The sequence below is a fragment of the Gopherus evgoodei genome, chromosome 12 (assembly GCF_007399415.2).
Source record: "Gopherus evgoodei ecotype Sinaloan lineage chromosome 12, rGopEvg1_v1.p, whole genome shotgun sequence".
NCBI lineage: Eukaryota > Metazoa > Chordata > Testudines > Testudinidae > Gopherus > Gopherus evgoodei.
The window spans coordinates 2,251,145-2,321,197 of record NC_044333.1 but is presented as its reverse complement, the minus strand read 5'-3'; the positions used below and the strand labels follow the sequence as shown (position 1 = coordinate 2,321,197).

The following is a 70,053-nucleotide window of genomic DNA, read 5'->3' as shown; positions in this document are numbered from 1 at the left end:
TGTAAAGAGCTTTGAGCTCTGCTGATGACGAGGGCTAGGTCAGAGTTAGGTGGTGTTGCTGTTACTTCTGTTTTATTGTTTTTCAACAGCAAATGTATACACAGTTGTATGTCCGTGTGCAATTAAAAAGCAGCTGCATCAGTAGGAACGTCCGGAAGTGATTTGTCACGTTCTCCTGGGATCGTGCCCCCTGAATTCAGCTTCCCCCGCCTCTCGCCTCCTTTCTTCTCTGCTACTGCAGCACTGCACTCTTCTGACTGTGGCGCTTGCTCGTAGGTCCAGCCCGCCCCGTCGGAGAATGACGAGGACAGAAGCATTACTTGCGTGGACGAAGGGCTAGAGGAGTTCTTTACCAAGAAGCTGATCCAAGAGGAACTGCCGTAAGTAAACGAGGTGCATTCAGTACTGTGCCACTTCCTGCTGTGCTGTGCCTGCTCTGGGCCTCCGCAGGCCTCGCTGTCTGTGTACAGGCAGTGATACACATGTACCAGCCCATGAGTCCTCGGAGCCTCCAGTTCCTGATCCACTGACCACACACAGAATTACCTGCTGTTCCCCCAGGGATGGGACTCCACAGCTCACGAATTACACCTTCTAACACAGCTCTGCTAAACATAAGGTGGCCACTCGCATGTTCCCAGAACACTGGAGAATTGGGGTCATGCCGGAGGGGACGAAGTGGCGTGCTCTTATAAAGGGCACCTTCTGTCCGCTACCAGACAAAGCCACATCTGGTTTGTCCCAGTACCAGATGGGGGACAAACCACCCCAACAGAGGACTGTCCAGGCCAAAACTGGACTAGGGACCTCCTTAGCTAAACACACAGTGCTTTGATCTAGTTATAGTGAAAACAAGAATCAGTTTGTTTTCAAAGAGATTCAAGTGAGTGTGAATAAGAATATTGGAAACGGTTACAAATAAAATCAATAACACACCTTCTAGAGACCAAACTTAGCTCACAAGTTCTCCTCCTGTCTAAACAAGCTTGTCTCACCCAAAGATTTCTCCAGTGTTTTCAACCAAGCCTGGCTGGGATCCCTTTTCATGAAGCAAACTCCCTGCCCGTTCACTTCCTCGGTGAAGGATTCCAGGGTGTCCCCTTTTCCCCCCCAAAATAGACCAAAAGAATCCTTTGATATTTACATCAAGACAGGGTTCCTCTCCCTCATTCTGCCCCATGTCTATCTCTTCCTGCTACTTTCCTTATAAAGTCCCCGCTGCTCTTCATTACCTTAGAATGCCAGTGGATGCTCCTTGTGAACCAGACAGTGCTCAATTTACATGTAAACAGACAGATGGACAAACAGCTCTCGACTTTTCACCTTTGCCGGTGACCAATCCATAGATGCAGGCTGTAAGAATGTAATTGTCAGTGTATATACACAACTCCTAACACGACAGCTCTATGTGCATTTCACAGCAGTACTGATGACCAGTGTGACACTGGCTTTCAGAGTCCTCACGTGGCGTTCTCTGAGCTAGAATGCGCATACCAAGCCCAGGGGATTCCTGTAACCCTTAGGTCATGTGCCAATTAGCATCAGGAGGTGCCTGGATTACAAGCTAGTGATGCATAAACTAGGGAATCGTCCTCAGTCATTTCTTGGGGTAAAATTACTTTACTTCATTTGAATTCAGGTCACTACTAATTAATAGTCATTAATGCTTTTAAACACCGTTCCTCTAGGACTCTGAGTGCCTTGTGAACATATTAGCAAAGTCTTGCAACACAACACCTGTGTCAGGTGCAGGATGTTATAGGGATCATTTCACCCACTGCAGAAATGCACTCATGTCTTGGGTGCAACACAGCAACTGTTTAATGGCACACAGCAATGGTACGCAGCAGTTTTGGTCAGGGACTAAGTAAGAATCTGGTTCAGATCTTTAGCTGGTCTGATTTCAGTGGTGCTCTGCCATCTCATGCCAGCTGAGGACCAGGCCCACCAAGTCCAGCTGAAAGTGCAAGGGGCATTTAGGATGTCAGAATGCAATTCCCTGAATTGGAATGAGCCCAGGACACGGGGGTTCACACCATTAGACCGAACAATGAGTGTAGTCAGCATCTCCCTTTGGGGTCCCGGCCAGAGGATGGCCTTTGCGAAGTGAGACGAGGTCGGCTGATTCACCAGGCTGGGCGCTGGGGTTAGAACTAGCTCTTCCAAGCCCATGGCCCGTTGGGAGGAAATCAGTGTACAAGGGCAGCGTGAGCTAATGTGGTCAGTCAGGACCTGGAAGCCAAAAACATCTGCGTTGTCCTCCCAGACGCGCTGTGTGTCCTCGGGCAGCTCACTCCCAGCATCCGTTCCACCTCCACAGGCTCTGGGAGGGTTCGCTCACGGGGGCTGGGAAGGCAGAAGCACTGTGCTAGTGGTAGACCTTAGAGTCCAGCAGCATGGCCTGTGCAGGGCTTAGCTCAGGTGTGTCTGCAAACAAAACTCTGCCCTTCCCCGTCCTTCCCCCCTCCCCACACAGGAGGAGTCAGAATTGAGCCAGATTTTCTCTCCTTTGCTCTCCTTTCTTGTCCTTCTCCGGTGTCTTTTTTCCTCATTGACCCTTGCTCTGTCACCCCTCCCACAAGCAGCCTGCTGCTGAGTAGGACTCGCTTCCCTGCAGTTGTGTTGATTTGTATTTCCCTGCAGCTTATCACTTGGGCTTTCCATCCAGCTAGCGGTAGTGCTCCCCGTTGATGAAACTAGTGTTGAGATCTGCCCCCTCCCCGGTCTCTGTGTAAAACTCTGCTCGTGCATCCTGCTTGCACTCTTGCCGTACCGGGAGCTGGAGTGCTCCCTGATTGAGGCATCCCCTGAATGTGGCAGAAGCCCGGCTCTGAAATGCACGACCCATTTGTAGTAAGAACGAGAGCCAAGCACAGCTACACGCAGCCTGGCTGCCCAGGGGCTTTCCCAGTAGCAGTAGTTAGGTTTTCATACACAGCCAGCTCTTGTCCTGGCTCATTGTCGTTGTCCCCATCCTGGGGGAAGAGAGCACCTGTCCACCAGGAGCTCAGTGTTACTGGGTGGAACCTGCCCTGCAGGGAAGAGGGAATTTTAAAAGGCCGGGGCTGTACCTAGCAGACTGTGCTGAGGAAGCAGAGGAGGATGTTTTCTGAGATACGGGCACTTGTCACACACAGTAGCGCTGAAAGTGGCAGTGCCTGGAGGGAAGCTGGCGGTGTTCTTACAGAACCAGCGGTCGGTCCTCGCACCTGAGGGTATGTAAAGACGTGGGAGAGCCAGCTTTCCAGTCCTGTGTCTGCTACTAGCTGGAGTAAAGCTGGCATGGTGCGACCACCCCAGGCTACCTTCATGTGCTGCCTAGACACACTCTTCTTTACTGATGGCCTCCAGGGGGCATGGCCATCTCTACGCTATTGGACCATGTCAGCCATGGAGGAAAATTGCCATCACGCCTGCCCAAGTGGGAGGCCTTGGGAAGTCCCCTCCATGTTCCCAGCCAGGAGAGGAGGATACTGCTGAGCGTGCATCCCAGGGCAGGTTGAGACAGGATGCTGGGACTGGCACTGGTGCAGCCTGGATCTCCACCCAGGGCTGCTACAGCCAGTTATGGCTCCTGGTTCTCCACTTCCCTCTCCCACAGCCTTGACTGAAAGCTGTCCCTGTAACCTGGCAGCACCTGTGACGTAGGTGAGCCGCTGCATTGTGCAGGAGGCCAGGGGAGGGAATGGTGGTGTCAGGATTGCTAATCCCTGCCTCAAGTCTGGCCTGGGAAGGAGCAGCCAGGGTGGTTCTGGGACTAGACACGCCTCCCAAAGCTTCCTGACCTACTGTATATGAAACATCTTCATTTACCTCAATTACTGAACTGCTTGGGCAGAAATCCTGGCTGATTAGTGTGGGATTGTGGAGCGGTGGGGCCCCGGGGAGCAGCTGAGTGCCAGGGGGCAATCCGGCCCGTCCTTGTGGAGTGCCAGCTGCTCGGTATGGGCTGGGGCAGCGTTAGCACAAGAGCTGAGCGCAGGCATTGTCTTCGTGCTGGAGAACGCTAACAGCACAGGCATCCAGGGTCAGGGGCCCTGACCTGGCTAGCTACAGTCCAGAGTGAGAGGTGGCTGCACCTCTGCGGCCGAAGCTCCCGGATGGGGAGACGGTGAAATGTGCAGCCAAGTGTGTCTGCAATGAATCTCCCAGGTGGGGATCCTGCCATGCCAACCCCCATCTCCCAGCTCCTTCCCAGAGGCTCCCATCCTGCTGCCTGCTGGGTACCCTACAAGGGCTAGGACTGGGGCTAGGCTGCGCTCCACCATGCCTCCCCCCACTGATTTTTCTAATCCCAGTAGTCAGGGGGAAGTTCAAAGATAAGGAAACAGTGAAGAGGCCACCGAGCCAACTGCCTTTCCAAGAGGGTAGTGAGTCCCCTGTGCCGTGGAGACATTCTTCTCCTGCCTCTTCCCTGTGGGCTGGCTCCCCAGGCTGCAGGGGGGCAGCAGAGAAGTGCCTGGCGCAGTTCTTGGCATTGGGGGCACAGTGGTTCTGGTACCTCCTCTCAGTTCATGTCTCCGATTAGCACCTGTGCTAACTCTTTTCCTGGCTTCCTCTTCTTGCTCCAGCCCAGCCCCCCGGGGGATCTCTTCTGGCTCAACCCCCCTCACGCCGTCTGGCACCCGGACTTTCAAAAAGAAAATAGGAAACTTCTTTGCGTTCAAGAAGCCGAAGTCCAGCCGGGGCTGGAAGTGCGAGAAGGAGCCGGAGGGCAGCCCCTCGGCAGCCAAGGGCAGGAAGTCCACGCGTGGTGACATTTCAAAGCCTCCCAGTAAGGCAGGGGAGCCTGGGAAGGCACTGAGCAAATCCGAAGAGGGTGGGCTTGCCGTGGAGCCCAGGGCCAATGCAGAGCCCAGCCAGACCCCCGATGCTGCCCACAGGCTCAGGCCCAAGTATGCCCGAGAGGGCAAGTCGCAGTCACTCATACTCCTGTCTGGTGAGGACGAAGAGGCCTTAGGAGTGAAACATGAAAAGGTAACGGCCCTCTTTCCCCACTACCCAGTCCTAGCCCCTTCCTAGCCCCGGGAGCCTGTGCTCCTGGTACTTGCCCCAGTTCAGGGCTGTCCTGAGTGTAGGGGCCCGGTTCATCCCTGGAGTCGCACAGGGGAACTTGGCCCTCGGCTGTAGCAGGTGCTGTGCTACAGTAACAGTGCAGTGGAGAGCGGGAGTCCAGAGGCTTGTACCCACCGGCAGAAAGGAGACTCGCCTGGGCTGCAGCGAATATAAAGGGAGGCCGGTTCTCTAGCTCTCAGACTGACTGGCCCCCCAGCCTGCGTGGCCTGGTGTCTCCAACCAGGGGCACTCTAAGAGGGGTCCATGGGACGACTTCCTTTGACCCCAGGCTAGTTTGGATCAGGCCCCAAGTCCTGACCTGACCCAGCCAGTCCTGGCTGGCGTCTGCACTGCAGATGGACTCGGGCGTAGATGTGGGGCTGACTCCCTGCTCCATTCCTGGGGAAGCGGCAGGGGACTTTGGGGGCACAGATGGCCCCCACCAATCCAGCACCGTGGGGTCTGTTGCTGTTGGGCCCCTCTCTGCTCCTGCCCATGCCCCTGGTTGTTCCTGCCTGGGGGATGATTGGGGGAATTTGAGGCCCGCCCCAGCGACAGAGGATCAGAAAGGCCTGGGACTAGCTGCTGTGATACAGCTGGGTGGGGGAACCGATCTTAGGCAAAGGCGCCAGTGGGAGCGCCAAGGGTAGGGTGACCAGATGGCCTGGTTTTATAGGGACAGTCTCGATGTCTGGGGCTTTATCATATAGGCACCAGTTACCCCCACCCCGCCCTGATTTGTCACACTTGCGGTCTGGTCACCCTGTCCGAGGGGGGCTGTAGCACAGCAGTGATGTACAAACACTGTGTCCCAGGCCAGACTCACCTGGTGCCGTCAGTTACTGCAGTCTCTGGGCAAACCTGTCCTCAGCCTGGGCAACGTGAGGGGAGGGCTGGATCTTGCTTCGCCCCCTGGGGTACGTTCCCCTCCTGTTGACCCTTGTACCCAGGTGGAAGGGGCTGAGAGTCATAAAGGGGCCTGGTTCTGGCTGGGGGAGGATCCCTGGGGCAGGACTTGCAGAAGGCTGCAGTGGGAATTAGGGGACAAGGCACAAGGCCATGAAGCGGTCAGGGGAAGGCATAGCATATCGGGCAGAGCTGCAGCATGCAGCACCATGGGGAACCCCGGCAGTGCTGCCACTCGCAGGACAGTCTGTCAAGGTACCATTGCCTAGCCAGGCCCCCCACGGCTCTACAGTTCTGCAGGGGGGCGGGAAGCAGCCCAGACCTGGGAGGGTTCAAAGGCGGCTGAAAGCCACGGTGCCACCCCAGGCAGCCCAGCCTCTGGCTGCCCAGCACAACGGGGGTGGGGGCCCTGGTGATGGTAATGCAGCCACCTGAGCATGCCCTTGGGTTTGTCCTGTTTGCCCTTCAGAGGCGGCACCTTGAGAAGAGCGATGGGGAGATCCCCAGCTCCTTTGAGCAGCGCGTCCACGTTATGCTGCACCGGATCGGGGTCACCAAAGTCCTGTCCTCCGAGGGGAAGAAGAAGCAGGTGAGAGGAGAGAGACACACATGCCCTCCCCCACCCTTGGTCCTGCCCCATTGAGTGTTCCTCGCCTGCAGGTGAAGAGTCGGCGCTGCATGGAATATCCAGCAGAAAGGTGCTGGCCGGAACCCAGCCCCCACCAGCCTTATTGCTGACCCCTCCATGTACATGAGGGGAATGGGCCCCCGATAAGCAAATAGCACCAGCACGCCGAACTCTTCACATCCCACTGTTAGAATTAAACTACGGCAGACTGGCCAAGTGCTCCGAGTCCTGCAATGGCCTGGCATGTGTGTGAGTACACTGCCACCTTCTACTGGATGCAATCAGAACTGCTGTGTGACATAGGCCCTCCACTGCCAACAGCTAGTGGTGATTCTCCGTTAGCTGAGATGGCCGGCAAGCAGGAAAGGTGAGTTCTGTGCCCTCTGTCACTGTGACGTGGTCACATGCAGTGTAGGGGTAGCTGTTTGCTACAGTGTACTCTCTTCTTACTGCACAGGCATAACCCGCCTGTTCACCATTCATGAAAACAAAAGTGTGGGGAGACTGAGGAAGGATGTGCCAGCAGTGTGACAGCTGCTGCAGCTGGCAAAATAATCTAGTGACCCTTTCTGGTCTGAGACCCTTCTGAGATGAGCCCTTTAAAAGAGCAGTAAATCTCCCAGAGCGTGGTGTGTTCCCGGCAGGCATGAACTCTCTGCTTCAGATAGTGGGTTATTTGACAGAGCAGTCGCTCCATGGCAAACCTGTGGCATGTTAGTGGATGGGGATGTTGATACAGCAGAACTGTCTGTAGGACTGATACAGCGACAGCTTTTGGGACCTCATCTAATTCAAAGAGTGGGCCTGGGTAAAGCGTTTGCCGTGGAATGAATAATCCCGATGGCTGGTTGTGAGGCTTTGGGGGTTCACGCAGCCCAGTGAGGGGCTGCGTCCCCACCTGCCCTGGGTAGCTACGCTGTGAAGCTTTGGCTCAGAGCCCCACCACCGGCAGCATGCCCACAGCACAATGGTGTCCCCTTGGCTTCCACCAGCCTGGGTGCTCTTTGCAGGGTGGCCCCAACAGCCCCTCCGGTTCCAAGTGCCCCCCCAAACTGACTCCCCTACAGTGGCCCGTCACTCTGACTGGACACTGTCACGGACTCACAGGACTTGTGCTCTCTCCTGGCTCCGTACAGTCCTTGGAAGGAACCCCCTTCACTGCAACAGCTCTTCTCGGGGGTCCACTCTCTATCGGGGGTTAAGCCATAGCCCCTCTGCCTCATGGAACCGCACCTCTCTGAGCCTTCAGCAGCCTGTCTCTCGCTCTGGACCCCCGGGGCCTCCACACCCATCTCTAGACTGGAGTGACTCTCAGCCAGCATAAAACAGGAGGGTTTATTGAGTGTCTGAACCCAGCACAGGAAACTCTCTGGGCCTTCAGGCCTGGCCTCCCCTCAGCACAGCACATCTAGGTCTCTCCAGCCTCCAGGGGGGCTCTGACTGCTCTCTGCTCCCAGCCCAGAACCCACTCCTCCCAGCTGGGCATCTGATACCTGATATCACCATCCCCCAAGTCCAGCCTCTGTCCTTTGTCTTCTGTCCCAGGTAAACAGGCTGCCTGGGTCTCCTCTCCTCTCAGCCTCTTAGCCTCTCCTCTCATCTGCCCTTTGTTTTCCCTCTGGCTGGAACCGGCTAGTCAGCTCACCGGGGTCCTCTCTCTGCAGCCCATTGTCCTCCCACTGGCCAGAACCAGCTGTGACTCCCGAGCGGGGCCTCCCAGTCACCAGGTCACAAGTTGCTGGGGTATCCATTTTCCAGGCCGTTCACTGGCCCTCAGTAACAACCACGGCCCTCTCCCACCACCTTGTTAAACCAGTAACACCCAGAGACACAGAGTCCCACACCCTCTGCATGCAAACCACTGAAAACAAGAAGAAAACTCCCTGCTTCGTCACACACTCACAGAGCTAATCCCAAGCTCGCTGCCTCCAAAGAGCCAGTGCACACACCAGCTTGGTAGCTCAGCTGGAGTTACGTGCGCAGCCTGGAGATGGCAGGTAATCAAACAAATACGTGCGTTAACAGAGACTGTAGAGCGAAGTGATTTCTGGCTATGAAAGGGTTACAAACAAAACAGAACGACGCACTCTCCAGGGTCTACAACTGAATTCAGTAAGATGTAGCTTTGCCTAACACTGTTTCTTCCTTACTTCAAGTTGTCAGCATTCTCCAGTGTGACAGGCTTTTCCAGCCAGGACCCAGCCCTCACAGACCCCAAGTACTGGTTTCTTTGTTCCCTCAGGAGATGAATGACTTGAATGTCCCTTTGCCCCTGCTCCTATTACCCCATTGTCTCTGTTTCAAGAGCCAGGACTCCAGCCCCTGTCATGATCATTAAGCAGTCATCTCCCCCACTTGCTCGCTTTGCTTACCTTCTATGTGAATGTACCTTTCATTGTTCTCTGTGATCAAGCTGGCCAGACAAGTAAATCCCCCTTCCTTTTGTCTAGGTAGGCAACCTATGGCACCTGTGCTGAAGGCAGCACACAAGCTGCTTTACAGTAGCACTCTCACTGCCCGGGTCCTGGCCACCGGTCCGGGGGGGCTCTTCATTTTAATTTAATGTTAAATGAAGCTTCTTACACATTTTAAAAACCTTATTTACTTCACAGACAACAATAGTTTAGTTATGTATTTTAGACTTATAGAAAGAGATCTTCTAAAAACGTTAACATGTATTACTGGCACGCGAAACCCTAAATGAGAGTGACTAAATGAAGACTCGGCACAGCACTGCTGAAAGGTTGCCGACCCCTGGTCTAGGGTGAGCTAGGCTTTCTGAACATATTCCCAGCCTGCATCTCTAGCTCTTTGTATGCAGCCTGTCCGTATATTGCGCAGTGATTATCAGGACCAGCATGTCACCAGTCTGTGAATGAGACTTTACAGGACACCTTTTAGGTACGGTGGATGACGACAGTGTTCTGGGCAATGAGTGGGTCAGGCCTGATGTGTCATGCCCTTTGCCACGTGGCACTGAGGGGCCTGGGGGTAACGCCTGTATTTAACATACATGGCTAGCGGCTCCAGGTGAGTGAGGTGATATGTGGCTTGAAGCAGGGCTTGTTAGAGGAGAATTCCTATGCGCTCTTTATTTAGAGAATCAAGGGGCAGTTTAAGAATCTGCTAGGACTCCAGAATCTTGCTTTGTTGTAATGCAGCTGCCCTGATTTTCAGCAATATCCTCTCATTTTGCAAGCACAAATAATTGTGTTTCCCAGCTGCTAATGGCAGGCGTCCAGGTGGATAGCTGAGTGATGCCTTTTACGCGTGTGGTTTGTTATGGCCATGGATTACCTAGGGAGGTAGTGGAATCTCCTTCCTTAGAGGTTTTTAAGGCCCAGCATGACAAAGCCCTGGCTGGGATGATTTAGTTGGGAATTGGACCTACTTTGAGCAGGGGGTTGGACTAGATGACCTCCTGAGGTCCCTTCCAACCCTGATATTCTATGATTCGATGACTCTGTGATCTGTGGGCACAAATTAAGAGGCTGTGTCGCAACTTTGCCCTGTGAAAATCTGCAGCCATGTGTCGATATTGACAAGGAGGGTGCCAGCCTACAGGCTTGCCTTGAAAGGCCGCAGGGGCCAAGAGCAAAAGGTGAATGGAAGCCTTCTGTGGGCGGGGGGGGAGAGGGCATCGCCTTGGAAAGGAAATATCTTCTGAGGAGAGCAGAAGAGGCAGAGGAGCTATGGGGCCTCAGCATTGCGTTGGCTCAGATGCACAGAATGCTTAATGCATTTTCCCCCACCTCGTCCATGAATATTTCAAACTCTGCTGGAAAAGGCAGGGGATTGTGGGAACAGCTCTCCCTTCCTCCCTCTGGAATTGAGAGAGGCCCTTCATTAAGCATTTGCATTGCTGCTCTTCATTACCACCAAGTACGTACATGTTGGACAGCCCTGTAGGGGATGGAGTGGGGCTGCTCGCTGCAGAGTCATGGGGGTGTAGTGCACAAAATTACAGCTGTGTTCTTTGATGTGAGCTCTTTGGGCAGAGAGGGTGTCTCCCTGCGTGCTTGTGCAGCATCCAGCGTGGTGATCCCAAGGGGGACCCACGGGTGCTGCCCCCATATACATGTTAAATGGCAGATCAGCAGCATGACCTGACACTGCCCACAAGCAGCAAGAATTAGTGCATCTTGTGCAGGTTCAGTGAGGCAGACTGACATCAGACCGGCTCTCTGCACTGGCTTCCCACAGGAAAACGAATCAGATTTGAGGTTTCAGTCCTTATCTTCGAGTGGTCCATGCCCAGGATATCAGCTAACATTGTGGGATGAAGATGTCACGGGCAACAGCCCTGCTCCTCAGCCACAGTGGAACTTTCTGCCACAAGGGTGAAGCTTGTCTGTGTGGGAGGCAGAACTTTCTTGGGCCTGGTCCTGGAACTCCCCCAGGAGCTAAGGGTCATCACAAACCTTCCCACCTTCTGCTCCAGTGCCAGCCATGTTTCTTAACCTTGCCTTCGCCAACATAAACACAGAGCAACATATAGCATCAAAATAGCCCTACTGAAACAAGGCCCTATCATAACCTTAGTCCCAGATTTGGACCTTAGCGTCCAAAATATGGGGGTTAGCATGAAAACCTCCAAGCTTAGTTACCAGCTTGGACCTGGTACCTGCTGCCACCACCCAAAAAATTAGAGTGTTTTGGGGCACTCTGGTCCCTCTGAAAAACCTTCCCTGGGGACCCCAAGACCCAAATCCCTTGAGTCTCACAACCAAGGGAAATAATCCTTTTTCCCTTCCCCCCTCCAGGTGCTCCTGGAGAGATACACAGACACAAGCTCTGTGAAACTACACAGAGAGACTCCCCCTCTCTGTTCCCAATCCTGAAAACAGGAATGCAAAGTCAGGCTAGCAATCCAACACACAGATCTCCCCTTGATTTCTTCCTCCCACCAATTCCCTGGTGAGTACAGACTCAATTTCCCTGAAGTAAAGAAAAACTCCAACAGGTCTTAAAAGAAAGCTTTATATAAAAAGACCTCATGGTGCACCGGCCCCAGGCAGAGGCTGGGTGAACGAACATGGGACCGCTCATAGTCATGTTGCTCGATGCGCTGCTGGAAGGTGCTCAGGTACCCCTGTGTAGAATGGTGAAGGCTGTTCGGCATCTAACGCTTAGGAAACATGTTTGATCGGCCTAGGACCAGCAAATAGAAGTGACTAGTCAGATCTCAGTCCTGGAGCCAATCTAGTCCTGTCTGCTGTGGTGTCACGTCTGTGTCTAACCCCTGTATGTGCCCAGGATTTTTCTGAGAGTCCTTAGAGCAACAGCCAGTCGTCCTGCTAGCTAACTGCCTCCAATGGCTGGCCTCTTTAATATGGCAGCACAGCCATGGTCATGCTGAGATCATGCATGAATGCCCCTGGTGCCATGCTGACTACCTCGATCACATGCAGGTTCAGCCCTCAGCACGTTGGCAGCATAGCCTGCGGCTGGGGAGAGGCTGGGCAACCCTGACTTCTCATGAGCTGATGATCTGCTGCAGAGCTGAAGGGGCAGGGAGCAGCAGGGGCTACTCTTCCCTCCTTTGCTGTGTGCCCAGGGGGAGGCAGGCCCTGACATTGGTTGCTTGACCGTTCCCTAAGGCTGATCTTTCTGGATGCCTGATTCCCATAAGCATGTCAGCAGGAAGCAGGTGCTTCGGCGGAAATCAGCTTTTCTGTAAGAGTTACCTGTACTTCCCCAAGAGCTACCCCTGCATTTTCACTAGGGAATTCCCTCTTCGGGAGCACTGGTATTGCCCTTGGGTCTGAAGGCCTCATTATATAGCATGGGCTGCCACAGGGCCAATGCCCATATAGTGGATGGTCCCACGAGAACACACCCTAGCAGACAGAGCTGGGAAAGGCTAGTCCATGCCAGCAGCCAGCACAGAATTGGTCCCTGTGCTCCATTCTCCTGGGCTTTGCAGTGCCCAGTTCTAGATGACTCAAGCAATAGAATTTCCACCTCTCTTCATAGGAGACCATTTCACTGTTTGTTTTTCCTTCGCTCCATCTCATGCCCTCAGTCTCTGCAGTGCCCCCTCGGGCAGCCCGTGAACTCCTCTGCTGTCATGGGGCCTGAGTCAGAGCTGGCGGAAGTTGGTGGCAAGAATCCCGTTGAGATGAGTGGGTTCCTGGTGTAGAAATGCCTCTTGTGGGCCATTCTCATGCCCTCCCACTCACAGCTCTGGTCAGTGACTTTACAGTGATGGTTGATCCTTCACCTTGCCTCCCTCCTCACTCCCCTTTCCTGGCTGCGTTGCTCTTTGGGATTGCCTGGTGGTGCGACTGAGGCCAGTATTCTCAGAGCAGCCTCACCGGTGTCCCATGCTGACAGACTGTCACCTCCCTGCTCCCAGGCGGCCATGCCCCTGCCCTGGGTTTGATATTACCCTGAGCACATTGCAAACCTGTCTCTGCCCACAGTCACTGCTGGGTTTCATGGGCTGCAGCTGCTGCCCCGCTCTGTGCATCAGCCTGTCCCCCCACCCACTGGTCCAGACTGGCCTCTATTTCCTACTTGTGTTTCTAACCCCTCTAAATCCCTCCACAATATTTCGGCCCTATCCCCAGGTAGTATTGGCCACAGGTGTCATTGATGGTCGCACTTCCCCCGTCTCGGTGCCTTGCGCCGAGCACCATCCTCCTCTGGTTCCCAGTCTGTGGGTCCGGGCTCTTCTCCATGCCTCTGTGAGATCACTTTCTAGTAAGCACTCACCAGGTGATGCAGCAAACTCCGCCGCACTCCCTTCAATCACTGATGGTGCCATCGCGGGTGCTCAGCACCTCTCGCGAGCCGGCCCTCTGATGGGTGCTCAGGGCATGTTGCCCTGTAACAAATGCATGTTCCCCAAAGCCCCCTTGCTGTGAGAGCTGCCCAGGCAGCCTGCTCCCATCAGTTGCTTTATTTCATTTACAGATGCCAGCCTCTAGGACAGGGAGCTGCTGTTCCAGCCAGTGGCCTCTCTCATGGCTCACACATTCGTGCGCTGGCCCGAGGCCATAACCCACCCTGCCAGATCTGAGCCAGGAGGTCTGTACCTCCTGTCCCCCAGGCAGCGCTGAGACCAGTGCTGCTCACCCAGCAGCCCTTGGAAGCGTGTGTGAGGTCTTTGCCCTGGTCCCTCACTGGAAGAGGCTAGTAGTTATGTTTTCCAAGCCTGCTGTGTGTCCAGGGGGAGCCGCTGACCCGTCCATGCTGCAGGGGGGCAGAGCTTGGGTGTGGTCTGGGCCCATGGAGGCAGCATCATCTCTAGGCTCTCCCAAAGGCCTCCTTAGAGCTGCTGTAATTCCAGAGTTTGCACAGTGGGCGTCTAGCTGATTTGTCTCTCTCCTAGTGGCCCTCGAGCTCCAGTCCATAGAAGCCAGTGCTGAGAGGAAGTTAAGGAATCCCATTGCACTTTGCACCAGGGCGAGGGCCCCTGGCAGAGGGGGTTGTTTGAAGGTCATAATTCCCCCCAACCCCCTGCTACTGAAACAGCCTGGCCTTCCATTTGGTCTGGATCCCAAGCCTCTGTCCCAGGAGAACCAGGTTTCCCGAGGGTCGCTGTGGCTCTGTGAGGGACACTAGATACACAGGTATTCAAGGAGAGCAGAGTCTGTCATCAGCCTTAATCAATGGCAAGTTCTCGCCATGTGACCAGTGCCCAGAACTCTGCTGGAGAGCGGGTGAGCTCTCCCGGCGCTGCCAGCCAGGCCTGCTGCCGTCAGTGGGTGTGGCCATGTTCCTGACTTCCTGGAGAGTAAGCTTTTCACAGAGCCTGGTCCTTCCCAGCAGGTAATCCTGGGAAGCCTGCTGGGCAAGCATGAGACAGCCAATGGCCACAACAGTAGCTAGCCCTGCAGCAGGGCTCCTTGGAAAGTCGTCTCCTCCTGTGTGCTCGGCCGCTGGGCCAGATGCTTACGCCCAGGCTGAGTGGAGTCAGGGAAGGCTATGGCTGGGTGGAGGGTTTGGCTTTTTCCGTCCCAACATTTCAGGTGAAGAGCATGGAAATGAGCTGCTGGGGAAAGTTTCGCAGGCTCAGGCAGGATGGTTTCCTAGGGCGGGTTTGCTGATGCTTTGGCCAGTTGAGCTGGAAATGTCCCAGCCGGTGTTGTGTCCAGGAAGTCTCTGCTACAGCCATGAGAGATTTCCTGCCCGTTCAGCCTCAGCTGTCCCTTTCTGTGGTTCTCCCTGTAGTTCAGCACCAGCAGTCCCAGGCGCCCTCGTGTGGGAGGGCGTTTTAGCAGGAGGTTCTGCCCGTGATGGGGTTTTCTTTCTGTTTGTTTTGCAGAGTAAAGAAGGAGAGATCAAAAAAGCTGGTTCAGATGGTAAGTGACATCGGCTGCATCCTATCTCTTGCCAGTCTTTACTGGGGCAGCTGGGTCTCAGACCAAGGCTGTAGGAGCCCAGAGCAGGTGCCAGGGCCCAGACAGTCTCTGGCAGGGCTTGGTGCAGATTGATGCTAGGCACGCCGCAAAAGCCACCCATTGAAAACATATGCAAGCAGCATTTCCCTCGCTGGGCATTGCAAGCCCTTTTCCCTGCGAGGCTGTGGCCAGTTGAATAGTCTCGGGCCAACCTCATCATTCATTCCTGAATGTCCCACTGACCTGGTCTGCAGTGGGATTTTGTCCCTAAAGTTGCCCTCCCTTGCTCCAGTCACTGCTACGCTGGAGGGGGCAGCGGTGGCAGGAGCAGCGGGATGCTAGGATAGGCTATGGCACCCAGTGGGCACTGGTGTGGTAGCCCTCCTCTAAGACAACATGGTGCAACAGTGGCTGCCCTGGGGAGCTGCACAGCGGAGCAGCAGAGATGAAATGGGAGAGATCCCTTCTGTAAGTGCTGCTCCAGAAGCAGGCTAGGTCTATAGGTGATTCCTCTACCAATCCCCTGGGGTCTAGCTCCGGAAGCAATTCCTGTAGAGGTCTAGGCTCACTCTCGCTGCCATCAGCCTCGCTGTAGTCCGCCTGCATAGTGCTGGGCAGATCAGCTCTCCAGCTGGAGACAGGCAGGAATTCCCCCTTCTCTGCAATAGGCCGACGGCTGTCTGGGAGGGCGGGTTTTCATGTCCTGACATCTCCAGTACTGGCCAGAGCCAGCATGGCAGACTCTGGTCCCAGGCAACACGAATTTGGGTTCAAAACTTACTTTTTTTTTTGATGATGATTCCAAATGCTTTTGTGTTGGTCAAAAAGGCATTTTCCACCTCGACCCAGTTAGCTGGAAAAGTGACCAGCTCTCTGGCAAATTGTGTCCTGGGGCTCAAACAGCCAGAAAGGGCGAGATCCTGCAGGGCTGCTGCCTGCTCAGGGCCAGAGCTTGCTTCCCTCAAGCCAGGGGCAGAACTCCTCTTGACCTGCCCAGCAACAGGAGCGGGCCCCGAGCAGTCACGTCACGCCCCCGAGCCTCAGTTCCCCAACTTCAAACTGGAGCTAATGACATTGAGCTCTTGTGTAAACACGCTTGGACACCAAATACTGAAAAGTGCCAGAGCCGAGCCATGCCGGCCCTGTCTGTAACTTTGTGCCCTGCCAGGGTAAGCCCAATGTGCCAGTCCCTATGGCATTCCCAGGGGAAGACGCACACACCTGCTAGCTCAACATTCCCAAACTGAGCAGCTGGGAACTCCCCTGGTGCAGGAGGAGGCAAGAGCGCAGATAAGAATATGCAGGCGAATTTAAAAAGTAGCACATCTGCCAGAGGTGGGAGGGGTCTTACACTGCACTCCAGCCGTGCCAGCCGGGCGGGGGGAAATCCCTGGCTCTGCACCAAGGCCTGCCATCATCAGTCTGAATGCCTGCTAGGAGAGCGAGCAGCCAGGTGTGACCATGTTGTCACATGGGGCTAGCTCACGCGCTCTCGCTGCACCGGTCGAATGGCCCGTGTGGACAGCCCCCTGGCTCTTGCTAAGAAGTAGGGCAAGGTTGGAAGGGAGAGGTTTGCAGTCCATGGAGGGTTTAAGGTGCAGTTCTGCTTTCGGAGGTGCCTGTGTTTGAAAACCCCCAAAGCGCTTCCTTACAGCCCCGATCTGCTCCCCCAGGTCCAGCTGCTGTGTCTAAGGCAGTGACTCGCAAACGTTTGTACTGGTGACCCCTTTCACACAGCAAGCCTCTGAGTGTGACCCTCCCCCCTTATAAATTAAAAACACTTTTTATATATTTAACATCATTATAAATGCTGGCGGCAAAGTGGGGTTTGGGGTGGAGGTTGACAGCTTGCGACCCCCCCCCCCATGTAATAACCTCATGACCCCTGAGGGCTCCCAACCTCCAGTCTGAGAGCCCCTGTTCTAATGTCTTGTTTACAAGGGCCGTTAGTGAGCAGCACGGCAGGGCCGCTGGATGCGATTTCCTTTCATGGAGCAAGAACAGAATAGTTTGCTGCCCTGGGGGGGGTGTGGGCAGGAGTGGGCCCAGGCTGTGCCCCTTCTCTTGGCAAATCCACTGACGACTGGCGGGGGGTGGGGATGGGCGTATGTGTGGATGTGGAGAGGTGGTGGGTGCTGCAGGCTCTTTAGTACTAGGACCAATGTGTGAGAGGCAAGAGCCTGGCTTGGCTCACATCTAGGGTTGCCAACTCAGGCTGAAGTTATTCTGGGAGATTTTTTTTTCCCATCATGTCATTTTCTTAAAATATCCTATTCAAATCGCCCAGCTTGCTTTCAGTAGTCACCGGGACCTCGATGCCGATTCCGGGAGACCCAGGGCCAAACCTGCAGGGTTGGCAACCCTACTCCCATCCCAGGGGAGCCTGCAGGGACCCTCACGTCCTACGGATAAACAGAGCCAGCTGGCTGTGGGGCCCTGGTGGCCATTAAGCACAAAGCCCATTTCTAGAGGCCCTGTCAGAGCAGGACAGGCAGTTGCTTTCAGCCCAGTGGCTTCACTGATCCTTCCTTGGGCTCAACCCCACAAGCGTGGGTGTGGGGTATCACGGGGGGGGGCGGGGTGCAGCTTACCTTGGGCTCAACCCCACAAGCGTCGGTGTGGGGTATCACTGGGGGGGGCGGGGTGCAGCTTACCTTGGGCTCAACCCCACAAGCGTGGGTGTGGGGTGTCACTGGGGCAGGGGGTGCAGCTTTCAGTGCTGCTCCCTGAATGCAGATGTTTGTGTTTCCAGGAGACATCATGGACAGCGCAGCGGGCTCCCCTCCCCTTGTCTTGAAATCTCGCACACACTCCGTGTCCACAGGTAGGTCTCACCTCACGGGCACCTGCCGGAGCTGGGTGGGGGTGGCCGTGGGCACAGGCACGGGCTGTGTGGGGTGAGCAGGGGCAGCACACTCAGTGCCAGCCGTCCCACTGGGAGCACCAGATGCGGGTAGGGGGAAGCCTGCCCTGCTAGGTGCAGACAGGTGACACCGTGCCCCGCTCTGCCAAGACAGGCTGGAAGCCCACGCATGCTCCTGTCACGCACAGCTACCTGGGACTGTACCCCCAGCTCCCACATGCTGGGGGATGAAAGGCTAAAGCCATCCTTTGGAAAATAGGGTCCCCTCATTGCTCCTCCCTAGCCATGCCCTGTGGGGCTGGGTGTGGGCTGCAGCCCAGCCACATTTGTTGGGGACATTCGGCTGATTGCCCCTAGGCCAGAGCCCTTAGCTGTGGCCGGGGCTTGGTGTCTGCCCCGTGGGGATGCCTTCTCTGCCTCCGTGTCCCCCTGCCAGACCAACTTGGCTGTATTGATGGTGCATGAAACTCAGGAAGACCATTTCACCCGGCACTAGCACTAGAGGCCACAATATTGAAGTCTCCCCTCCCAGTAAAGAGGAGTTAAAGACCAGGGCCTGTGAGACGCCAGTGCAGGCGGGCGGGGGTGTGTGTGTGTGTGTGGGCAGGAGTGGGCCCAGGCTGTGCCCCTTCTCCTGGCAAGCGCAGCCTGTGTGTGGAGCGTGTGCTGTCATCCTGCTGGGCAGAGCAGGGGCTATTCCAGCAGGGCAGGGTAATGACTTTCAATGGTGACTGGGTGCTGGAAAGGGAGCTGTGCTTTCCAGTGGCTCCAGGCAGCTGGGTCTCCCTCCAGCCCCGCCCGCGCTGGTTCATACAGGCTGGCTGGAGCTGGCACACCCCCAGTCTCCTCCCAGCGGAGTGGGTTCCTCCCGCCGGGTCGCGAGGGGCAGTGCTTCGGAGATGTGAGGCTGGTATTACTGGGACAACAGCCTGTACTACAGCCAGGCTGGAACTGGGCCAGGGCATGAACAGCAGAGCCTACCTTCCTCTGCTGCCCCACTGAGCCAGGAGTGGGGCCAACTTATGTTTCTCCCTTGCTTTCCCCTTCAGACCCGTCTGCGCGAAGCGGCCCTGCCGATGCAGTGGGCCAAGCTGCGGCCGAGCCCAGCGACGTGCGGCTCTCCTGGAAGGCCCTGGGGAAGCAGCTGAATGCCGAGCTCAAGGGCAAGTGTTCTGAACTCCATTCTTCTCCCAGGCGCTCCTTTGTCGTTCAAGAGCAGAGCAGCCCCACGGAGCAGCAGGTCCGAGAGAGCTGGAGCAGCAGTTTGCCCAGGCCTGGGAGGAGCACGCCTGCCCCTGTGCCAAGGAGAATTAGCAACGCAGGCGCTAGCAGGGACAGCATAGATGCAATCGCTGCAGGTACGGGGCGTAGGGCTGGGGAAGCAGAGGCGTCTTGGGGGGGGGCTCAGTGAAGAATGTAATTCTGCATTCGTTGAGGGCCCGAGTCAGGAAGTTCAGGGAGTAGGAATTGGCTGGGGTGCCAGAGCAGGTAGCGCCGTCCTGGGATTTTCCTGGGGCCTGCCTGTGCTGCAGGTCAGGCCTGCCCTAAAGCAGAGCCTGAGGCAGTGTGGGACCGAGCAAGCCCTGGGACAGCTGTGGGGGTGAATTAAGAAGTACATGGTTCTAGTGTCTGAGTTCTAGCTCTTGGGGTTCTAGATCCTGGCCGCAGCACAGAGCGGAGGGCTCCCCAGTGGTGCCCTGCTGCAGGCCCGGCTCAGGATAGCTCCACTCCTGCTCGCTTGGTAAACACAACCTGAGATGTCGGCACACGGACACCCGGCTGTGTCCAGTAGCCGTCGGGGCGGGGCTGACACAGGGCTAGGATGTGCAGTGTGGCTGACTGGTGTGAGGGAGGCACATGGTGGCTGACAGAGGGGTGGAGCATGTCTGCACCAGCAGAGGGGAAGCCCACGCCCAAAGGTGCATGAGTGCTGGGTGCGGTTGGGGAGGAGGGAGGTGCCTGTGCTGGGAGTTCCTGGCTCAGGCCGGCATTCCAGCTGGTCCCTGGCTGACTTGCGACTGGGCCCCACAGTGGGTCCATGGCCCGTCCTGCTCTGCTTCCAGCAGGCAGGTAACAATCCCTGTTCTCGTTCCAGCTGGGCAGGCAAATGACTTTCCAGCAATAACGTAAATTCTTCCCTCGGCGTGTCCGTGGGAGTTGCACCACCACCAAATTGGATCCAGATTCTTCCTGGTCATGGTTCTCTTCTCCCATCGACCTGCCAAGAGGCAGGATGGCCTGTGGGCTTGAGTACTCCTCTTTCCCTGCACCCCCGGCCCCTGGGCTGTGTCTGGGTCTCTCACTTGTTCCAGCCCCGTAACTAAAAGGGGACAAGGTTGGGCCCTGCTCCTGCCCCTAACTCCCCCACCTGCCATTCTAACAGTGCCACGCAGTGCCTACAGGCTGCTTATTCCCCTTCCCTGGCTGTGCTCTGGGGCTTGTAGTGCAGAGACAGCTACGGCCCTGGAGAGCTGCCACCTCGAGCAATGGTAGTGAGGTTGACAGAAGCAGTTGCCCAGGAACCCTGCTGTCTCTCTCCTAGGAGCAGGGCAGCAGAGCTGTGTCGCTCACACATGCAGATTGTTCTCACCCCTGAGCCAGGTAGCTCTCGTGACCTACACTTTAAGCGCAGACCAGACGCTGAAGTGTGCTACTCTGGCCTCCTGAGCCAGAAACACTTAACCAGCCAGTGCAGCTTGCCTCAGCGGCGGCACAGAAACACGGGAGTTCAGGGCTGCTCTGGGCTGCTGGGTTTGGTGTGGCATCGGGTGCTTAGTTAATAAGGAGCATGATGGGTTTGGTGACTGCTGGCCCATCAGCCGCAGCCTGGGAGCAGAGAGTCCCGTTCCCTCTCAGTGTCCCCTAGGGATACCCGGGCCGGCAGTGTCTCTGCAAAGGGCTAACAGATTGGCCGTTGGCAAACAATTCTGGAGCTGCACAAGTCCCGGTAGACTCTAGCTCCCTCTGCTGGGGCTGGGTGGGCCCTGCAGGGACCACAGACGTAAAAAGCAACAACCCCTTCTTGTAGGCCCTGTCCACACACCGTGCTGGCACTGACTGCAGTAACCGTGGATACAGGGCAGGCCCGTGTGGCCACTTCTATTCCTGTTAAGTGAAGTTAGATAAATTAACCTGAAACCTGATTTACCAGAACATAAGAACGGCCGTACCGGGTCAGACCAAAGGTCCATCCAGCCCAGTATCCTGTCTGCCGACAGTGACCAATGCCAGGTGGGAGTGAACCTAACAGGCAGTGATCAAGTGATCCCTCTCCTGCCATCCATCTCCATCCTCTGACAAACAGAGACTAGGGACACCATTCCTTACCCATCCTGGCTAATAGCCGTTAACGGACTTAACCACCATGAATTTATCCAGTTCTCTTTTAAACGCTGTTATAGTCCAGCCTTCACAACCTCCTCAGGCAAGGAGTTCCACAGGTTGACTGTGCGCTGTGTAAAGAACTTCCTTTTATTTGTTTTAAATCTGCTGCCCATTAATTTCATTTGGTGACCCCCTAGTTCTTGTATTATAGGAATAAGTAAATAACTTTTCCTTATTCACTTTCTCCACAGCACTCATGATTTTATATACCTCCATCATATTCCCCCTTAGTCTCCTCTTTTCCAAGCTGAAGAGTCCTAGCCTCTTTAATCTTTCCTCATATGGGACCCTCTCCAAACCTCTAATCATTTTAGTTGCCCTTTTCTGGAATCTTTTCTAATGCCAGTATATCTTTTTTGAGATGAGGAGACCACATCTGTACACAGTATTCGAGATGTGGGCATCCCATGGATTTATATAAGGGCAATAATATATTCTCAGTCTTATTCAGGTGCCAGTCATGTGTGCAGAGCAGCTGCTGGGCCCTGCAGGCAGCAGGGCTGGGCTCGGTCCCTGGCTGTACGCGGAGTAGACTAGAGTCACGTGTTGCCAGCAGGGGCTGTCCAAAAACATTCGCAGTGGGTGCATGGGGACTGGCTGGTGGCAGGGTGGCTCGGGGCCGTGTCCTGCCTCTTTCTCCCTTTGAGTCAGTCCCAGAAAGGCCTCAGCAGCAGCTCTGCCAGCTGGATTCAGTTCTGCTTTGCACACATTGGAGTGTGTGGGTTCCCTAGTTGCTTCCACCCATGCGCAGAGGCAGCTTGTTTACGCAGCTTGTTTACGCAGCTGGAGTGGGCTCGGGGGGGGTCATGGTTTGTGGCACAGCAAAAGGAAAGCCAGGCTGCCATGTTAGTGTGACCCAGGTGGTGAATCCCCCGGAGGGTGGACTGGAAGCAGCGGAGTGACCAAGCAGGCTCCACTAGAGGTAGCTGTTTCTCTGTGACGGTTTCTCCTCTTCTTTTCAGACAATTGCGTGAAACCCAAGCCTCGTCTGAAAAACGTGGCCACCAGGCGTGCCATTTCCGTTCACGAAGAACAGCTCAGGGAGCAGGGCTGCACGGCCGCTCTGGAGAGTAAGTGTGGGGAGCGCCTGGGGCCTGAGCTCTTCCTGGCGCAGGTCTGTCCAGGGTGTGCGAGCACCACGGGGGAGCGGCTGCTCGGTCGGCTCCCTACATGAGGACAGGACAAGAAGCAATTGGCTTAAATTGCAGCAAGGGTGGTTTAGGTTGGATATTCTGTCAGGGTGGGTAAGCACTGGAATAAATTGCCTGGAGAGGTTGTGGAATCTCCCTGATTGGAGATTTTTAAGAGCAGGTTGGACAAACACTTGTCAGGGATGGTCTAGATAACATTCAGTCCTGCCAGGAGTGCAGGGGACTGGACTAGATGACCCCTCGATGTCCCTTCCGGTCCTATCAGTCTATGGTTCTGACCTGGTGTAATTCGTATGCCCCTAAATGAAACGCTCCTGAACTGGCAGAGGCATGCTGGGCCTGAAACAGAAGGGGCTGATTTTCCCACAGGGTAGCAGTGCACATGGGTACCTAGCAGTATGAATGCAAACTGGAGGAGCTGTGTGCCCCACGGCCCAAAGGAGCATGCACTTCCCCTCTGCCCCCAGGCAGAGTGAGTCATTATGGCAGCAGAGCTGCTATCCAAGTGTGTGTGCGCCTGTGTGCCCCGAGCCAGTATCCCCCCGGTGCAAACAGCTCTGAAATCTGTGCATTTAAAAAAAGCAAGTCACTCAGCTGCCCTAAGAAATGTGCCAGACCAGGTCCCCAGCCTAAGGGACATTTCGCTTGTGCCCAGTGCAGGGGTTAGGGATGCTGTGGACTGTGGCACAACAGCAACACTCACTTGGTTTGTAAGTGCGCTCTGAAACCTTGTGCATGTAACCCATGTGCCTAACAGGGAGATATCTCTTTAAGAGACCCACTGGGGGAGGTAGGAATGAGCTGTGTTTGTGTCACTATGTTTTTTTTCCCCCAGTCAGGAGCATTTTCTTTATTTACAGATAGAAAACATTTCCCCCAAGCATAGAATCATAGAATATCAGGGACCTCAGGAGGTATCTAGTCCAACCACCTGCTCAAAGCAGGACCAATCCCCATTTAAATCATCCCAGCCAGGGCTTTGTCAAGCCTGACCTTAAAAACCTCTAAGGAAGGAGATTCCACCACCTCCCTAGGTAACCCATTCCAGTGCTTCACCACCCTCCTAGTGATATAGTGTTTCCTAATATCCAACCTAAACCTCTCCCACTGCAACTTGAGACCATTGCTCCTTGTTCTGTCATCTGCCACCACTGAGAACAGTCTAGAGCCATCCTCTTTGGAACCCTCTTTTACGTGGTTGAAAGGAGCTATCAAATGCCTCCTCATTCTTCTCTTCCGCAGACTAAATAATCCCAGTTCCCTCAGCCTCTCCTCAGAAGTCATGTGCTCCAGCCCCCTAATCATTTTTGTTGCCCTCCGCTAGACTCTTTCCAATTTTTCCATATCCTTCTTGTAGTGTGGGGCCCAAAACTGGACACAGTACTCCAGATGAGGCCTCACCAATGCCGAATAGAGGGGAATGATCACATCCCTCCATCTGCTGGCAGTGCCCCTACTTACACAGCCCAAAATGCCGTTAGCCTTCTTAGCAACAAGGGCACACTGTCGACTCATATCCAGCTTCTCGTCCACTGTAACCCCTAGGTCCTTTTCTGCAGAACTGCTGCCTAGCCATTTGGTCCCTAGTCTGTAACAGTGAATGGGATTCTTCTGTCCTAAGTGCAGGACTCTGCACTTGTCCTTGTTGAACCTCATCAGGTTTCTTTTGGCCCAATCCTCTAATTTGTCTAGGTCCCTCTGTATCCTATCCCTACCCTCCGGCGTATCTACCACTCCTCCCAGTTTAGTGTCATCTGCAAACTTGCTGAGGGTGCAGTCCATGCCATCCTCCAGCTCATTAATGAAGATATTGAAGAAAACTGGCCCCAGGACCAACCGTTGGGGCACTCTGCTTGAAACCGGCTGCGAACTAGACATGGAGCCGTTGATCACTACCCGTTGAGACCGACAGTCTACCCAGCTTTCTATCCACCTTATAGTCCATTCATCCAGCCCATACTACTTTAACTTGCCAGCAAGAATACTGTGGGAGACTGTATCCAAAGCTTTGCTAACGTCAAGGAATAAATATCCACTGCTTTCCCCTCATCCATAGACCCAGTTATCTCCTCACAGAAGGCAATTAGGTTAGTCAGGCATGACTTGCCCTTGGTGAATCCATGCTGACTGTTCCTGATCACTTTCCTTTCCTCTAAGTGCTTCAGAATTGATTCCTTGAGGACCTGCTCCATGATTTTTCCAGGGACTGAGGTGAGGCTGACTGGTCTGTAGTTCCCCAGATCCTCCTCCTTCCCTTTTTTAAAGAAGAGCGCTACATTAGCCTTTTTCCATTCACCTGGGACCTCTCCCGATTGCCATGAGTTTTCAAAGATAATGGCCAATGACTCTGCAATCAACTCCACCAGAGGGGTCCTTTGGGGCCATCTGCCTGTCCCAAGTCAGGATAAAGGAGGAGGGTTGGGCGTGGGGCTAGCAACTCCACCTCGTAAAAAATCAAACTGCTACAGAAACGCCAACAATAGAGACAACAGAGACTTTTACCCTGGAAAAAGAACGGTCTTCAACTCGAAGATGCATGACGCTGGGTGGTAAAAACCGTGAGGAAGCCACTAAGCCGATTACCCTTCTTGCAAGCAGGAGGATTACCATAGGCACATGGAACGTGAGGACCATGTACGAGTCAGGAAAGACGGCGCAGGTTGCAGTAGAGATGAGGAGCAACAACATGACCCTATTAGGCATTAGCAGGACAGAGACGACTGTTGACAGGAATACAGCAACAGCTCTCAGGACATGAAGAGAACGACGCACCCCAGGGAGTAGGCTTCATGTTGTCCAAGCAGGCACAGAGAGCACTGATTGGTTGGGAGGCACATGGTCCCAGGATCATCACAGCATCCCTCAGAACTAAAGTGAAGAGGATTAAGATGAATGTTGTTCAGTGCTACGCTCCAACTAATGACAGCGAAGAGGAGGACAAAGATTATTTTTACAACAGACTCCAGAAAATATTAGAGATTCTCCCAGACAAAGACATCATCATCCTTATTGGAGACTTTAATGCCAAAATTGGACCTGACAACACAGGATACGAACAAGTCATGGGTACCCATGCTCTGGGAGAGATGAGTGAGAATGGAGAGAGATTTGTGGATCTGTGTGCACTTAACAACCTGGTCATAGGAGGTAGCATCTTTCCTCACAAGCGGATCCACAAGAGTACCTGGGTATCACCAGCAGGCATGACAGAAAATCAGATCGATCATGTCTGCATTAGCAAGAAGTTCAGAAGATCCTTGCAGGACGTTAGAGTTAGAAGAGGAGCAGACGCGGCATCCGACCATCACTTCGTGGTGGCCAGATTGAAGCTGAAGCTGAAAAAGAACTGGATGGACACGTCAGACAGAAGAGTGAAGTACAACGTCAGCCTTCTGAAGGACCATAAGACCAAGGAAGATTTTGGACTGAGGCTGAAGAATAAGTTTTCAGTATTACAGGATCGGTCTGAGGAAGAGGAAGACAGTGTACTAAACAAATGGCAGAAAGTGAGAGAGACACTTAGGTCAGTGTGCCAGGAAGTGCTTGGAATTAAGAAACACCAGCAGAAAGAGTGGATCACAGCAGAGACCTTGATCAAGATAGAAGACAGAAAGAAGAAGGCAGCAGTCAATAACAGCAGGACTAGAGCAGCAAAGGCCAAAGCTCAAAAAGAGTATGCTGAAGCCCATAGAGCAGTGAAGAGGAATATCAGGAAGGACAAGAGAGAGTATGTGGATGAACTGGCAGCAGAAGCGGAGCAGGCAGCATACAGCGCTAATATGAAACAGCTGTATGATACTACCAAGCGACTGTCTGGAAAGTTCAGCAAGCCAGAACGTCCCGTTAAAGACAAGCAGGGAAAGTCTATAACAGGAATAGAACAACAGATGAACAGATGGGCGGAGCACTTTGAGGAACTCCTGAACAGACCAGCACCACCAAATCCAGCAGATATCAACCCAGCCAATGAGGACCTCCCAATTAATTGCGATAAACCAACCAGAGATGAGATCAGAAAAGCCATCACCATGATGAAGAATAGGAAGGCGGCTGGATCTGATGACATCCCAGCAGAGGCCCTGAAAGCAGACCTGGATGCTTCAGTGGAAATGCTGTACCCCCTCTTTGAGAAGATATGGGAAGAAGTAGTGATTCCGGTAGACTGGAAAGAGGGATATCTCATCAAAATCCCCAAGAAAGGAGATCTTAGCAACTGTGCCAGTTATAGAAGAATCACACTCCTGTCGGTGCCAGGGAAGGTCTTCAACCGAGTCCTCTTAGAGAGAATGAAGGATGCCGTCGATCCACAGCCACTAGATGAACAGGCAGGTTTCCGGCAGACTAGATCATGCACGGACCAGACAGCAATGCTTCGCATCATAGTCGAGCAGTCTATGGAGTGGAACTCCTCGTTGTACATCAACTTTGTTGACTATGAGAAAGCGTTTGATAGCATGGATTGAGACACCCTCTGGAAGCTCCTTCGGCACTACGGCATCCCAGCAAAGGTGGTCAACCTGATCAAGAACTCATATGACGGTATACACTGTAGAGTGATCCATGGAGGGCAGCTTACTAACAGCTTCCAGGTGCAAACTGGAGTCAGGCAAGGATGCTTGTTGTCACCACTTCTCTTTCTCCTCGTCATCGATTGGATTATGAAGACATCCACCTACGAGCGTAGGAACGGAATCCAGTGGACATTGTGGACCCAGCTTGATGACCTGGACTTTGCTGACGCCCTTGCGCTCCTTTCGCACAGCAAACAGCAGATGCAAGAGAAGCCCAACGTAGTGGCAGCCACGTCATCACAGGTTGGCCTCAACATTCACAAGGACAAGACCAAGATCCTTAGGATTAACTCCACCAGTAATGACCCAGTCACACTGAATGGAAGCCCCCTGGAAGAAGTGCAGTCCTTCACCTACCTAGGTAGCATCATCGACCAGCAGGGTGGCACAGACGCAGACATCAAAGTAAGGATTGGTAAGGCAAGAGCAGCCTTCTTACAGCTCAAGAACATCTGGAGCTCCAGAGAGCTGTCTTTGGCAATAAAAATTCGACTGTTCAACTCCAATGTGAAATCAGTCCTACTGTATGGAGCTGAAACCTGGAGAACAACCAAAACAACCATCAGGAAGATCCAGACCTTCATTAATAGCTGCCTCAGAAGGATTCTCCAGATCCGCTGGCCAGACACCATCAGTAACATCCACCTCTTGGAGAGGACCTGTCAACTCCCAGCAGAGGAAGAAATCAGAAGGAGAAGGTGGGGTTGGATAGGACATACACTACGTAAGCAGCCAACTAACATCACCAGACAGGCATTGCGGTGGAACCTCCAAGGCAAGCGGAAAAGAGGCTGTCCAAGAAACACCTGGCGACGCTACCTTCAGGCTGATAGCAAAAAAATGGGCTATACCTGGAACCAGCTAGAGCGAATGCCCCAGGATAGAGGACTCTGGAGATCTGTGGTTGGCGGCCCATACCCCGATTGGGGTGACAGGCATGAGTGAGTGAATGAGTGATGGCTCTGCAATCACATTCTCCAATTCCTTTAGCACCCTCGGATGCAGCACATCCGGCCCCATGGACTTGTGCTCATCCAGCTTTTCTAAATAGTCCTGAACCACTTCTATCTCCACAGAGGGCTGGTCACCTCCTCCCATGCTGTGCTGCCCAGTGCAGCAGTCTGGGAGCTGACCTTGTTCGTGACGACAGAGGTGAAAAAAATCATTGAGTAACATTAGCATTTTCCACATCCTCTGTCACTAGTTTGCCTCCCTCATTCAGTAACGGGTCCACACTTTCCTTGACTTTTTTCTTGTTGCAAACATACCTGAAGAAACCCTTCTTGTTACTCTTAACATCTCTTGCTAGCTGCAACTCCAAATGTGATTTGGCCTTCCTGATTTCACTCCTGCATGACTGAGCAATATTTTTATACTCCTCCCTGGTCATTTGTACAATCTTCCACTTCTTGTAAGCTGCTTTTTTGCATTTAAGATCAGCAAGGATTTCATTGTTAAGCCAAGCTGGTATCCTGCCGTATTTACTATTCTTTCTACACATAGAGATGGTTTGTTCCTGCAACCTCAATAAGCATTCTTTACAATACAGCCAGCTCTCCTGGACTCCTTTCCCCCTCATGTTATTCTCCCAGGGGATCCTGCCCATCAGCTCTCTGAGGGAGTCAAAGTCTGCTTTTCTGAAATCCAGGGTCCGTATTCAGCTGCTCTCCTTTCTTCCTTGTGTCAGGATCCTGAACTCGACCATCTCATGGTCACTGCCTTGCAGGTTCCCATCCACTTTTGCTTCCCCTAGTGATTCTTTCCTTTTTGTGAGCAGCAGGTCAAGAATTGCTCTGTCCCTAGTTGGTTCCTCCAGCACTTGCACCAGGAAATTGTCCCCTACACTTTCCAAAAACTTCCTGAATTGTCTGTGCACCGCTGTATTGCTCTCCCAGCAGATATCAGGATGATTAAAGTCTCCCATGAGAACCAGAGCCTGTGATCTAGTAACTTCTGCTAGTTGCCGGAAGAAAGCCTCATCCACCTCATCCCCCTGGTCTGGTGGTCTATAGCAGACTCTCATCATGACATCAGCCTTGTTGCTCACACTTCTAAACTTAATCCAGAGACTCTCAGGTTTTTTCTGCAGTTTCATACCGGAACTCTGAGCAATCATACTGCTCTTTTACATACAGTGCAACTCTCCCACCTTTTCTGCCCTGCCTGTCCTTCCTGAACAGTTTATATCCATCCATGACAGTACACCAGTCATGTGAGTTATCCCACCAAGTCTCTGTTATTCCAATCACATCATAATTCCTTGACTGTGCCAGGACATCCAGTTCTCCCTTCTTGTTTCCCAGGCTTCTTGCATTTGTGTATAGGCACTTAAGATAACTCATCGATTCTCCTGCTTTCTCGGTCTGAGACAGGAGTCATCCCCTCTTGCACCCTCCTGCTTGTGCTTCCCCCCGGTGTCCCATTTTCTCACTTACCTCAGGGCTTAGGTCTCCTTCCCCCAGTGAACATCATTGTTGCTAGGCAGATTAAGCACTCCACATCCTGGAATTGGGTGTGTGGTTTTGGGTCTGCTCCCATAGGTTCCCTGGTGATGGGGTCATACTCCCTGAGGGTGAGCAGTTGTAACCTTTGGGTGGGCTAGAGTTCACATCATTACCCTTCTCCAGTGCCTACAAAAAACCCAACTCCCACAGAAAGTAGCTGGAGACCCAGAGTTCAGTCTCTAATAGGGTGACCAGATGTGAGGGAGAAAATATCGGCACACATGGGGGGCTCCGCCAGCGGAGGGGGAAAAAAAAAAAAGCAGCTGAGTGCTGCCAGCAGAACGAAATATCGGGACAAACTGCGTCCTGACCAAAGATCGGTCGGGACGTGGGACAAAGATATAAATATCGGGATGGTCCTGATTTTATTGGGACGTCTGGTCACCCTAGTCGCTAAGGATTTTCAGCAAGGATCACACGGGCAACCTCCCCTCATTCAAATCCAAAGGAAACTAAAGAAATGAATTTAATTAAATAACTTTATTATTTTTCTTTATCATAAGATTTTATAATCTAATTTTTACAACATGACATGGCTATGTTATAATCTCAGCCGTTACCTTCACAGTTATACATAAGCATAAAGAAAACAAATGAAAATCTGAACAGTTCGGTCCCCACAGAAAGACAGTGAGAAGAAACTGAAAGTTCCCCTAAGTCTCAGAGTCTTTGATCACCAAATCGAGACAGTCTGCTGAGTCTAAAACAACATCTTCCCTCCACTTGCCTGTAGAGATCTTCAGTTGGAATCCAGGCGGACTCTTCCTCTGCTGAAATCCCTGTTAGCCACTCAGCTGACTGATTAACCAACCACTCAGTGACCTGTATAGAGTTAAAGAAAACCCCGTTACAAGAAAATACAGAACTCAGACTAGCAAATAGAAATGACTCTTTCTCCATTATTGCATTTAAAGAACAGTTGGTGACTCAGACTAGGTGAGATAATGTAACTAGAACAGTTTGGCTAAAATCAAAACAATATTCAAAGCGTACAAATTAAAACAGAAGTGATTTTCCCTTCCAGTTTCCCTGGGCTATATTAGCATTGCCCAGGCTTCCTGGTTAGAGGGTTCACAATATCACTAACCTGCTGCAAAATGCTTCAGAGCAGCGGTTCTAACGTTTGTACTGGTGACCCCTTCACACACCAGCCTCTGGGTGCGACCCCCCCATCCCCCATACATTAAAAACACTTTTGATATATTTAACACTATTATAAATGCTGGACACAAAGCGGGTTTGGGGTGGAGGCTGACAGCTTGCAACCCCCCCCCCCCGCCATGTAATAACTTCACGACCCCGAGGGGTCCCGACCCCCAGTGTGAGAACCCCTGCTTCAGAGTTTGGGACAGCAGCCTGCTTCCTGCTCCTGGGCGCAGCTTCTCCCGACTCCCCCACGTCACGTGGCCTTCTGCAAAGCGCCTGCCCTGACTGCTCGCCCTCAGGAAGTCTGACCCCAGCAACAGGGTGTTCCCTGTGGCCCAAATCTACTACACCCAATTCCAGAAGCTTCTGGATCTGGAGTGCTTAATCTGCATAGCAACAATTACCCAGACTCAGCTCACTCCTCCCCCCACACCTTAAAGAGATATCTCCCTATTAGTCAAATGGGTTACACGTGCACACTCACCCCGCTGGGGATATCAGTTGGCAGCTCCTTCATGGGGCCGTGAGCATGGACATGTACTTGGTCCTGGACACCTGCCCCTTTTGCGGCATGGGGGAAACCCTGGTGCACATTTACTTGGAGTGCGCCAGGCTGCAGCCCCTATTCCGGCTCCTCACAAATATTTTGTTAAGATTTTGGTTGCACGTTTCCCCTCACCTTTTTATTGATGCACTCCCCATCCGTGGCCCCACCAAATCACGGGACCTCCTGGTCAACCTCCTCCTGGGCCTGGCTAAAACGGCCATCTACACAACAAGGGAGACGGGGTTGGCTGACAGGGTCTCCTGCAACTGTGGGGCCTATTTCCAATTCTCCGTCCGTTCACGTATCTGGGCGGAGTTCCTCTGGGCGGTGTCCACTGGCTCCCTTGACGCCTTCGAGGAGCAGTGGGTGCTGTCAGGGTTCTCTGCTCGGTGCCCCCGTCAGGCTCCCTTCTTATGACCCTTTGACCTCATTCCCGTCCCGGTTATCTCATTATTTGTCCCCTGGAATTATTTGGTTTCCAGGCCCTGTGGATCCTCCCCTTAGGCTAGGGGGAGGGTCTTTTAGCAGTGGGAGGGCTCTGCCCACTTCCTAGTTCCCCATAGGAACAATGACCCAGACACGTCTTGCTCCTACCCCCCCACCTTAAAGAGATATCTCCCTATTAGGCACATGGGTTACACGTGCACACTCACCCCGCACACCCCTTCAAGCCTGCCAGACTTTGCCTGTGAGCTCCAAGAAGGGGTTGGAGCCAACTTCCAATAGAGGTGGTCCAGGCTCTTGCACAGGATCTGTTCCCCACCAGGGCCACCTCCACCCCCCCAAGCTGGTAACCTTACACTGCTTGCGTTTCCCCCAGGTGTAAAAATCCCCCTTCGCCTGCAGCGCTCGCCAGTCCTGAAACGGAAGCCGAAGCCCAACTCCGTGGTGGATGTGGCAGGGAGCAGCACGCCCAGCACCCCAGCAGCACTGCAGGGTAAGGATGGGCTAACCTACAGCCTGGACACAGGGCATGGCACCTGCACCAACTCAGAGCCCTTTCCCCTTCGGCACTGCCCCTGCACCTCCTGCTGGTGCAAAAAAGGGGCTGGCGTTTGCCTGGCCTCCCCCCAGGCCCAGTCCACTCTTCCCTACCCCTGCGTGCTGCCCTGGGCCTGATCCTGCTCTCACCCCATCTCATGTAAGGTGGGCGTGGCCACCCTGAGGCCAGTGCAGTTACACTGGTGTAAAAAGGGAGAATCTGGCCCTATGGGGACAGGTGCACAGAGGCTAAAGCAGCCAGTCAGGCCCCTCCGACTGAGCTGCGGCTCCCTTTGTCGCCCTACGGAGGCACCTTTAGTCAGCGGTGGCTCTAGACATTTCACCACCCCAAGCAGGTGGTGGACCACCAGAGCCGCAGGACCAGCAGACCCTTCGCAGGCACGCCTGTGGGAGGTCCACCAGAGCCACCTGCCACCCTCCTGGCAACCGGCAGAGCGCCCCCCGCAGCATGCCGCCCCAATTATGCGCTTGGCGTGCTGGGGCCTGGAGTCGCCCCTGGCTTTAGTAATGCTGTTGTGACCCTCGCTAATGCTGTGTTTGTGGCCCCTTCCCCAGACATGCTGCCACAGGACGAGCACAGGGCCACAGCCGAACTGCAGGGGGAGCAGCCGCAAGCCATGGAACCACCGGTTGAAAATGCAGCGAACAGCCATACACCAAAGAGCAGCGGCTCCAGGCCTGCCAGCAGCCCCCCAGGGACAATGAGTTAGTGGGGGCTGCGGCCCGCTGTCATTTCCAATAAAACACTGCGACCGAGGGCAAGCTGAAGGGTTATGATTTGCAACAGCAGCTCAAGCACCCGTGCAGTGTAGGGCACCATGGTACAAGCCACGGGCAGATGGAGGAGGCGGCCCCCAGCCTGTTCCCACTCCCTTCACTGCTCCCAGGTGTAGAACATTAGGGCTTCCTCTGGAAACAGGGACAGAGCAGGGCCTGCTAACACTTCCTGAACCATCTACGAGAGGACCCCCTTTCCAGCTCCCACTACCCTCCGGTGGTCTCATACTGCGCCCAGCTGGCTTTACACAAGCTCCAGCTGGCTAAAACCGAGCTGCCAAAAGCCAGCAGCTGAGTTTGCCACCAGCCTAAGCTTTTCCTGGAGCACATGGCTCTTCGGATGCATGCACAGCTATTAAGTATGCAGTAATAGCAGGTGTTTGCCATACATGGGGACTTGCCTTGCGTTGTACAGCCCCGGAGCAACAGGGCTGCGCAACGCTGAATTAGGTGATTTGCAGGGAGGGCATCCAAACCTACTCAATACAGAACAATCTGCCTCTTCTGGGGGCCCAAAGGGTTGTTCCCCTCCAACCATTAGTCTGGGTGCAGGCCCCCGGCTTGGTTCAACCTGTCTGCACGATCCTGTCGTTCTTACTCAAGCAGATCCTCCAGTGCCAGCTACAGGAGTTTGGGCTGAAGGCACAGGCCTCGTGCTCTGTGCACGCTGGCCCTGCGTTCTGCGCTGCTCCACCGTGGCAGGCTGGAACGTCTGTGGCACCACTCAGTCAGCTGAAAAAACGAACCTGGAGGGTTTGATTAAAATGGAAACACGACTAATCGAAGCAGTGTAACTCCCTGTGGTGTTGCTCCTGCTGGAGCATTTATTTCAGTGTGCTGCAGAACCGGGTACAGAAACTGAGCAACTGCTGGGAAGCCAGCAGCAGGTTTAAGGCAGCTGGACAAGGCAGGGGGTGGGGGCTGATATGCACAGGAACTCGGTGTTTGCTAAGGTGAGCTGCTGGGAGGCTTTGATGTCATCAAGCTGCTGTGAAGAATGGAGCTGTTCAGACCTGTCGTGCTCCTGGTTCAGGCTGGCTGCAGCCTTTATGGGTCAGTCACATTTGGGTCTTGGGTGAGGTTTTTGTCACTAAATAGTTTCTAGCCCTTGTGCTAATGTAATTGAAAGAAAGTCTGGAGCAAAATTCTGCAGTCAAAAATACAAGTGATTCCGTCCCCAGGCTCACAGCTGAAGGCAGTGGTCCCCAAACTTTTTACATCACTCCCCTACCCCCCGTCCATGTGGTCCCCCAAGCCATGGTCCGAGCTGGGGGTGGCAATAAGGGCTGCTGCCAGGTCCAGCGGTGCAGCCGGGCTGGGAGCCAGGGGCTGAGACCAGAGCTACAGCTAGGGGTGGGGCTGGGGCATTCCCTCTCCGCTCCCTCCCCCACCCCACAAATGTTCCTCCACACCTCCCCCTCCCCTAGTTTGGGAACCACTATCCTAAGGCAACAAAACTTCCCTTAGCCCTGCTATTTCCCATCCACAACCGTCCCTACTCCTCTGACAGACAATACCTGACCATAGCTCAACTAGGCCCACATAAAGCAGAGTGAAGGGCATCATCTCTGTATTCTTTGCTTCTCCTTCCAGATCGGCAGCATGCCCCCTGCCGCACCTGACGTTTGCGAGGGGGGATGAGGATATTCTAGCAGAGCCGTGTATTTAAAAATAGACATGTTTTATTTTTCATTTCCAAAGCATAAACCATATGAAATATTTTGTAACAAACGGAGCAGGAATCTAACCAAACTAAGCATTAAAAGACCAAACTACTGCATTGACTCCAGAGTTGCAATTGGTAGAGGGGTGCGCTGCTGCGGATAAGGAACGCTACCACAGCGCCTTCCTCACCTCTGCTATAATACGGAACTCCTCTGGCTGGAACCTAGGGCTGGGGGAGGTCTGGGGCATTAGCCCAGTTAAGGGCTGCTGCAGGTTGTAAGGAGCTGTAGCAAGCCCCTTACTCACAGGTGCTCTGCGTGTGCTGTGGTAGATGCCTGCTCCTATCCCAGCTCATTGCATTCCTTGACAAATAACAGACGGGGCTGGTGTGCACGACAGGCAGAGCGCTGAAGGGCGTTGTTTTCCAGCTGGGGTTTAACGTGCTGAAGAGGTGAGTATAGGGAGGAGGGAGAGCAGAATATCCCACAGCAAGGTATCCAGCTGCCAGGATGACTTGTGTCTACTCGACGTTCCCTACACCAGCCCTTCTCCGTGGAGCACAGGGAAAAACCCAGTTGCCCCTCACACCCAAGCAGGAGATTCAGTCTCTGTGTCACACCGTACCAGTGAAAGCTCCTGCATGCCGCTTCCATGCAGCAGCCACAGCCCTTCGGTTGCCCCCACCGTGGCAGGGGACTCCCAGCATACGCCACTGTAGCTATTCCAAGAGGCTGGGCAGGAGTCGTTGGGACTGGGATTGCCTTTTGAGTGCCAACGGACCTTCCTTTTGGCCCCCGAGGGCCTACTCTGCATGGATATCGAGTCACACCGTTCCATGCTCGTCCCTTTGGGTAAACCGTGAACAAGAACAGGAGAACCTATGTACAGCACGTTGGAACTCCACCAGGGCCTTCGCTCAGGGCTGCTCAGCTTTGGTGATCACCCAGCAGGCCCATCGCAGCATCGCCTTCGAGATCCTGTGAACCAAAACATGAGTGCGAGTGAGAATGGGACGGTCGCTCTGCAACTGCGGGGCCTAGCTGCTGCAGGGCTCAGCTGCCATCCAGAACGATGATGTATTCTGCTGAGTGAGACCCTCAGAGCAGCTGTGCTCCACACAGCAGTGACTGGTGGTCCCCAAAGTGGCTGGGCACGTGCTGCTGCTTCTCTGTAGCTGCTTTGACAAGGGTCCAAGCGCTCATTGCCAAGGGCTGTAAGAGCAGCTCAAGCCAGGAGTCAGCCTGGCTGTCTTTACTGGAGCTGGGACGCCAGCCGGCAGGGAGGGGAGAAGGGAACCAGGGACTGAGTACGTCCAGGGTGGAAGGGAAGCGGTGGGCAGGGGAACACTGCAGGTGGGAGGAATTAAGCTGCGTACTGAAGAGCCCAATCCAGGGTGATTAGCTTTCTCAGTGAGGCAACATGGGGTAGAGCTCCGGCTCTACGCCCCGCAGGCGAGCACGGCCGTACTTGCCACCAAGAGTGGAGAGGGCCAGGAGTCGATCTCTGGATTGCAAGGTGAGCCACACTGGCTTGGTTTGAGAGCCTAGCGAAGCAGTGGGGACGCAGCGTCAGTCACTGCATGACCAGAGACCCACAGGTTGTTTGTAGGGGCTACACAAATGGCACTCCCTGACAGCAGCACGGCACTGCGGCCCAAGCTGTTATCAGAGGGAGCTGGCGTATGAGAGTGAAATCTAAGGGGGACCGGCGCAGCTCTCTCCTCCAGCTGTACCGGCAGTAGGGTCTCTGGAGCGGTGCTGATGCTTTGGACAGGATGCAGAGCAGCTTATGGGGGGAGTTCATTTTTGCTCTCATTTTAAATAAGGTGCAAAGGGAATTTGAGAAGCCACTTAGCTGGGGTGTGCCCTGTCTGGGAGACCCACGCACCACACTGACCTGGTGGAGTTCACTCGGGCACAGAGATCCGGCGTTGGGGCCTTGTAAGTGTATTGAAGTGGGGTTGTTTTCACATACTTCTGGAGGGAAGGAAGACAATTCAGCTCAATCTGTATTAAACATTACAGCTGAAAAACATCCCCAGCCCCTGCAGGGTTCTGGACGTAGCTCTCCTGGCTCAGAGAAGCTGGTTTCATGCACGTTTACCCTGTGGAACCACAGCACTAGATGTCCCCAGGGGAAGGACAAGAGCTCTGGGCAAGCCAGCAGGCAGGAGTGGGGGATTCTCTTGGAAATCTGAGTTACCCTGAGTGCTTGGTGTAGCCCTGGAGTGGAAGCCTCTTGAAATAGAAACCAACCTTAAGGAGAGGTACCGTGAAACAATGAACGATCCCTTCCGAGGGGCCCTTGTGCTGTAAGATTGAGCCTAATTCAGCAAGTGCAGCATGGCAGGGCCTCTCTCACGTTACTGGGTTAGTTACTTAGGGAGCTGAAGGATTTCACAGAATCTTAGAACATCAGGGTTGGAAGGGACCTCAGGAGGTCATCTAGTCCAACCCCCTGCTCAAAAAAGGACCAATCCCCAGACAGATTTTTACACCAGTCCCCTAAATGGCCCCCTCAAGGATTGAACTCACAACCCTGGGTTTAGCAGGCCAATGCTCAAACCACTGCGCTATCCCTTCCCCCGGTTGTTTAGGACCCAGTGCCCATCTGGGAACCCAGGAGATGGCTTGCAAGTGCTGGAGTGTGTTCTCTGTACTCTCCCCCCTGTGCTCTGACTGGCTCCTCCAACTCCTGCTGCATGTGGCTACAGCCTCCCCTTTCCCCAGCCCCATGGTCACAACAGGCTCTTCTCACCATGGACATGGCTGTCTACTGTCTGGCACAGGAGCAATGGCTGCTATTGAGAAGTGCCTGGCAGAGGGCAGTCCCCTGGCAGACGTGGGCTGCTATGCAGACCCCTCGCTCCTGGAGCAGAACTGCTGCAGGGACAGAAAGCTCAGGTCCACCCTTTCCTTTTCTTAGCTGGAAGGCAGGGCCTTGGGGCCCAGAGATGGGAGTTAAATAAGAACATAAGAATGGCTGTACTGGGTCAGACCAAAGGTCCATCCAGCCCAGTATCTGTCTACCAACAGTGGCCAATGCCAGGTGCCCCAGAGGGAGCGAACCTAACAGGCAATGATCAAGTGCTCTCTCTCCTGCCATCCATCTCCATCCTCTGACAAACAGACTAGGGACACCATTCCTTACCCTTCCTGGCTAATAGCCATTGATGGACTTCACCACCATGAATTTATCCAGTTCTCTTTTAAATGCTGTTATAGTCCAGCCTTCACCACCTCCTCAGAGCCTTCACCATCTCCTCAGATTGTGGGACACAAAGACAAAACTAAGAAATGACAATGAGCCTGTGAATCTTTACCTGTTCCTGGGCTCTGTGCTGGCCTGACCCAGACGCAGCCATACTCCCAACTGCTGCTCTCTCATTGCCTCTTCCTGATAGCCCCTCCGGGTCCCTGGGCAGTGCAGGCTCCTGAGCTGGCCTGGCCTGCTCCAGCCTGCTCTTCTTGGCTTTCTGAGCACTCACCAACTCCACACGTGGGTTCTGGCCCACTACGTTGGCGTCCATGCAGCGCTTGTCCCCCATGGGCACATCTGCATGGGGAGCTTTCCTCTGGGCTCTCTGATGGGTTTTGCAGGGGTTGGGCAAAACCTCGCTGTGGGCCTTACTGTCATCCACCAGCAGCTTTCTCTTCGTCACCCTGTGCTGCCTGCTCCTGGACAGATCTTTTTCCCCAGCTCCGCCCCCCAGCTCAATGTCCCATTCAGAGCTTGCCAGGACGCTGTTCTCCACGTCTGGGAGGGAAGCTGCGCCACCAAGATCAGCCTGCCCTCCATTTGCAGGGGGTGCTGCTCTGCTGTTGATGCTGCCCCAAATGGGAAGAGCAGCAGAGAAAGGGCACAGATTGGCTTGGAAAGCTCCAGATGGCTGGCCGCACAGGAGGTCATGGCTGGCATCAGGGTGTTTATCCACATCAGGTGCCCTCTGGAACGTGGCAGCAGCTGCTCCTTGACTAGCAGCCTCTGGGGGACATGTACTGCTGAAGGACAGCAGTGATGGGGATACAGTCTCCACTGGCTCATCCTGGGCTAAGCTACAAGGGGACTGCTGGCAAGAAGGCTCCAAGAAATCTGGAGTGTTGCTGTCAGGCTGCGTGATGGCCACCTCCTCTGTGGAGTTGGGCAGCTGGGCCTCCTCTGTGCTTGGCAGGCTGGGCTGGATAATGGACTTCTCTGACAAAAGAGAACAAAACACAACTTTCCCCGTGGAAGAGGGCAGGAGACAGCACAGGCAGAGCCTGTCCCACCTGCCTGGGGCTGGGAAGGCAGCTGGGGAAGGACAATTCCAAAGGGGAACGATCCAGAGGGGCCAAAGATAGCAAAGCTGGCAGGAGAAGGTTCTGCCACAGCAACCCTTGGCTATCGGAGGTGTCCTCCAAGTGTCTTATCCGGTTCTACTGGGCATTCTCTCCTCTGCGCTGACTGGCTGTTTGCGTCAGAGTATCTGCCTGCCGTACAGGCTGCCCCACACGTCCGACCCCCTCTATGTCCCCTCTCCCGTCTGGTGTTTTTCTATTTAGCTGATCCCGTCCCAAACCAACCCCTCCCAGAACAATGAAACCAAACCCAAGCGGTGGCACTACTACAGCTTCTGTCACTGATCTCATTATTACACACTGTCTGTTATCCTCCGTCCCCCAGCCTATTACTGTGTCTATACAGCACCTAGCACAATGCATCCGATGAAGTGGGTATTCACTCACGAAAGCTCATGCTCCAAAACTTCTGTTAGTCTATAAGGTGCCACAGGACTCTTTGCTGCTAGCACAATGGGGTGGTCTCCGGTGCTCCCTAGGCACGACCATGATAAAGGCACCACCAATACTGTGCAAGGGCAAATCAGCCATTTATGGGGGAGATAAGGTCTATCACCCTTGGTGCATGCAGATGGATGGACTGGCAAATGCAATCACACACACAAACAGGCACCTGAATGTATCAAAGAGATCCAGGCTGCATCGTCCTGAAAACCATCCCCATCCCCCGCATGTACACACAGCATGGGCCTCATTTTAAGAGCTGTGTGTGCAAAAGTGAGTGTGCAATTTCAAGTGTGATGGTGGTAACAAGGCTTACAAGTTGTGTGCGTGTGCAGGTGAGCACATAATTCTTCCTGTCTTACCCTGTATCTCCCGGTGTAAGATGTAGGGTGTGCAGACACAGAGAGAGAAGGAAAGACGCTCTCCACTTGCAACAGGAGATGCTGTAAGGCAGCATGTACACTCACCTTCCAAGGAGGAGGACAAAGTCACGGACACTGACTGAAGCTTGTCCCAGGGATTATCCAGGGATCCATCCAAACTTTGGGACATTGCGCCAGGGTCTGCCAAAAGCGAGAATGAAATTAGACTGCAGCCCTACAGATTGGAGCACTGTAGGCCAGGCTGAAGGCCCCAGCAAGGAACAGTTACACACCCACACATGCTACAAATCCCTTTGGTCTCCTCGTGTGCCCATAGCCACAATCCCTGCCATGAGCGGGACAGCAGTTCTCTGCACTGCCATCACCACTATTTATGTTGTAGCAGCACCCAACGGCCCCAGCTGTAAACAGACAAAGGGACAGCAGATGAGACACCGCTATGGGGTGCAAAGCATGGATGACCTCATAAAAGGCTGCTCCAAGCACAGAGGCCCCACGAGGGGGATGCACAGAGACAACACCTGTCAACTGGAATGGCTGGTTAGCTGATTTCCTGCCACTTGGGAGCGCGCGCGCGAGAGAGAGAGAGAGAGAGAGAGAGAGAGAGAGAGAGAGAGAGAGAGAGAGAGAGAGAGAGAGAGAGAGAGAGAGAGAGAGAGAGAGAGAGAGAGAGAGAGAGAGAGAGAGAGAGAGAGAGAGAGAGGAGAGAGAGAGAGAGAGAGAGAGAGAGAGAGAGAGAGAGAGAGAGAGAGAGTTTTGTTTACAAAGAAAGGAAAGAACTGGCCTGGACAACATCACAGATACCCCTGGCAACGACTGGTGCAGAATCACTGTCCTTAGGCCAGAGACGTTTAACATCTAACAAAGTCCCTGGCCCATTAACAGAACCTTATGCTGCATCACACGGAAAACTAGGCTCAGAATGCCACGAGGCAGGGACCCTCAGGTCAGAGGCCTCCCCCAAGAACCAAAAGCGAGTGCCTCCCAGCTGATGAGAGGGAGGGCTGGTCCCTTAGGGGATGGAGGGCCAGGCCAGGCCATGCTAATTGCCAGCACCCTGAAGGGCACTCAGAGAATGAGACCTCGTACACAGACATTCGCCTGCTGCACACTTCTGCGTGCCGTGAGCTGGCCCCTGCAGAGCTAGCATCAGCAGTCTAGCCAAGCGGTGACAGAAGCACGGGTGATGCCTGCATGTGGGAGAGGAAGCTAGAGCTCCTTGGCCGGCTGGGGGTGGCAAGAGGCATTGCTGCCACTTATTTTAAATCTACATGCAGCTTAAACAATTGTTTTTCAAGACAGCTGGTGCACTGATGGTTACCTCTAACAGGGACAATCTGTGAACTGGGGGCAAATAGCCCCACTTTGTTAGCTGCCAAGCAGCAGACCAAAACTCCCCACCATGCTCCATTGCAGAGTTTATATTTCAGAGAGGGACAAGGGCCTGGGAGACTAATGGGATATTGCAATAGCTCCTCCATGGACCCCATGCTTCAGTGGAGAGAAAGCTGCGATGGGCAAACCCCAAAAGAAAATCCCGAACAGAGCAGCCAGCGGCTGCAGAATCCAGGCCACTGGCTCAGGCTCTACTACTCACCACTGGGACACGACACTACACTACAGTCAGCCAGGTCCCTGTCAAGGCGGCTTCTCCCAGGAACGGTGTGAGGAGCTCCTGCAGGAAAAGGGGGTTGTCGTCACCCTCTGGATGCCTCTCGCTGACTCAGCTCCTTCCCTGAGAGAACCCTAAAGCCCCCCCTCAGAACCACAGGTACTCGTCAGGGCAGAGCTCTACTGCAGCCCCCACCAGTCTCCACTGGGAAAGATCAGAGGGTTCGCAAATCCCCTGGCTAGAGGCAGCATCTCATTCTAGCTGCATCTGTGAAGGGCCAGGCCGGGGACTGGAACGCTAGTCACAGTCCTGCACCACGTGGATCAACATCCCCGGAAAGCACAGCCCCACAGGCAGGGACTGACTGAACCATGTGGCTCAGGAGCCCTTCTCCCATTCCAGAGCCACCTCCGAGAGGCAGAGCCGGTTGGTGCAGGAAGCTTGTGAGAGATGGGGGCGGAGAGCGCGTCAGGCAGAGGGTATCTCACTGAGACCTGGGCATGCTCCTGGAGAGCCACAGCCAGCGGGGAGCCTGTAGCTCTCAAGATCAGGTCTGCAAGGCGCTGGGGTAGAGCGCCAGCCCAGACAGGGCCAGGCTTTGCAGCCTGTTGTGCACAGTCTGTGTCCTGTAGGTACGGCTGTGGCACTGACCTGCCAGGCAGGCATCACGAATCGCCGCCTTCTCCTCCGGGCCGATCACCAGGAAGTTGACTGGCACTGTAAAGACGTCTGTACTCAGCTGAAATGAGAATGGTTAGCCAGCTTCTACATCAGACAAACGCCAGGGAGTCCAGGCAGCCCGGCACACTGACCCGTCCCTGGGGCTCCCAGCATCGCTGCGAAGACCAGCAGCTCTTCCCCAGACCAGGAGAGAGAGAGCCCAGAAGAGCTCAGTTTAGCTCTTAGGTCTGAGCATCCAGCGTGAGCTCTGGGAGTCCAACCCAGTGCAGCACTCTCCTAAGAAATGCCAAAAGCCAGTATGCTACAGCAAAGCCACCCTCGCTCCCTCCAACTCGAAATCCCTCCCACACTGGGTCCTTCCCTCCCAAGATCGAAGAATTTACCTCCTTCCTCTGTGAGAAGGGCCCCGCCACCACCCCTCAGCCCCACCTGGCCCCGTACCCGATCACTGGACACAGGCACAGCCAGGACAGGTGGCAGCCAGCACTGACCTCTCTCTTGCGCTCCAGCTCCCAGTTGGTGACAGGGAGCCTCTCCCCTATGGCTGGCACCTCACTTGGGTCCAGTAAATCCAAGCAATCCTCAACAGTCTGCTTCAAAACCTTCAGCCGTCTCTGCCCTATGTCGATCATTAACTGAGACACCGACATCCCTAGAGGGGGACAGACGCACCCACGTCAACAGGCCACGGAGACCCCCTTGAGGCCACAAGCCAGAGCCTAGCTGTGACACACACACAGAGCCTGGAGAAGCTATTCTGTACCACCAGCTCTCGAAACTTCCTTTCTGCTCATAGCAACAACCATGCCTTACATTCCCACAGCACCTTCCATCACACAGGCTCGCCAAAGCACTCTGCAAAGGATGTTCTGCTGGAGAATTACTTAGCAGGAAATGCCGCCTGAAGGGGGCAACCCAAAGGCACTGGGGAAGGCAAGAGGAGTTTGAATGGGGTCTGCTGCGAGCCCTCAGCTGTGTGTTAGTTTTGGTTCCAGGAAGACCCAGGCCTGGAACAGCAGGGGTTGCTAGGAGCCAGGATGGGGGTGTCTCAGTGCAGCTCCTGCCGGACAAGCGCCCACAGCCTCCTGCCGGCCCCTTGCAGCCTGCCGCAGAGAGGCAAGGGGCTGATTCAGTAGAATGCAGATGAGTCAGAGGCTGCCCAATGGGAGCACAGTTGTACCCAGTGCAGTGACACAGCACTGCTGTGTAGGAACGAGGCAGAAGGGGGCTCTGCCCATGCTGTGAAGGCACACAGGGTGCTCAGTGCCAGGGCTGTCCATCAGGCCCCTTTCACCAGCATGGACGTCACTTCTGGGAGGGGGGGAGAGGAGGGAGGGAGTTAATATGAATCTGGACTCTTCATTAAGCAAGTGCTTAAGGCCATTTTGAGCTGCTGGGAGTTCCACAGGGAGCTGCCACCCAGGGCCAGAGGAAGACAGGGCAGAGCAGGCTGACCTCAGGGAAAACACATCTCCACTGCATACCAGTGTAGTGTGGCCAAATCCTCAGGCCAAACTCCCTGTGCTTAGTGAAGAGTAAGGGCCTCCCGCTGGCCTGGCTGGGTTTATAGCCCTTTGCTCCAGAGTGGTTCTCTACTGCAGCACAGATCAGGGCAAGGATCCCAGGCTCTGTATTTTCAGTGGGTTTAGTAGCTGCACTGGCAGCCCCAAAGCTCTCTGTCAGGATGCACTGCTCCTGCTGTTCTGCCAGTGCGCCTCAGCCCCGCCCAGAGCAGACAGCTCCAGAGCGCAGGTCAGTCTTCAAACCACATCCAACGCCTCGCCGGGACGGCGACGAAGCGGGCATTACTGCCATCGTGGCTGAGGTCTGTGTACGGTGGACTGAGAACCGAGATCCACCCACTCATTTCACACAGGTCAGCAACACCGACCACCCCCACTCTCCCCCATCACTGTTCCCACTGTACCTGAGGAGGAGACAGTCTTCAGGGTGAGGCCTCTCCTGCAACAGTCAAACAACACAGATCCCAGGGTCAGGCTCCAGACAGCTTCCCTTCCCAGAACCCGACAGAAAACCTTACAAAGGCCATGCAGTGCCCACCGGCCCAGCAGGGAAACCAGAGTCAGGGGAGTGCCCCAGGACTAAGCCCCTGTGGGAATCCGAGCCATCCCTTGGCCTCTCTCTCCGATAGCTGAGCAATTTCACTCTAGCAGCTCACTATACAGACGCTTCCCGATTTATGCAAAGCATTCTGTTCTGGAACACCTTGCATAAGTCGGGAACATATACCAGACAATTACACAAAAAAACCCACAAACCTTTTTCCGTAAGTGCGGATTTGCGTAAATTGACCTTGCATAACCCGGGGACCGTCTCTACCAATTTGCTGCAGGCAAAGCCCTGTACTTCTCTGAGACAGGCCTTTCTAGGAACAAGCTAGAATTGCACGTCCGCGTGCAACGCTTGCACTGAAACACGGGGGAGCTAACCCATTGCCTCAACCCTGCAGAGGGAGTTGGGCTATGAAGGGAAGCGCGCTGCTCTGCAAACCCCAAACAGGAGGTGAGCAGTGGAAATTGTAAGGCAGAGTCTCAGCCTTCTGCACACTAAGGGAGCCATTCACAAGCAAGGCAATGGCCCCTCTGCCCCTCCGCGCCATTGCTCGCTTGGGAGGAATACGTGGCCAGCAGGCGAAGTTTCCTCATGCCCTGACGCACAAGGGCCAACACCCTCACATTTCATCCCAACCATGAACACACTCAGCAATGAAAACCAGCTTGTTTTCATGACTCCTGCTAAACTCAATCACAGCCGCATCTCCTCTCACTAGTCAGCACTACCCATGCCCTGACCTAGCACAGCTCTCGGCAAGTCAGGAAAATGGTGCCATAAAAACTGGGTCGCGTACTCACTGCCACAGTTCCTTTATCTTCTGGAGGATTGAGGGCTCCTGATTACTGGAACAACAAAGAGTCTTGGTTACTGGTGCAGCAGCTACCCCCCATGCCCACACAAGGCGCTGCCCTCGCTGTAGTATGGAGCACTATTTCCTTGAAGCCTTCATCTTCCCCTTCCCTCATCACCCACCCGAAAGAGCAGATGAGCTAGAACACGTGGGAGGGTCGGTCAAAAAGACAGCCTCCAAGGGTGATGTGATTAAAGCCAGGTGGAGAACGGCAGTTTAGAGTGACAGAGAGCCTCCATGGAACAACAGGGACCCGGGGCATATAAGGGGTTTAGAGAACCATCACACAGGGGTCCAGTGACAGCCTCTATGACTGACAACATGCCTTCAACCCCTGGAGTGCCCAAGCAGCTCGGCCAGAGAAGTACTAAGGGATTCTGCAGGGAGCGCAGAATGGCCAGCCCCACGGGTTCAAAAACCTGAGTCAGACTCCCCAAAAAGGGTCAGAACACCTGGCCTGTGAGGAAAGGTTAGAACATCTGGGCCTAGTTAGCCTAGAGAAAAGACTGAGTGGGGCCCTCATTACAGTTTTCACGATGTTAAGGAAGGTTATAAAGAGCATGATGATCAATTTCTCTCCATGCCCACTGAAGTGATGGTCTTAATCTGCAGCCAGGGAGATGTAGGTTAGATACTAGAAAAACTTTCCAACTCTCAGGGGAGTTCAGGGGGGAATAGCTCAGTGGTTTGAGCATTGGCCTGCTAAACCCAGGGTTGTGAGCTCAGTCCTTGAGGGGGCCACTTAGGGATCTAGGGCAAAATCAGTACTTGGCCCTGCTAGTGAAGGCAGGGGACTGGACTCTCAACCTTTCAGGGTCCCTTCCAGTTCTACAAGATAGGTAAGTCCTGCAATATGCCCAAGGGAGGCTGTGCAATCCCCATCACTGGAGGTTTAAGAACAGGTTGGACCAACCCCTGTCAGGGCTGCTCTAGGTTTCCTTGGCCCTGCCTCAGCACAGGGGGCTGGCTTAGGTAACCCCCCTGAAGTCCCTTCCAGCCCATTTCTATAATTTTATAAAATTGCCCCCAAAATCATGAGTTTTAAGATTCAATTGTGATTTTGGGTCAGTCTTCTGAATTCTGCCCTCCCCACATACCCCACTGTGTGGGAGCACGCCACCGTACTCCCAACTCGCCCAAATAGTGAACGAGGCGATTTTAGCCTCTTGGGCAGGAGCTTGCAATAGAGACCCCAGCTGAGATCAGAGCCCTTTTGGGCTACGCACTGTACAGCCACAGAGTAAGAGACTGTCCCTGCCCTGAAGAGCTGACAAACTCTGGACTGACCCATCACATATTGCTAGCGGGGTACACAAATTGGAGTATACTGGAGTTCAAAGCCAGAGGGGACCATCTTCTAGTCCCATCTTCTCTCTATCATAGGCCATCAACACACCCAGCCACTGCCTAGTAAATCCAACAACCATAATTACACCAAAGTATTACAGTCCTCAGGAGACTGAACTACTGGGGGCCACAAGCGGAGAACAGGAGGGACCCAGGTGCATCAATATCTGAGGCCCCAGCAATGGCAGGGGATTGATTAAGTGAGATATGATCAGATGATCTCCACTGCTCACGCTGCAGAGGAAGTTAAAAGAAACCCCAACCCAACTCTGACTCCAAGTAATTGAGGGACTTCAAGGGGACACTGGGCATTAAGGCTGAGATCCCCAAAAGGTATTTAGGTGCCTAACTCCCATTGAAATAAATGGATGTTTGAGGACCTGGCCTCAGGATTCTAAGTTTCTGTTCCCAGCCTCAGAGCAGACTGTGGTGAGAGCCCAGCCCAGTGCCACCGTGAGGACGGGACCTGGAACCGCTGGATGTAAAAATAAGAGGTTCACCCACTTGAGCTGAAGGACCAGATCTCTTAGCATGGAAGTAGTAGCAGACTCAAACCTCTATACATGGTCTAGTTGCTAATGGGTGACCCAGCCCTGTACTGTGCTAGTATGGGTCACAGAGGCACCTCACTGGAGAAGTTCCTATGGAAGGTTGTGTGGCAAAGTGGCTTAGCTCTGCTCTGTTAGAGACCTGGGTTCTATGCCTTGCTCTGCCTAGGTACCTTGCGCAAGCACGTACTGACCTATGAAAATGGTGAATGATGATTACTCCTTCCAAGACCATAGCAAAGGCACAAAAATATCATCCCTGGAAAAGCTTGGAGTCTGGGCTTGCAGTTTAGCAAATCTTCTATCCAGTCAGAGGGCCCTGTCTAGGATGAGTCTCTCGTGTATATATATATTTTGCTTTCCAAAAAGCATCTGACAGGTGGAGATTTTCACAGCATCTGCAGACAGGGCCTCAATTCCATGACCTGCCATAAATTTGCAAGAAATGTCCGTGCCATGAACTGCATGCAGACTAAGTGAGAGACGCTGCCACAGGCCCTCAGAGGGGTAAAGAGGCAGTGGGATCCCAGACCACCAACTCTATGCAGTTCCCACACAGAGGGTGGTTTTCTGCCCCTGAGACAGGCCTGTAGGGAAAAACCCTGCTCTCCAGGGAAATCCCCAACTACTGGCCTTCTCCATTCCCTGTCTCCTGCAGGTGGGGGGGGGGGGGGAAGGGGGGGAGGAGGAGGAGGAGAAGAGAGTCAGAGCTGCTGGACGTGCTGTGAACAACCTGATCCCTCAGCACAAGCAAGAGGCATAGCCCCTTCCCCTGTAAGCAGATGGCTGGTACGCCCCACGGCTCTCACCCCAGTGCAGAGAGCTGCACAACCCCTCTGGCTTCCTTCTCTCAGGCGAGGGGAAGAGAATCTGGCTGCTGCTAACCCCACAAGCTCCTAGAGGTGAGGGGTTGGGGGTGATAAAATTAAAAGTTGGAGGGTGTGATTCTGGGGTCTTTCTGGCATCATCCCCGTGCACAGTCGTACAACACATGGGCCAGTCGATGCACCGTTTGCAATCTCTTGGCCTTGCCTTGGGGGTGCAGGACCCCCATGGGGCCCCCATCCCCAGCTGCGAACTCAGCGAGGGGGGAAGCGTGTTTGCGTCAGCAGCCGCCACACCAGCAGGGCCTTACCAGTTCTGCGCCTCCATCCTCTGCCTCTGCAAGGGTAACACGATGAACTGGTGGACGGAGAGGTAGAACTCGCACTCCTCCTGGAAGGGACAGACAGGGTCAGGGTCAGGCACGGGGCGCACAGCAAAGCCACCTGCTCCCCACAAGGGGGCATCAGCCCCCCCAGGGCACTGCAGGGTGAGGGCCCAGTCTCCACCAAGCCCCTCAGCAAACGAGGGGTGCGAGGTGCAGGGGCCGGGGCAGTTGGAGGGAGCAGGAGCGCAGAATGGGGCCCTCTGGGGCTCCCCGGCTCTGGGGGATAACAGCCCGCCCCCTGCTGCAGGTGGGGGGGCGTCCCACAGCCGAGGCCCAGCCACCGGCCTGGCCGCCACGGCGCTCAGCCTGGCTGGGGCGCCTGATAGCAGAGACCTCTAGTGGCTGAATAACGTACTGCAAGCTCTCTCACACCCCCCATGTGTCTGAAGAGTGTACCAAAGACACACGCCCCAGTGCCTGAATCTCACACACACACCCCAGTATCTAAACAACATATGCACACGCACACATCTAGTGTCTGAATACATGTACCACAACGAAACACACACACCCGACACTAGTGGCTGAATAATATACTGCAAGCAACCACATCCATGGACCCCCTCCCTCCCCTCGGCTCTAGCTGAGGCATCCACAAACAGTCCTGCTATTTTTTTGGCATGTGAAAGGATTGGGCTGCTCAGGCTCACGTCACAAACCTCTGAGCACTGCCTGTCCTCGTCTGTCCCCTCCAGGCACAGCCTAGCCCTCTGCAGACTGTCTCCCTCTCCAGGGCAGGGTCTGTGTCTGGCTCCAGCCTCAGGCCGGTTTGGCAAGCCAGGCTGGAGCAAGGCGATGCACCCCCCAGCTAGCCCCTCGCCGAGGGACAGACCCCACAGGGGAGACAGGCCAAGGAGTGCCTAGAAAGCTTTTGAGCAACTGTTGCAAAGGATTCTGGGAAAGCCATTGGGCTGCAAGCAGATGAGCAGGGCACGAGCAGTCACCTTATCAGGAATGAGAACAGCCCCATGGGACGGGCGGTGTAACACAGGCACCAAGGAACTGAGGATGTAATGGGATTGGGAGTGCCTGCTTTCTCCAGCCACCACAGCCTCCCTCCCTTTTTCTGAGGGGCAGTTCTCCAGAGCCTGGCACTGCCCCTACCCTGGTTCACTGGACCCATGCAAGGCCTGGGTGTGAATGGGTAGCTTGGAGTCAGGCTACTGCAACACTGGGGCGCAGACCCCTTCAGAGATCTCACCCCTCCCAGGTACCCCATCCCTCAGGTCTGGAGTGCACAAAAAATTCCTGTAAAACAGATGGAGAGCCCCCCTCAATCCCCCAGGTGCCACCTCCCACCTATGATGTGCCCCATCCCACCCTCATCTCCCACATTCCATGCCCCACCCCCCATCTCCCATGTACCACCCCATCCCACATGTTCCATGCCTCATCCCACCGCATCCATAACTATCTATGCTGTCTCCTCATTCCAAATGTTCTGATACTCACGGGCTCTTTCCCACATCCATCCATAATGTAACATGCTGACGGGCCGCAACTGTCTCTCCACGCCCCATCAAGGCCCATTCCTTATCAGACATGCTGCGTTGCCATGCCCTCCACCCCCCTCACCCTTTCCAGGACTTTCTGTGCCCAGGTGGCACCCCAGAACATTCTACCATACACCCTACTCCCATCCAGAACAGTTAGCAACTGGGGGCTGCACTCCCATCTCCATCCCATGCCCTCCAGAATATTCCATACCCAGGTGGTGCATCCAAAACATACTGTCCCCATGCCCGCTCCTGGGGCACGAGATGGCCTAATTTGCATCTTGGCATGTCAGCAGAGGCTGTTTTGCATAAGAGATGTTGAATGGACCAATAAGGGACTTATTCATCAGGCCCGAGGGACCCATGGCAAGCGTGGCCCACTGTTCTTCAAACAAGACCTCGGGGCAGCAAAGACCCAGACCAGGAGCAGGCATGGGCCTGAAGACCTAGAGGCAGCCTGGGGAGAGGCCACACACGACTGCAGTGCCCAGGTGCCGACCACACATAAGGTAGAGGGGTGGGATGTAGGACTGGAGGCACCGTGTGAGGTGAGCCACGGCTGAAAGGCAGAGCCAGAGTGACAACAGCGTGCTGCCGAGCCAGGCCCAAGGAAGGGCCTGCGGCTGAAGGACAGGGAGCTAAGGAGGGTTGTATTCACTTGGGAAGGTGGGGGACCCTTCAGGAAGAAGGTACGGGGGAAGAGGGAGCGGGGGAGGGAAGAGGTGTACTGCAGAGAGCTCCTCTCCACCACATCACCCATCAGTCCAGTGAGCCTCACAAGGCTGGCTGCCCAGAGCAAGCCGGAAGAGGAGACCCACCAGGCCATGAAATACGCCTGCCTGCGTGCCCAGAGAGCGGAGGCTGTTGTTGACCACACAGCTAGGAGCTGGTTTCCTAGCGATGGAGCACCAGCCCTTCAGGGCAAGTCATACTGGGAAGGTCCACACCATTTGCCTGCCCGCGCAGGGGTTGCATGGGAGGTGCTAGTTCTGGAGCTCCAGCTAGTGCTCCTAGGCAAAAATAGTCACGGCTTAAAGCACCAGTTCCACTCTCTAGCCCAAAGCAAGGGTTAAGCCTCGTAAACACAGCTGGAAGCCCTGGCAGGCAGCAGCTACTGGGGTCATTCAACGTGTTGCTAGAGCAGAATGAGTTTACATGTGCACCATCCATCTCTGTTGTGAACATGGGGTGAACCAGAGGCTATGGAACTAGACTTGGATGTGTGGAGAGGCTCATGTTCCTTCCCTTGAGGATCCAGAGTCTATTCCTTTCCCAGATAGCTCAATTCCCCTCCTCAAAATCCCCTCCTTCCCCCAAGCATTCTCCTCCTCAGTATTTTGCCATCGGGTCTGTGACGCCCTGGCAGCCCAGTGCATTCCTTAGGAATGGGGATGTGCCTTAGTTTTGCCTTCCAATGCAGGGGGTGGTTAAAAAACCTGTGTGTGTTGTGCTGCAGTTGGGTGTATCCCTACCTGCATGCATGCTGGAGGGGGCTTGAGTTTGTCACAGCAGTACAGTAAAGGGAGCCCAGGCTGGTGGGTCAGGTGAGCTCAGATGGCATCTCGGAGGCAACTGTCACAATGTTGTGACATTTGCTGAACACTTCAGCCACACAACAAAGTGAGCCAAAGGGTTTCCAGCTGCACAAGGGGAGCTACGTGCAGCTTACGTTTCATTCTGGGCCCTTGGTGAGGGCAGCTGCCTGTCCAACACAAGGCATCTCAGTGGGATCCAAGAGCATTAGAATACCCAGAGAGCAGGGCACGGGGTCACCCTAGAGTATGACCCCCATCACTTTGCTCAGCTGGTGGATCCCATGGCCGCTGAGACAGACAGAGCCTTACCGCTTTGGTCTCCTCCTGGAAGCACACCATGTACTTCTGCAAGATGATAATCCTGCCAATGATGTTGGAGAACCCAGACTGCAGCTGAACACTAGGAAACAAGAGAGCAGCAAAACAAGTTTGTGAGCGACAAACGGTCTCAAATGTGCACGAGCAGTTGAGTGATGGCCTGTGAGAGGACTCTAGAACTGCTGCTCCAACTCAGCAGTGCTGTTAGAAACTGGCCTGTTGGGCAATTGTCAAACAAAGCGATCCCAAGTGCAGCACGGTACTTAGAGCTGCGCGGCCTGCATGCTATTCATGACTCCACTACTGACAACAGGCACGGCACTTCTCCCATCTGTAAAATGGGGAATTATAATATGTACCAGCCTTTGATGGGGAAGCTGAGGCAGACAGGTTAAGTAACTTGGCTCAAGGCCACGGCACGACTCAGTGGTGGAGCCAGGATTAAAATTTTCATGTTCGGAACATGAGGCTTTGCTCCCAAGAGTTTTCCAACAGTCATTGCTGCAGAGCTCAGCCTGGCGCGCGCCAGGAGACAGCGAGACTGAGCCATGATTCGGACACAGAACTGGCAGGCACTGGCTGATCAGGCGAGAGGCAGAATCCTGCAGTAGGATGAGCTGCTTTATATCGGCAAGGGATGAATTGCTGCCTGCATGACTGAAGAGTTCAGGCTAAGCCACAGGGCAGTCTCTAGTCTGACCCTAGCACAAACCTGTGGTTTGCCCCAGTGCTGTTAGCTAATGTCCAGCACACAGCTGCACTTACATAGCCAGGCAACACCCAGTGTCACAAGAGCAAACATCCTGCGCGCTTACATAAAGCTTTTCCTGCCTTGCTCTCAAACCCCTTGACCAAGGCTGGTGAGTATTATCCCCATTTCAGAGATGAGGAGATGAAGGCTCAGAGGGGAAGTGACCTGCCACAGGATACTGCAACAGGATTGGACCCAGAACTCAAATCTTGTGACTCTGATGCCTAGTGACTGGATGCTGCTGCCTCCCCGAGAGGTGATTGCAGGGAAGGCGGGATTGGGAGACGGAGATGTCAGTGGGAGACTCCCTCAACTGTGAGAATGGGAACTACAGGTGAAACCCTGTTGAGAGACAGCAAGGGACACTCCAGTGGAGCCTCAGAAGCACCACTCGCTCTCAAGAGTGTATATCGGACTAAGGCTGCTAACAGTAGGCTCATAAATGTTCACTTAATTCCACATATGCTCACAGAGCTCCTCTGCCGGCTGGGGATCTGAATGTTTCTGGCACAAACACCCAGCTCTCTAAGCTGGGAGGAACCCCCCGGGTCGGGAAAGGATCATGAGAGGCAACGACTGTTTCTGGAAGTAGGACACTGAGAACATCAGCAGGACGTTTGCTGCCCATGTCTTCTCTTCCACTGACAGACAGACATTTAGCTTAGAGCTAGTGGATAAGAAGAAAGCCAACACTGCAGAAATGGCAGAAGTGTTTTCCTTCCATTATTTTTCCTAAAGGGCCAATTCACAAATTTTCCACATACAATTATAATTCTGCCTTTGAAAATGAAATTGGAAAATGGGGCAACTTTCAAACCTTGTGCTGAGCAAAATGAACACAGCTCCTTACACCTCATACCAGCCTGTAGCCAGGGGAGTCCCAAGGAGGGTTATAGACCAATATAATCCCTTTACCCACGTTGGGGGTGGCACATATAGCAGCCCTACAGACTGTTTAGGACAGGAAGTTAAGGACACTAAATCCATCAGAAACTGCACAGGGAAGTTAGATAGGCAGAATGGAACCACCTGAAGTTACCAGTAGCCCTGATGTCCTGGCTAAACTCTGTGACTCCTGTGTAAAGTGCCACTGGACCTTTAACAATCCCAAACAAACAGGACCTCAGCTGAAATCTCCACTCAAAGGCAGCACAGTTTGCAGCATGGCACCTCCAAGTGTCATGCTGGGATAGTAGATAAGTTACTTCCAGCAGCACCTGGGCTTTCCACATAGGCCTCCCACCCAGCTACTGATTTAGCCCACCCCAACTTTCAATGAGATCTGTCGAGAACCCAGCCACCAGCCGCAGTGCACAGTTACCCCAGCAAGGGTCGACAGACAAGGTGAAACCCACCATTCTGCCATCTGCACAGCTTCCGGGGAGACGACCACTCGGATGTAGTAGGATCCATCTGAGATGTGCAGGACGGCGGCACTGCCTTGGTCTGCAGCCTTCAAGTCATTCACAACCTATTGAGAGATTGGGGAGAAAACAAACGTGGGCTTGACTCTTCCATCATCCCTGAGGAGCAGAGCTGGCATTCAACACCCCTCCCAGCAAGTCAGACAGGGCAGGGATGCTGCAGACACTCAGGCCCCCTTTATGATCACTCACCAGGAAGTCAGTGAATTAAATTCACCCCTGAAGTCACAGGAGCAATGCATCTGCCCATGCCTGCCTGTTGGGGAATCACACTTAGGAGGAGCAGCAGATGGAAACAGTGGGGGTCATGAGAGTGCCACTCCTCAGGCTGGGTACCAGCAGGAGCTATCCATGGGGAGGATAGCTATCCAGGGGGAATCTGGCTTAGACAATGCCACTGCTCTGAGCCTGCAACCAGAAAGGCAGCTGAAAGCAATGCCCTAAACAGCCCAGCATCGGTATGAGTTTGCCAGATGTCAGCGCGGCTGATGAGACCATGTGCTGGGCCCGTGTTTCTCCAGCAAAGAGGTTGCAAGTGAAAGTCAGCACCAAAGACAGAGCTGCATCTTCTATCGTTGCTGTTCTTTTCACCCTCTTTTGTCTTGTTTTAGCCTAAGGAAGCAAGACTGGACTTCCACCAGAACAACTGCAGCTCCTTTCAACTCATCTTTTTAATTTTTCCCAAAAAGGACATTTATCATCACCTTCAACACGATTTAACAACTGTCAGGTGCTCTTCCCTATAGGCAGCTTTTTGAAGCTAAAGGGAAAGCCAATAAGAGAGACTGCTAAAATCAAAGCCTTACTTCATCCTCTCCTTTCTAAATGCTCTTGCTGTTTCTCCTTCTTTTTTTGTATCTTTAAGAAAAGGTTTAAAACAATTTATTGGTGGTTGTTGTCCTGGGATTACGCAGGTCTCTGTGCTCAAAACCCCAAGCCACGCTTAATGTTTAGTGTTGGACAATGACAGAGTCATGCTAATGCCTTTGACTCGCTGGGCTCATTTATTCCATCGGAATTAACACAGCAGAAGGAAGACTGGTCGTAGAGGAAAAAGGGGAGTGCAGAAGAGAGGCAGGGGATGGGGGTCCCATTCGGGAGAAGAAAGGGGACTAGTTCAGGACAGATGGCAAGAGGGAGCAGATGATTGGCAGGAGTTGCTTGGGATTTCTAAGGCAGGTGGCAAACTCCCCTGCGAGTGTACATAGGCAAGGGAACGGGGTGTACATAGGCAAGGGAACGGGGTTCACTAGAGCTTTTCCATCCCACGAACAATGTTGAGATTATCACTACTCAGTAATAACGGCCACAGCGGAATTAAATTTAAAGAAAATACCAAAGAAATCCATCACAGTAGCGTTTAACTTCAACAAGGGAACTACACACAAATGAGGAAGCTAGTTAAATCAAAATTAAAAGATACAGTCACAGGAGTTAAAAGCCTGCAAGCTGCATGGAGACAGCATAATAGAGGTTCAAACTAAATGAGTATCACAAATAAAGAAAACAAAAACCAAAAACAGCAAGACCATCAAAAGAAATGCCACCATGGCTAAACAATAGAATAAAACAGGCAGTTAGACACAAAAAGACATTGCTTAAAAATTGGAAGTTAAATCCTACTGAGGAAAATAGAAAGGAGCATAAAATCTGGCAAATCAAGTTTAAAAGTATAACTAGGTAGGCCAAAAAAAGAATTTGAAGAGCAACTAGCACAAGACACACACAGACACACACACACTCTTAAGTACATCAGAAGCAGGAAACCTGCCAAACAATCACTGGGGCCACTGGACAATCGAGATGCTAAAGGAGCACTCAGGGAAAACAAGGACATCGTGGAGAAATTAAATGAATATTTTTCCTCTGAAGAGGATGTGAGAGAGATTCTCACACCTGAGCCATTCTCAGCCGGAAACGTTTACCTACCAAGCCACGCTGGCTCTGTGTCTCCTGCGTGTGGAGAACTGGCTACCCCATGGGATGGTGAGGCCAGATCCTAGGAAGTGTGGAATGTCTGTAGTGCCTGGTAAGCTCGGGCCCTGAATGGGGAGCAGGATAAATGATCTTGTGTGTGCAGGACAAATACTGGGCTGACGTGAGCTACTCCCTCACCTGTTATGCAGGTGAATGCTGAGGCGACACTGGGTTTTGGTCTCTTTCCGTCCCTCCTCGTGTGCCAGGCTCCAAACCCAGCTCATCTAAGAGCCCAGGGAGCATAGGGCTGAAAATCCTGCATTTCTGCCCTCAGGGAGGAGCTGACGGGCTTTGAATAGCACCCTGGGCAGCCCTGTAGGGACTCGTGGAAGTCTCAGACTAGTGCTACCCTGCACAGAAGGAAGGGACCGGCTGGGCAGGAAATTCTGTCAAAGGGACAGTACTGAGGAATAGCTCAGTGGTTTAAGGATTGGCCTGCTAAACCCAGGGTTGTGAGTTCAATCCTTATGGAGGTCATTTAGAGATCTGGGTTTAAAAATCTGTCTGGGGATTGGTCCTGCTTTGAGCAGCTGGTGGACTAGATGACCTCCTAAGGTCCCTTCCAACCCTGAGATTCAATGAAATTGCAAAACTTCTAACTGTGGTATGTAATCTGTTGCTTAAATAGGCCTCTGTACCTGATGACTGGAAGGTAGCTAATATAGTGCTGATTTTTTAAAAAGTCTTCAGACGCAAACCTGGCAGTTACAAGTCGCTTAGCATAACTTCAGTACCAGGCAAATTGGTTACAGTAAAGAACAGAACGATCAGACACAGATGAACAGCATATACTGGGAAACAGTCAACATGACTTTTGTGAAGGGAAATCATCTCTCGCAAATCTGTTAGAATTCTTTGAGGTATCAACACGCAGGTGGACAAGGGTGATCTAGTGGATATAGCGTACTTGGACTTTCAGAAAGCCTTTGACAAGGTCCCTCCCCAAAGGCTCGTAAGCAAACTATGCTGTCATGGGATATGAGGAAAGGGTCTCTCATGGATCAGTAATAGATTGAAAGATAGGAAACAAAAGGTAGGAATAAATGGTCAGCGGAGAGAAGTAAATAGCTGGGTCTCTGTTCAACATCGAATCATAGAAGATTAGGATCGGAAGAGACCTCAGGAGGTCATCTAGTCCAAACCCTTGCTGAAAGCAGGACCAACCCCAGCTAAACCATCCCAGCCAGGGCTTTGTCAAGCTGTCGCAACCCAATGGCCCCCTCCCCTGAAGGAGTCCCCTGGGAAGGAAGATCAGCGCTGTATATTGCTAATGCTGTTGCAAGCATTGCAAAGCATTTTGGAGAGGGTCAAAGGTGTGTGAATGGAGAGTGGAAGGTTTCTTTGTAGGTCACAAGAGGCCAAAAGGGGGGAGAAGAGCAGAGAACAGGTTAACTCAACACTGCAATGAACAAGCTCAGTCCAGAGATAAGATGCTGGCCTCTGCCCAAGGATACTGCTCGCAGCCGACACTTGGCTGAAAGACGGGGGCCTGAAAGTTGCCCAAGCGGCGTCAGAAACCAACTGCACAGACCTGCACCTGCAGGACAGAGAGACCAGCAGAGAGGAAAACAAAGCCAGGACTGCAGAGGCTGAAAACACAGACGAGACAACAAGAGTGGGAGCCAGCCAGGCGTCCCTGAAGCTGGAATGTTTTGGAAAAGGAAGAGACTATAGAAAGCCTGTTTGGACTAGTACAAAGAGCACCAGGAACAGAGGGCCCTGAACAAAACCACCCCCAAAAAAGCCCAGGACTTAAAACCCTCCAGAGACCTGGCAAGTCAGAGAGCACAGCAGATTCTCAGATGCCTTGAGCCCAGGACAGCACTCCCGTCCATCCTTCCCCCCCATCGCCTTCTTATGTTACACCCAAGCCTGGCCAGCTTTGGTTAGTGCGTGTGAGAATATGAAAGTGGGTTAGGGCTTGGGCGTCTAATGCTTTCTCCTTGAGTGGCATGGGAGTGTTCCCAGCACACTCTGCTGTTATTTTATTATTTTATCAATAAAGCTTTAAAATCTAGACACTTCATGCGTTTTGTCATCTCCTCCTCAAATGATCCTGTGGCATCAGCCTGATCAACTGATGCTCCAGGCAGACTGGTAACGAAAATCTGTCACAAAGCCAGGCCTTAAAAACCTCTTAGGATGGAGATTCCACCATCTCCCTAGGTAACCCATTCCTGTGATTCACCACCCTCCTAGCGAAATAGTGTTTCCTAATATCCAACCTAAACCTCCCCTACTGCAACTTGAGACCATTGCTCCTTGTTCTGTCATCTGCCACCACTGAGAACAGCCGAGCTCTACTCTCTTTGGAACCCCCTTCAGGTAGTTGAAGGCTGCTATCAAATCTCCCCTCACTCTTCTCTTCTGTAGACTAAATAAGCCCAGTTCTCTCAGTCTCTTCTCATAAGCCATGTGCCCCAGCCCCCTAATCATTTTCGTTACCCTCTGCTGGACTCTCTCCAATTTGTCTGCATCCTTTCTGAGGTGGGGGGCCCAAAAATGGGCACAATACTCCAGATGTGGCTGCACCAGTGCCAAATAGAGGGGAATAATCACTTCCCTCTATCTGCTGGCAATGCTCCTACTAATGCAACCCAATATGCTGTTAGCCTTCTTGGCAATAAGGGCACACTGTTGACTCATATCCAGCTTCTCATCCACTGTAATCTCCAGCTCCTTTTCCGCATAACTGCTGTTTAGTCATTCGGTTTCCAGTTTGTATCGGTTTCCAGTTTGTAACAGTGAATGGGATTCATCCACCCTAAGTGCAGGACTCTGCACTTGTCCTTGTTGAATCTCATCAGATTTCTTTTGGCCCAATCCTTCAATTTGCCTAGGTCACTCGGGACCCAATCCCTACCCTCCAGCATATCTACCTCTCCCCCCAGCTTAGTGTCATCTGCTAACTTGCTGAGAGTATAATCCATCCCACCGTTCAGATCATTAATAAAGATGCTGAACAAAACTGGCCCCAGGACTGACCCTTGTGTCACTCCGCTTGATACCTGCTGCCAACTAGACAGCGAGCCATTGATCACTACATTGACCCCAGCTTCCTATCCACCTTACAGTTCATTCATCCAATCCATACTTTAACTTGCTGGCAAGAATATTGTGGGAGTATATATAGTCATAACATAGTCACAAATGATCTGGAAAAAGGGGTAAACAGTGAGGTGGCAAAATTTGCAGATGATACAAAACTACTCAAAATAGTTAAGTCCAAAGCAGACAGTGAAAAGTTACAAAGGGATCTCACAAAACTGGGCAACACAATGGCAGATGAAATTCAGTGTTGATAAATACATGATCCTAACAATACATACAGAACGATGGAGTCTAAATTAGCTGTTAGCACTGCAGAAAGATCTTGGAGTCATTGTGGATAGCTCTCTGAAAACATCTACTCAATGTGTAGCAGCAGTCAAAAAAACCTAACAATATTAGGAACCATTGGAAAGACATAGATAAGAAGACTGTAAATATCATAATGCCACTATATAAGTCCATGGTATACCCACACTTTTATTGTGTGCATTTCTGGTCACCTCATCTCAAAAAAGATATTAGAACTAGGGCTGTCAATTAATTGCAGTTAACTCACATGATTAACTCAAAAAAATTAATTGCAATTAAAAAATAAATTGTGATTAATCGCACTGTTAAACAGAATACCAATTGAAATTTATTATATATTTTTGGATTTTTTCTATATTTTCAAATATATTGATTTCTATTACAACACAGAATACAAAGTGTACAGTGCTCACTTTATATTTATTTATGATTACAAATATTTGCACTGTAAAAATGACAAAATAAATAGTATTTTTCAGTTAACCTCATACAAGTTCAGTAGTGCAATCTCTTTATCCTGAAAGTGTAACTTACAAATGCAGGGGGTTTTTTGGTTACATAACTGCACTCAAAAACAAAACAATGTAAAACTTTGGAGCCTACAAGTCCACTCAGTCCTACTTCTTGTTCAGCCAATCTCAATAAGACAAATTTGTTTACATTTACAGGAGATGCTGCTGCCTGCTTCTTATTTACAATGACAGGTTTCAGAGTAGCAGCCGTGTTAGCCTGTATCCGCAAAAAGAACAGAAGTATTTGTGGCACCTTAGAGACTGAAATAAATGTGTTAGTTTCTAAGGTGCCACAAGTATTCCTGTTCTTATTTACGTCACCTGAAAGCAAGAACAGGAGTTCACATGGCACTTTTGTAGCCGGCATTGCAAGGTATTTATGTGCCCGATATACTAAACATTTGTATGCCCCTGCATGCTTCAGCCACCATTCCAGAGGACATGCTTCCATGCTGATGATGCTCCTTAAAAAATAATGCGTTAATGAAATTTGTGACTGAACTTCTTGGGGGAGAACTGTATGTCTTCAGCTCTGTCTTACCCACATTCTGCCATATATTTCAAGTTATAGTAGTCTTGGATGATGACCCAGCACGTTTGTTTTAAGAACACTGGCACCTTCTTTGCGTTCTGTCAAATCTGCAGTGAAAATGTGAGATTTCTAAAAATAGCTACAGCAGTTGACCCAAGGTTTAAGAATCTGAAGTGCCTTCCGAATTTTGAGTGGGACAAGGTGTGGAGCATCCTTTTAGAAGTCTTAAAAGAGCAACATTCAGATGCGAAAACTATAGAACCCAAACCACCAAAAAAGAAAATCAACCTTCCGCTGGCGGAATTTGACTCAGAAGATGAAAATGAACATGCATCAGTCTGCACCGCTTTGGTCATTATCAAGCGGAACCTATTATCAGCGTGGATGCATGTAATCTGAAATGGTACTTGAAGATGAAGGGACATATGAATCTTTAGCACATCTAGCACGTAAATATCTTTCTTCACCGGCTACAAAAGGGCCATGCGAATGCCTGTTCTCACTTTCAGGTGACAATTTAAACAAGAAGCAGGCAAATTATCTCCAGTAAATTGTAACCAAATTTGGTTGTCTGAGCGATTGGCTGAAGTAGGACTGAGTGGACTGCTAGGTTTTACATTGTTTTATATTTCAGTGCAGTTTTTTTTTGTACATAATTCTACATTTGTAAGTTCAACTTTCATGATAACCAGACTGCACTACAGTGCTTTGTATGAGGTGAACTGAAAAATATTATTTCTTTTGGTTTTTTACAGTGCAAATATTTGTAACAAAAAATATTAAAGTGAGCACTGTACACTCTGTATTGTGTTGTAACTGAAAAAAATATATCTGAAAATGTAGAAAACATCCAAAAATATGTAAATAAATGGTATTCCATGGTTGTTTAATCACACGATCAATTGCCTGACAGCCCTAATTAGAACTGGATAAAGTACAGAGAAGGGCAACAAAAATTACTGGAGAGATTAAAAAGCGAGGACTGTTCCGTTTGGAAAAGAGATGACTAAGGGAAGATATGATAGAGGCCTATAAAATCATGACACGTGTGGAGAAAACAAATAGGGAAAACAACACTTCCTTTTCACATAACACAAGAACCAGCAGGCACCATATGAAATTAATACGCAAACTAATAAAATTCTTATTCACATGATGCACAGCCAACCATGATGCACAGCCAAAGGATCATGTGAAGGCCAAAAGTTTCAAAAAAGATTGAAGTAAGTTCATGGGGGATAAGTCCATCAATGGCTATTAGCAAGATGGTCAGGGATGCAACCCCATGCTCTGGGTGTCCCTAAGGCCACGTCCAGACTAGATATTAAAATCGATTTTAGATACGCAACTTCAGCTATGGGAATAACGTAGCTGAAGTCGAATTTCTAAAATCGAGGTACTCACCCGTCTGGACAGCGCTGCATCGATGTCCGCGGGTCTCCGTGTCGATTCCGGAACTCCGTTCGGGTTGATGGAGTTCCAGAATCGATGTAAGCGCGCTCGGGGATCGATACATCGCGTCCAGACTAGACGTGATATATCGATCCCCGAGCAATCGATTTTAACCCGCCGATGCCGCGGGTTAGTTTGGACGAGGGCTAAGCCTCTGAATGGCAGAACCTGGGAATAGGCGACAAGGAATGGATCATTTGAAAATTGATCTGTTCATTCCCTCTGAAGCACCTGGCATCGGCCACCATCAGAAGACGGGATATCAGGCTAGAAGGATATTGGTCTGACCCAATACAGCCTTCGTATGTTGATTTAAAAAAAACATTCCCATCCCAAATTGGGAGGAAAAGTCAAAATCTCAAAAATATTTGCAAACTGAGCATCCAATAATAATAATAAATCAATGTGGGTCAATTCATAGAATGTTAGAATATCAGGGTTGGAAGGGACCTCAGGAGGTCATCTAGTCCAACCCCCTGCTCAAAGCAGGACCAACACCAACTCACTCATCCGGGCCAGGGCTTTGTCAAGTCAGGCCTTAAAAAGCCTTTAAAGGATGGAGATTCCACCACCTCCCTAGGTACCATCACCACCCAGTTTCAATTTTGACCCTTTTCATATTTTTACTATAAATTAACTTCACTTTTGAAATGAAAAGTGGCTTCTAACTGAAAAACTGAACTTTTTGTTTAGAAAATGTCAAAATGAAACATGAGAGACAAGGTGGGTGAAGTTTTATTGGCCCAATGACTGTTGGAGAGAAACAAGCTTTTGAGCTTCCACAGAGCCCAACTTCAGGTCTGTGGGACTCAAAAGCTTGTCTCTCTTTTATTGGACCAACTTCCATTGGTGAGATATTCCTCGCCCACTTTGTCCCTGATACCCTGGGACCAACACGGCTACAACAATCCCGCATAAAACAAAACATGGACAAATCAAACTTTTTTCTGAAACGAGAACTCTGTCAAAACTGATCCTTTCCTGCGACAAGTTTTGATTTAGATGAACTGACATTTTCCGAAGAAAAAAAGTTTTATCGAAAAATTTCCAACCAGCCTCAGGCATCACAGTCTCCAATTTTTCTTATCGCATTAATGACACAAACTACGCTCATTCCCCCCCCCACCACACACACACTCTGGTCTTAGTGAGGCCAAGGCACTGCCTTCCTGCCCCATTCTCCACCAGCTACGCCTTCGTAGGTCGTGGGTAAGTCTACACTGGGACTGCAGCATGCGTAGACATACCCAAGCTAAGCTAGCTCAAGCAATAATAGCAGTGAAGCCACGGCAGCACGGGAGGCAGCCGCTCAAGGTCCCACCATGACATCACTGCTATTCGTGCTAGAGCTAGCTTTGATCTAGTTGGATCAAATATACCCTGCAAACCCCTTCGGGCAGGGACCTGTCTCTATCCAGTGTTCAAATAACAAGAGTGGGACGAGAAGTGGGAAGGGGCAGCACCCCAGAGGCCACCCCATTGCAGCAGGTGCGGGAGTGCTGTGGGAAAGGGCCGCCTTGCCCAGCTGTCTAGCGACCACCTCAGGCTGATGGAAAGAGCAGCACCTTGCGCTTCAGGGCTCAGACGTGGGAGGTGTCATGTGGTATGTTGGCCACGAGGGGCAAAGAGAGAGATCTCAGCCCACTCCCACCCCCACCTCAAAAAGCCGAGAGACAAATGCCACAGGGGCAAGGGGAGAACCAGCCAAAGAACTGGCAGGCATGTGGGTTCTCGGGAGAGAAAACTGCACAACATTCAAGGGGAAGAGAGAACCAGAGCCCCAGGAGGTGAGTTCAATTTTAGAGCGAGGTGGTATGTGGGGAGCTGGAAAGATCAGCCCTCTAATGTGTCTCAGCTCCCTTCCCTTTCCTCAGGAGGGGCAATGAAGCTGCACCATGCCGTCCTGGTTAGCCCTCGGGGAGCCCAGTGAGTGGAGCCCTGCAGAAACACTCAAGCCACGGTGACATCCCGCAGCAGAGGGTTTCCCCCGTCCAGCAGGGCGTTGGGAAGAGGCAAGTGATGTACAGCAAGTCCCAGTCACTTACTTTCAGGATATGCCCAGGCACCTGAGTATTTCTGGAGTCCAACTGTTCGTATTTCATCAAGAGGTTCAAAATCCAAGGCTGGAGGACGTAGACTTTAGGGACAGACAGCCACCTCCTCTCATCCTCTAACCTGAGAGAGAAGAGGCAGGGGTCAGGTCTGAAGACAGGGAAGTGTGAAGTCTGCAGCTTCAGCCCAGAGTTCAGAGACACGTATCAAGCAGCAGAAAGGCCAGCAGTTGCCTCCAGCTCTCACTGGCAACAGCTCAGTGACCATTAGGAAAGATGGATCAGGTCCCTTCCCTAGGCAGGACCCTCCACATAGATCTCATCAGCATTCCTTCTCTGGCTGTCCAGGCAAGCCATTTTCCCATTGCACCTTTAATGCATATAGCTATTTGGGGTCCCTCCACGGCTGCTATTTAAATCCCACCGCAAAGGGCTTGTGACCCCTCGCAGTACAGTCGAGCAGAAACAGCTACCCATGCTTACCCCAAAGCGTCCATCCTTCTAGTAGGGAAGGCCACAGATCTCGCCCAGCTGAAGAAAACGTCTGATCTCTGGACTGTATCTCAAGAGCTGTGTTTTTTGACTGAGGAGAATAGGTTCCCTGCAGTAATTGACTGTAATGGGAGGGTATTAATTCCTCATTGTTCATGACGAATTAATTTATTATTGGTATTGGCAGACCATTTGGGAGCCGCAGGCATGGCCCCAGAGCCTGCTCTGACAGGCACATAACAAAACGAACTTACAGTTTCAACATTAAAAATAAAGTAAGTCTTCTAGAGCTGCTGTGGCAATTCTCTCATTCGGGGACTGATCTACAATTCCCATGCCTTGCCCAACAGGCCTGATTCTGGGCTCCAGGCAGGCTGGAGACCCACTGGAGAGGATCTGCAGAGCTTCCTGCTAGAAGAAAGGGGATTTGCAGGTAAACATGGATGATTTCCCTGTGTCTAAGCCACTTTTTATTCTACTGTAAGTATTTCTGTTGCCACTATTCTACAGTATTTGAGCACTTCCCAGGCTTTGATGTATTTCTCCCCACAATACCCCTGTGAGTCACAGCGCAGCTACTATCCACAATGGACAGAAACTGGAGCACCCAGAGGCTGGCCCATAGAAGTCTGTGCAGGAGAAGAGAACTCAAGCCTACTAGGCTATCCTTCCCATCAGATTTTATGGCAGTCCCTGTGTGCCACTCCGTGACCAGCTGCATCACTCAGCAACCTGACTGCATCATTCATCGACGAGCAGTCCTTGAACAGCAGGCCTGTGCGTCTTTCATTGTGCAGCTTCAAGGGATGGTACCACACTGAGCTCCCTCCCCTCCTTCTCTCAGACACCCCTTCCCAGGACGCGTCGGCCACAACCCAGGATATCACAGCCGGCTGTTCCACAGCACAGCTGGAGGGGAGAGGTGGCTAGAAGCTGCAGTGGGGGCTTGTGACCCCTCTCCCATTCCCCACCTCCACTCTCTGCTGAAGTGCCACACTCTAATGTGCCTACCCCAGGGTTCCTCGCTCAGGGAGAAGTGCCGTGCTTCCATTTCATAGACTATCAGGGTTGGAAGGGACCTCAGGAGGTCATCTAGTCCAATCCCCTGCTCAAAGCAGGACCAATCCCCAGACAGATTTTTACCTCAGATCTCTAAATGGTCCCCTCAAGGACTGAACTCACAACCCTGGGTTTAGCAGGCCAATGCTCAAACCACTGAACTATCCTTCAGGACTGCCCCTTTGACAGGAATTCCTGCCCAGCTGGTCCCCTCTGTGCAAGGCAGCACTAGTCTGAGACTTCCACGAGTCTCTACAGGGCTGCCCAGGGTGCTATTCAAAGCCCCTCAGCCCCTCCCTGAGGGCAGAAATGCTCCCTGGGCTCTTAGATGAGCTGGGATTGGAGCCTGGCGCACAAGGAGGGACGGAAAGAGACCAAATCTCAACTTCACCTTGGCATTTGCCTGCCTAACAGGTGAGGAAGTAGCTCAGATCCATAGGCAGGTGCTATATTCCCATGTGGTGCCTGGGCACCAGCAATATTCAGAGCCCAGGGGCCCAGCTCCACCAATATTTGGAGCCGAGTGTCTCCCCCCACACCTCCCCTGAGCGTCATCTAGCCCCGACTTGCTGCCTCCAGGCACCACCCCAGGCGCAGAGTGTCCTCTACTCTTTCGTGCAGCTCCATGCTGCCTCCCTGCAGCAACTCCTGCCGCAGGGTTCTAATGCCCCCCATTTCGACTGCCAGGGCAGACTGACTCTGAGCCTGACCTTCCCCCTCAGACCCTTTCATTTTCCAATGGGACACTCCATCAGCACAGCCCCCCACCCCTCCCTGCCCGCAGTCAGTGCTCCTGTCCCATGCTGGGCAAGGAGGCAGCACCATCCCTCACCTCCAGTGAGGCAACAGTCAGGGGCAACAGCAGGGGAGGAGGCGCATGCAGCACCCCCAGCACCCACCATGGGGGAGGTGAGGGAGATTCCCGGACCTGGAGAGGCCCTAAGGAGCAAATGCGGTGACAGTGGTGGGGGTGAGTGTGCTGCTGGGGTAGGGGCGGGGCAGGAAAAGGGGGCTCCTCCCCCAGGGAAAGGGCTCGGAGAGTCCTCCTCTCTGGCCCCTGTCCCAGAGCAGCCTGCCTGCATCCCAAACTCACCCCCAGCCCTGCCCCACCTCAGACCACCAGCCAGAGCTTTCACCCCCCACTGCACCCGTAACCCTCTACCCTAGCCCTGAGCTCATCCAACACCACAAACCCCTCATCTCCAGGCCCAGCCAGAGCCTTCATCCCCCTGCACCCTAACCCTCTGCCCAATCCCTGAGCCCCTCCAGCACCCCAAACACCTTATTCCCAGTCCCAGCCAGAGCCCTCATCCCCCTGCACATCAACCCTTTGCCCCAGACCTGAGCCTCTCTAACACCCCAAACCCCCCAGCCCCAGATTGAGCCCGCACCACCCATACTCCTGCTCTCGCCCTGAGCCCTTTCCAAACTGCTCATCTGCAGCCACACCCCACAGCCCTCACCTCTGCACCGCCTCTCATCCCCAAACTCCCTCCCAGAACCTGCACTCCAATCCCCTGCCCTAGCCCAAGGCCTGCACCCCAGACATCCTCCCCCACCCAAACTCCCTCCCAGGGCCTTGGGAAGGTGGGGGCGGAGTTTAGGGGGCAGAGTTTGGGCAGGGGCGGGTTCTGGGCACCACCAAAATTTCTACAAACCTGCCACCCCTGCTCAGGTCGGCCCAGTATTTGTCCTGCACACAAAAGACCATTTACCCTGCTCCCCATTCAGGGCCCGAGCCTACCAGGCACTACAGACATTCCACACTTCCTAGGATCTGGCCTTGCAATCCCATGGGGTAGCCAGTTCTCCACACGCAGGAGACACAGAGCCAGCGTGGCTTGGTAGGTAAACGTTGCCGGCCAAGATCGTGACGGGAGAGCTGCTATGTGAAGGAAGGCCAGCATGGCGATATAGCAGCACGCTCAGTAGCAGAGACATGGGCATACAGCACACACGTTCTGCATGCAAAGACAGGAAGTGGGAGGCTGGCCTTCTACAATCGCATGGGTGAAGTAGCTGGGTGCCTGGAGTGGGATGCACAATCTTACCGCTGCATTCCTTCAGACTCTGGAATTCGGTCGAGGTTCTTTGCTTGGAAGATCGTAGACCTCGGAAGGTAACACACACTCAAACCGCTGACATGCCTGCAACCACGAGAGAGACAAAGCAGGTAAAGCAAGGTCTGTTATGAATCAACTTGCGTTGGAGGAAAGGACAGTTTTTGAGATTCAGGTAGCTCTCCTTCAAGTCTGGGGAAAGTAGCCAGAGTGTCCAAGCTAAATACATGGTGGGATAGCGGTCTCCTAAAGCATGTCTGAACCACTTATGCTTAACAATCTGTCCCACCATGTATTTAACTTGGACACTCTGATCACCTTCCCCAGATGTGAAGAAGGCTCTGAAGCTCAAAAGATTGTCCCTTCCACCAACAGAAGTTGTCCCAAGAAGAAGTATCACCTCCCCCACCTTGTCTCTTTAATATCCTGGGACCAACATGGCTACAACAACCCTGCAATTAACCCTTAGCTGTCTGGGAATCTCCCCACCCGCTGTTGGAGAACAGCCTATTCCTGTAACCCACCCTAGGAGGCCCACAAGAGGGAAGGCCTACTCTAGTACACCATAGGGAGCATGAGCGGGGGAGAAATGAGATGATTAATGCAAAGATACCAAGCTGTTGTGATAACATGAAACACTGGGAACCATTTTATACATTCCCACAAACTTGGTCACCTGCAGGCTAGCATTTGGGGGATAGAAAAAAGGAAAGGACAGAGATATTCCAGCCACAGATGAAGATTTCTTCAAATGCCTTGAGAAGGAAAGTGTACTCTAAAGCTGCTAGCTGGTTCATCTAATTGCAGCACACAGCAATTAGGTAGACTATTTTACAGCAGTCTGTGAGCCTTCCAGTGGTGCACACTGGGTTCTTTGCTTTAGATTTGAGTTTAGCACTAAGTGTTAAGCCTCAAACATTAAGCCAGAGCAATAAGCTAGGTCTTGGATGTTTGTCTGTAGGTAATTAACATGGTTATTTGGGAGCCTGCTGTGTCCAATTTCTTCATTTTTGTTGCATTCAGAAAAAAAGACTAATCATAACAAGTATCCAAGGGGTAGGCAGCCCTGTTAGTCTGGATCTGTAAGAGCAGCGAAGAGTCCTGTGGCACCTTATAGACTAACAGACGTTTTGGAGCATGAGCTTTTGTGGGTGAATACCCACTTGGTTGGATACATGCATCCGACGAAGTGGGTATTCACCCACAAAAGCTCATGCTCCAAAATGTCTGTTAGTCTATAAGGTGCCACAGGACTCTTTGCTGCTTAATCATAACAAATATTTTTATATCTGTGACACTTAAACATATTTCGATACATTTAGCCATTTTTCCTGTTCTTAATCAGTCTAAGAACAAGCCTGGCTTGCTATAGAGAGGCTTGGCAGAGACTGACTTTTTTCCCCCCCACTTATAATTTCAACAAATAATATCAATGTTGATTTTTAAACTTTGTTTTAGCTTTTTATCTATTTAAATTCTCCTGGTTGTGGGAAATTACTGGGGTGGGGGAAGGTCAGACACTTATTTAATGACATCAGATGTTGAGATTCAGAAAGTTAAAGCTATATAAACCAATCTCACCTGTGAAAATACACAAAGTAAATATCCTTAAATCAACAAACCCTAACAGTTTTTACAATTCATTCGCTACTCCATTTGTGACACGCCTAAATCATTGGATTTGGTCTTTAAATTCTCAAAAAGCGTTTTTCTTAAGTTGCCTATCTGTACATTTAATTGGTTATTGACGGAAATATTTTTTCACAGTTTTGGGTGGGGGGGGGTGCGCATGGTGAAATCGACATTTACTGGTGAAATCGAATCGTTCCAAACCTGGCTATAGAGGGTCTGTCATTTCGGTGTAACACTGGGTTTGCCACCAACTGGCTGGCTGCTGGTTTCGGTTGACTGTCGGGTCACCAACAAAGAAAACGAAAGAGAAGGTGGGGACAATACACCAGATCCAACAAAAGAATCCAGCGGAGAGAAGCGGGGCAGCGAGCGCCTGGACTAGGAGCCCGGACTCCTGGGTTCCGACAGGGCCCTGGGAGCGCAGGCAGAGTCCTGTCAAGACACTTGTAAAATGGGGGTGACACTTTCACCCGTACCCCGGCAGGCTTAACTCGCCTCCTGACTGCAAAGACCCCCAGCAAAAGGCACGTCCCCAGGCTGGGTACAGGAGGGACCCCCGGCACAGCCCGCTCCAGTCACTCGATTTACCGTTCGGTCAGTCCGGGGGGTGGCAGATCGCGCGGAGTCTGCGGCTTTTCCTGGCCCCCCGCCTCTCGCATCCTGGCGGCCGCGGACCGGGGCGCTCACTGGGGCTTCGTGGCCACGCTGGCGGGGCGCGGGGTCCGGGAGGCTGGGTCCCCCGCTCCGCCGGGAGCAGCAGGCAGGGGGTGCGCGGCGCTGCGCATGGCCGGGGGTAGCGGGGGGTCTGCGCAGCCCACGCCGGGCAGCTGGGGACGGGGAAGGAGACGGCCGCGGCGCCAGCCCAAGGGGAAGATGTCGGAGCGGGCGGGGCCGTGGCAGTGGGGGTGGAGCCGGGTTGCGTTTACACGGCGGGATTCCCAGCGTCCTCCGCGGGGTTGTGCCGCGCTGGTGGCGGCTGGGGGGGAGCTTTGCTCGGCCACACACTGGGGGCGGGATCCCGGGCCGGGCGCCAGGGGAGAGCAGGAAACTCCCAGCCCGGGGTCAGCCGCAGGCCGGTCCGCTCTGCGACCCGGTGCCCGAGTCAGAGCGGGCATTGCAGAGCCGCATGCAGACCCGTCCCCCAGCTCAGCGGGTGGGGGCGGGGCTGCTTAGCGCCCCCCGGGGTGTGTCTGCACCGCACGGCGCTGTACAAAGTCCGCCGCCCCGGCCGCGCTGCCACGTTCCAGCGCTGAAAGTGGAGGAAGCGCCACTGAAGAGCCTGCCTTAGGCAGACGTGATTTTGATAAACCATTTCTTCTGTGCACCAGGACTTGTGATATTAAAGTGAAAACTGTAATAACACAGGA

General features: G+C 52.8%; 2 protein-coding genes across 6 annotated transcripts in view; one reads left to right on the top strand and one right to left on the bottom strand.

The window, feature by feature from the left end:
- The window catches only part of CARMIL2 (capping protein regulator and myosin 1 linker 2), a 130,226-nt gene extending 96,964 nt beyond the window's left edge, over positions 1-33,262 (top strand). The window contains exons 33-41 of the mRNA XM_030581180.1: positions 277-380; positions 4,572-4,977; positions 6,431-6,550; positions 14,862-14,898; positions 17,690-17,761; positions 18,850-19,158; positions 22,147-22,254; positions 31,924-32,040; positions 32,661-33,262. Of these exons, the coding sequence (XP_030437040.1) occupies positions 277-380; positions 4,572-4,977; positions 6,431-6,550; positions 14,862-14,898; positions 17,690-17,761; positions 18,850-19,158; positions 22,147-22,254; positions 31,924-32,040; positions 32,661-32,815 (1,428 nt within the window). The 3' untranslated portion in view covers positions 32,816-33,262. The remainder of the gene's footprint in view (positions 1-276; positions 381-4,571; positions 4,978-6,430; positions 6,551-14,861; positions 14,899-17,689; positions 17,762-18,849; positions 19,159-22,146; positions 22,255-31,923; positions 32,041-32,660) is intronic.
- Positions 33,263-34,542: 1,280 nt separating this feature from the next.
- Positions 34,543-69,552, bottom strand: ACD (ACD shelterin complex subunit and telomerase recruitment factor). Of its 5 annotated transcripts, none has more exons than XM_030581192.1 (16): positions 69,275-69,552; positions 68,888-68,962; positions 67,046-67,141; positions 63,438-63,567; positions 53,491-53,606; positions 51,376-51,466; positions 47,961-48,040; positions 44,878-44,922; positions 43,932-43,966; positions 42,496-42,656; positions 41,975-42,062; positions 41,309-41,386; positions 39,796-39,891; positions 37,870-38,741; positions 36,444-36,520; positions 34,543-35,524 (listed from the first exon to the last, which is right to left on the bottom strand). In XM_030581192.1, the coding sequence occupies exons 1-16, from the start codon at positions 69,343-69,345 to the stop codon at positions 35,464-35,466; spliced, it is 2,172 nt and encodes a 723-aa protein (XP_030437052.1). In that variant the 5' UTR covers positions 69,346-69,552; the 3' UTR covers positions 34,543-35,463. The 5 variants fall into 5 exon arrangements, with proteins under 5 accessions (XP_030437052.1, XP_030437051.1, XP_030437053.1 ...); XM_030581191.1 differs by having other exon boundaries at positions 36,444-36,523; positions 69,275-69,550; XM_030581193.1 differs by lacking the exon at positions 68,888-68,962 and having other exon boundaries at positions 36,444-36,523; positions 69,275-69,549.
- Positions 69,553-70,053: the final 501 nt, after the last annotated feature.

Coding starts and splice junctions, on each gene's coding strand:
- ACD (XM_030581191.1), bottom strand. CDS start 69,345: ATGCGAGAGGCGGGGGGCCAGGAAAAGCCGCAGACTCCGCGCGATCTG. Junction 42,657..43,931: donor GAAGACTGTCTCCTCCTCAG/GTACAGTGGGAA, acceptor GTCCCCCTCTAG/GGATGTCGGTGTCTCAGTTA. Junction 38,742..39,795: donor TTTGTCCTCCTCCTTGGAAG/GTGAGTGTACAT, acceptor CTCTTTTGTCAG/AGAAGTCCATTATCCAGCCC.